This window comes from Anopheles bellator, chromosome 2, assembly GCF_943735745.2.
Source record: "Anopheles bellator chromosome 2, idAnoBellAS_SP24_06.2, whole genome shotgun sequence".
Taxonomy (NCBI): domain Eukaryota; kingdom Metazoa; phylum Arthropoda; class Insecta; order Diptera; family Culicidae; genus Anopheles; species Anopheles bellator.
In genome coordinates this window covers 20,364,694-20,434,873 of record NC_071286.1, presented here as the reverse complement: position 1 = coordinate 20,434,873, position 70,180 = coordinate 20,364,694, and the positions used below count along the sequence as shown (strand labels likewise).

At 50.5% G+C, this 70,180-nt stretch overlaps 4 protein-coding genes and 2 non-coding genes across 6 annotated transcripts; 4 read left to right on the top strand and 2 right to left on the bottom strand.

The window, feature by feature from the left end:
• Positions 1 to 24,649: 24,649 nt before the first annotated feature.
• On the top strand, positions 24,650 to 31,440 carry LOC131207162 (interference hedgehog-like). Its single transcript, XM_058199773.1, has 7 exons — positions 24,650 to 25,318; positions 25,391 to 25,728; positions 25,792 to 26,618; positions 27,594 to 28,406; positions 28,466 to 28,623; positions 30,547 to 30,689; positions 30,762 to 31,440. Exons 1-7 carry the CDS (start codon positions 24,650 to 24,652, stop codon positions 31,438 to 31,440), a joined length of 3,627 nt encoding a protein of 1,208 aa, XP_058055756.1.
• Positions 31,441 to 34,109: 2,669 nt separating this feature from the next.
• On the top strand, positions 34,110 to 35,950 carry LOC131212218 (microfibrillar-associated protein 1). Its single transcript, XM_058205999.1, has 4 exons — positions 34,110 to 34,239; positions 34,316 to 34,469; positions 34,541 to 35,299; positions 35,376 to 35,950. The coding sequence occupies exons 1-4, from the start codon at positions 34,170 to 34,172 to the stop codon at positions 35,812 to 35,814; spliced, it is 1,422 nt and encodes a 473-aa protein (XP_058061982.1). The 5' UTR covers positions 34,110 to 34,169; the 3' UTR covers positions 35,815 to 35,950.
• A 623-nt stretch (positions 35,951 to 36,573) lies between these two features.
• LOC131212219 (protein disulfide-isomerase A6 homolog) lies at positions 36,574 to 38,489 on the top strand. The gene is made up of 2 exons (XM_058206000.1): positions 36,574 to 36,619; positions 36,710 to 38,489. Exon 2 carries the CDS (start codon positions 36,875 to 36,877, stop codon positions 38,195 to 38,197), a length of 1,323 nt encoding a protein of 440 aa, XP_058061983.1. The 5' UTR covers positions 36,574 to 36,619; positions 36,710 to 36,874; the 3' UTR covers positions 38,198 to 38,489.
• A 1,067-nt stretch (positions 38,490 to 39,556) lies between these two features.
• Positions 39,557 to 39,628, bottom strand: Trnad-guc (transfer RNA aspartic acid (anticodon GUC)). The gene has a single exon. It is a non-coding gene; the product is annotated as a tRNA-Asp (tRNA).
• A 385-nt stretch (positions 39,629 to 40,013) lies between these two features.
• On the bottom strand, positions 40,014 to 40,085 carry Trnad-guc (transfer RNA aspartic acid (anticodon GUC)). Its single transcript has one exon. It is a non-coding gene; the product is annotated as a tRNA-Asp (tRNA).
• Positions 40,086 to 43,007: 2,922 nt separating this feature from the next.
• On the top strand, positions 43,008 to 45,897 carry LOC131209009 (putative sodium-coupled neutral amino acid transporter 10). Its single transcript, XM_058201974.1, has 4 exons — positions 43,008 to 43,206; positions 43,270 to 43,387; positions 43,460 to 43,862; positions 43,928 to 45,897. Exons 1-4 carry the CDS (start codon positions 43,120 to 43,122, stop codon positions 45,756 to 45,758), a joined length of 2,439 nt encoding a protein of 812 aa, XP_058057957.1. The 5' UTR covers positions 43,008 to 43,119; the 3' UTR covers positions 45,759 to 45,897.
• Positions 45,898 to 70,180: the final 24,283 nt, after the last annotated feature.

Here is a 70,180-nt window from a genome sequence, read left to right as displayed (position 1 = left end):
GACTCCATGGCCAGCGGCCATTCCTTACCAGATTTCCGCGTCACTGTAGGTAACAGGCGCGCTGACCAACCAACCACTGGAACCTGATGGTCCACGTCCATGCATTATTTATTGATAAATCTTCCCGAACCCCAATTTAACGGGATCCTATCGGTGGGTTCGTTTTATCCTCCGTACACACATCCTTTCTCCTCTGCCGTGGACGGATGGCCGCAACGGCCGCTGCCTTGGTCAGCTTGGAACGGCTTGTTGGAGAGTTGCTCTTCACAGCCGCGCCGATATTGATTGCTGCGCCTGAACCGTCCGAATATTTGATGCCGGTTGGTCATTATCTCTCCCTCTCGCTCTCTTTCATTCTCTCCTCGGGGCCCTTTTTTGCCGCCCCAACACTGCAGCCCGGTGGAACTTTCCACCGATCTCCGATGGCTGATCTTCGACCTCAGTGGCTCAGAGGAGTCCAGAGATGGTGGCCACACGTACCGCGGCGATCGGCGATTATGTTCTCGATAATGATCTTTCGTTCCCGCCCGCCGATCCGATCGGCGCCCTCTGCTTCTAATCTGTGGTTCCCTCTTTGCACGTCACGTCCGACGTGTGTGTTATTACCCCATTTGGATTTCCAATACCACCGCCACCGCTCCGTGTGATGACCCACTTGTAGCCCGGGCCCTTGGAATGAGCTTTGGCGTGGTGATATTTGGCCGCCGGTCACGAAACGCTCCCTGGAGCTCTGGAGGTCCGTGCGTGTCCGTGCCGCCGCCTGGACGCCTGGCTGTCACGGCGTCACTCTCGAGGTGATACTGGAGCAGGTTCCAACGGGACTTCCGCATATCGAAATGATCGACGGCCCATAAAAGGGATCGTCGCTGACCGACCGGTCCGTTCGCTCCGAGAGGGATCCTTTCCAGAGGGTGATGATGACCGCGATGTGGTGCAGGTTTTCCGAGCAGGTTCCACCGACTGGCCACTAAATGTTTGCCGTACAAGGAAATTCGGGAGCAAAAAGCGGTTACTGGATCGCAGACGCAAACACAACACCCATGTTCGGTGGCCACCTCCGGCCAAGACTCCGGCGAGAGGTATCTGGGCCGAGAGCGCATTCCAAGCAGCGGGGCTATTTATATAGACGAACGGTACTTTCCGGTCTTGGGCAGGCGTTTGCCCCAACAGCGCAGGAGCATTTCGTTAATGTGAATTCAGATAAAATGCGCGACTCCCAATTTTGGTCCTTCGGACGCTGAGTCCCGAAGTCCAATTTCTGTGGCGGCAGCTTTTTTTTGGACGATTGCCCTTTCAGTGCCTTGATAATACAATGTTGCATTCAGTGTGTTGAGGTTGGTGTCACTTGGCACACCGGCTCAGAGAGCGGCCACCTGCTGGTATCGGAGCACATATTTCGATCGAGCGCGTTGGTGTCTCGCCGCGGCTTCGAGAAGGCGGATCGTTGCGTTGCGGCCCGCGAAAAGTGGCAAACCGTGGCGAGTGGCAACCTGTGGTGAGCAACTTATCGATCAACCAGAGCCGGAGTCGCCAGGCCGGAAGTCTGTGGGTGTCGCCGGCCGTGTCGACACACTTCACCACGCGGCTTCGTTCGGCGTGCGGAGGATGTCTCCCCTTGCCGGTTACGGTTGGTTTACGGTTGGGGCCATTTGGGTCTGTTTCGACCGTGCAGGTTGATGGTCGGACGCTATCGGAAGATGTATGATGGTTGGGTGCGCCGCGGGTGGGTAGCAGGAATGTACGACCACTACCTCCGGCCCACAGGATGCTGGGGTTCAGCACTGAACAGTCAGCATAATGCAGATAATGCAGATTGGAACCGAATTAGTGTTCACTGCTCAGTGTTTCAGATGCCTTTTGTAGGTTGTCTTCTTCATGAATTTGTGTGAATTTAATATGAAGGCACCATTTTGGAATGTGCTTGACAGAAAGTCCTTTACGTTGAACTTCCGCTTGCTTTATACTGTGTTAGGTGTGCTTTGTAAACTGAGTTTGGATTTGTGTAAAGAATTTTGTAGGCTTCGGTGCCAAATCTTTACTTTCGTACACTGTTTAGTTAATTTATTTTAGAAATAGTTTTTGTATTCATTTTATGATAGTTTAACTTAATTTTTCCATTTAATTATGGTCATTAGTTATGGTTTCTCATATTGCTTTCAACCAAATTACTGCATGTACTATTGATATTGGGGAAAAAATAATCCATTATTTTTGGGTGAAATTCAAAACTTTACCTAACATGTTTTCGATGGTCCGATTTACATGCCTTTTCATAAAAAATAGCTTCATAATGACTCTCTTACAGAAGTTTTGGTCATTATAAGCGAAAAAGTCGAGCAATCTATTTTACCTTTCTACATACCTTTCTTGATCTCAACTTCTTATCAGTAGATAGCTTCGAACGCAGTTTTTGGCAGTAGAGATTTCAATTTAGTGTTTGACCACCACGGAAGCAACTTAAACAAAATAACGAATAAACAAAAAATAGTGAAAGCATTTTTTTAAGTGTAAAATAATGGATTCTTTTTAGCCAACCTAATATAATGTTATGTCCAAGTTCCAACGCCTAGTTAGTGACGTTGGTCTAGACTTCAGTCTTTTCGTTTGACCGATTCAGCATACCACCCCTAATCAATTAATGGCATGTACGTTAGTGCCAATTCATCAAAACCTACCCCGGGCCACGGATGCCGGATCGGGGAACATCTTTCATTCCTCGCGTCCCGAGGAATTCCTCCCGAGTCCGAGGGCTTGTTTATTTCCGGATTTATTTTATCACGTCAAAGCGCGAAAACAATGTCGTAGAAAGAACCACGCGAACCACGAGAAGCAGCTACCAACCTTAAGACCCTGTTACGCAACGGTCCGGTAAAATTATGGGCCGAATGTGACCGTGTGTGAAAGAAGGGGACACCGAGAAGGGGCTCAAAAATAACCATATGGTTATGTCTCCGCTTCTCGGGCCGGAAAGATTTATGCGTCGCGTCTTGTTGCGCATCAAACGCGCTTCGAATCGATCAACCACTTCGGCTGTCGCCGAGTGCCGCTCTCGGTAGCTCGGTGCCGTTAAGAAGGAAGCGCTCATAAATTTCTGACCAGCTCAACCGACGGCGGCGGTTACTACACACGCCACCGCGGCTCTAGGAAATGGATGCGCACTCTTGACAGATACGGACGGATTTAAAATCAATAATAATCTGCTTAACTAGCGGCTCGAGGATCGCGGGCGGGGTCCACCTTCCGGCTTGGACTCTTGGGACTCTCTGTCCACTGAAACGTCGCGGCGCGATACCTGTCCCACGGGATTCGTAAAAGGCTCATAACTGTCAATCTCCAACTCGGATGCCATCGTCCGGTTGGTTCATCAGCGAAGCTAGTGCTTCTCTGTCGCTTGCTCTCTCTCTCTCTCTGCCTGTCTCTCCAAAACTCCTGCAGCTCAAGGAGGAAGATTTATGACGGTAAACGGATGGAATTGGTTGCCACCGGTATAGGCCCCCGGCTAGGCTATCGATTGCGGAACCTAATTTAAAGCGTCTCCAACTGGTCAGATGGAGTTTTCTTTGAAATATTTCTCAAATCCACTCCCGACGCGCAGCGCTGATAGAGGACACCGGGGCATTGTTTTCTCACCGGCTCACCGCTCCGGTCTCAATCCGCTTTCTCAATCGCCATTTTGCACCGTCGCAAATCCACAACTCCCCGGAGGCGGTGGCTCCCCGATTGTCTCTGCTTAACGCGAGCCTGTGGCTTCAATTTTCTTCCCGACTGTCACCGGTCCGTGTCGGTGTGTTTCCGCCGGCGGCGGCGACGGCGCCAAAGGGCCCCATAGGGCAGGAGAAAAACGGGTCCAGCCGGGCCAGCCCGGACCGGAGTGTACGACAATGATCATCGTAGTCATCATAAATGCATTTGCAATTGTTGAAACCTTTGCGGGGCCCGTCGTCGGGCGGCCGTCGTTGGCCTAGGCAGCCAGGCAGGTAGACAGGCAGGCAGGCAGGGCCAGGCGACCGACAGAAGAATTGTTTCCGTCGAACAACAACTTAAATACATCCCAGCCCCGGGTGGGTTGGGACCTAGGGGTCGCCGAGCAGAAGGAACGGTCGCAATCGTTTCGCAATTGCCGCAGAAGACGATTGCACTGCGGCCGCTCTCGGCGGCCACGGACAGTTTTGCATAAATTGCGATTCCGGTGCAATGACCTATGCACCGGCCCGCTGGCTGGCTGGCTGGCTGGCTGGCTGGCTGGCGAAGGCCCGGAGCACTGGTACGGGGTGGTACGGAAAAATAATAGTGAACCAGTGGCGCTGCACTCCCTATCTCCGGGTTGGGTCGTCCGTTCATTCGGCCGTTCTTCTTGGGCACGCGTGCCAACCAAAGAGGGAGCCACTTGTTTCGTTTCGTTGCTTCTGGTAGAGTTTAGCTATTAGCATCTTTAATTTGAACATCTTTTTTCGGAACATGGTTTCGTGTTACAGCTGGGACGGAAGGGACTCTTTTGGTTAACTAGCCGTTTTATGGTAATTTGTGTTTTGCTTGACCAAAGAATGTACGTCTTTGGTCATGCTTCTATTCATTTGTTTCTTTCTTTCCCGTTGTGTTGTTTTCTTACATCTTCAATTTTCTTTTTTTATTTTAGTTTTTTAAAGTTGTCAATGTTTTCTGTTTTTTGCTCGTTTTGTTTGCAATGTTTATTTTTATAACATTTATTAGTATGTTCTATTGTTAGGTGCTTTTTGATTTAGTTTTATCACTCAGTCTTTCTTTGTTAACCCTTTGCAACGGTAACGTCTATGTTTCTATGTTTATTGTTTTGCTTCTACATTTTTGCCCTTTTTTTTCTTATTTTTGCATTCTTTTCTTGCCCAGTGACTCGAGATGCTCTAGCGCCGCGTGTTTTCTCGAGTTCCTGCTTGCTCAGGTGGTGATCGTGTAGCATAATGGATCGGAATGATTGCTGGGGCCGTTCACCTGTGTGTGAGGGGGCCATCGTTTTGCATAAATTGGACGCGGACATAGTTGAAGCCTTCCGCGTCCTCAGCGAGTGGCAGTCGCAATTTTTGCGTGCAATTGCCCATCGGGGTCACAGGAATGTGTCGGTGCCGCCACTCTAGCCGCCGGGCCACCGCGGACCTGGGCCTGAACGCATAATGAAGGGCAATAAAAAGCAGGGGGCTCGCATGCCGCCACGGTCACGCGAATCCGTCCGCGGGGCTCGTAACCCGAAACGACACAAAACATCAATCCCCCATTCCGTCGATAATAATTCACATGCGGCTCGAACGCGCCGTGCCACGGTCCGTGGTCCGGCCCGGGGCCCGGTGTTTTACGATCAAGAACCTCGCCGATGATCGAGACCCGGCGTGCCTTTTTATGGCTTCCAACTTATCTCTGCTTCGGACGGACTTCAAACTTGCCAGCGGACAAGCAAGGATTGGAGATTTGATACGGATCCACCGGTCGCGGCCACCGGTTGATGGTGACGCACCGTACACAATCAGCATAATTCCAAATCTACCCCTGGGGGGGTTGGGCCACGGGCCTGGGTGGAGTCACAGGGCCCGCACGGACTCCGGGTAAGGAAAGTCTTTGAAGTTGCGCTGAAAATTGGAATCGCCGAAACGATCGTCGGTTTTATTGATGCATCGAGCAGCGTTCGGTCCATAATTGCACCCGGGGAAACTGCTGATCGGCTGAGTGCTCGCCAGTAATCTGGAGGACCGCCGGTTAATGCCGAATAAGAGGTCCCCATAAATTGGAACTCTTGGCTGGGTGTATTGATTGACATTAAGGCGTGCCTCGTGGCCACAATTTCATCGGCCCAACAGATTTGAGTTGAGGATTGCGTTGATTAACTTCCTGTCCGGTCGCAGAGCGGCGCGTTGGGCCAAGGAGTTTCAATTGTTGTGGATGTGCAAAATTAATTAACATTGGTCATCGTGCGGTAGCGTCGGGTGGTAGTCGGTGTCTTGAATTATGATGGCCGGCGTTTTACGACCGTGGACCGTGGCGAACTGGACGCGTTCCAGTTACCAGTAATGACATGTTCATCTGTCTGCTCGAGATCGCTTTGTACGTACCGCTCTCTGGACAGTTCGTTAACCGTATGCAGATTGCTTTGGCCCATTGGCCAGTGCCAGAGATGAGTGGACACACGTATCCGCAAAGGGGAGCGTCTTACTTTTATGATCCTCACACCCGATTCAACCAGTAAAAGCTAAAAGCTGCCGACCATTAAGACCAGAGACCCATGCACTCACTGGCCCCGCAAGCCTGGAGACGCTGAAAGTAGTTCAATCGTCGGGTCGCCTACGTCGGCCGAAAATATCAAACACACACTTCGCCCGGTCCCAGTCACAAAATAAACGTTTTAATTCAAACGGACACATCCCGCCCGACGGCAGATCCCGTCACCAGGCGTGACAAGCATAGAGTGAGAGGGAGGTAGCGACTAGAACTAGGCCATCGTCGGTGTCACGGGAGAACCCCCGTCGGGTTGCAGTGCAGAGCCGTTATGAACTAATTATAGTTACCGGCGTGCGATGGGAAGGTCTGTGCTGGGTGCGATTTTAGTCCGCCCTCGGGACCGGGGAGTGTCACCGCCGTAAGTAGCTTGGTGGAGCGGTCACTCGGATCGTGGGATCCTGGACCGGGCGGTCTGCGGGAAGTGGTTTCCACTTGAAGAATTTGCGGAACCAATCCGAACGCTATTAGGATTCGCCAAGTGGTCGCCCCGACATCGGATTCCGGGGTTCCATAATCGTTGCGGCGGACACTTTCTGGTAGCTAGGATTTTAACTACTGGAAACTATCGCTTTCACGAGGTACTTCAAGGTGGCCAGCGCCTATCGCTGTTGAGTCCGCGCCCTTGAGCTGACTAATTTCTACTGGGCAGAGGGCCAGCAACTGTCACCGTCGGAGTGACGAGGTTTCGAGTCAGTTATTAATACATCAGAAATTAAGAAGTACGTAGCGATGCGTTGTCGATACACTTCGCCTGTACTTCCCACTGTTGCGCGGTTGCATCAGAGTGACCACGTCGGGACCGTGTAACGAAATTTCACGGAACAATTCTCGCACACGACCCGGTCGGTCGGTCGGTCAGTGTGTAAGGTGTCTGCTTTAAAAATAGTTCTTCCGCTCGGGCTTCGTCGCGTGAATGAAGAGCGCAAGTCGCCGGCGTCTCGTCGAAGAGGACAGTGGCCAGAACTGAACTTTCCTTCATAGCCCTTGCGACGGGCAGGACCTTGAACGAAACCTACTTCAGGCGCTACCTACCCATCACGCGTCGACGTCACCTCGACGCGAATGGACTCATCAAAAATGTAAAAAGTCTATAGGATTTTGAAAATGCCCAAACTTCCATCCGGACGGCATCCAGTAAAGGCGTGTTTACAAAACAAACTGACCAAAGGGTCCAACCAACTAGTTTGTGGTTGACATTTTGTGGTGCCCTTTGCTTGGCCTTCCTTTAATTTAAAATTTAAAAAAAGCAAAACAAAAACAGGATCCACCGTTTACTTGCAGAGAAATGGGATCCATTTTTAAACGGAAACCAACCAACACGCGACCCAGCTAATAAGGAAGAAGGTCCGTCCGTGGACACAGAGTCGCACATCATTTCGGCGACTGACTCACATGAAGCGAGCTCGTTTTTTTGTCTGTGCTCTTAACGGCCCTGTAAACACATTTCGCTCGCGGAAAACACCCTTGAAACGAGCTAACGAGACAATAATTTGGCAACGGGATTCGGTCGGTGCCAGGTTTTGTTGTGACTGGCCAAATGTGACACGGCGGCCATTTATGCGTCGCGCTTAAATGTATTTTTTTCAAAACATTTCTCACGCCGTTACATGTTAACACGCTGTAAACGGAAAATTCGGAAGAATGTGACGAATTACGGTCTCGCCAATCTGGAAGGAACGGTAGCGTGTCTGTCCGGTGGTGGCGGTTGTTCGTTTTGGGCCGCGGGGAATCCAAAGGCGATGGTGAAAAATGTTCAAAAAACGAAGTCCCACCATAACACAAACCGCCTGAGTAACCTGAGTAGAGGATTGGCAATAACAGCTCGCCGGTCGCCAAAAGAGTTTCAAAACGTTTTTCGGCTCGTTGGAAAAAAGACCGATCAGAAGACGATAAAAATACACATTTTGCGAAACGCGCTCCCGAAACGCGCCCGGCCGGTCGGAGGGACAACAGAGCGAACAGAGCAAAAACGGGGGAAATATGTTGAAAGTGATGGTGATCTTTTTGGGTTTTTGGTGGAACCCGCAAATTCGTTACCGGATATGCGATTGCATTACTGTCCGGCCAGTGGCGATTCCATTTCCTAATTGGAACCACGGGATTGATGCAACGTTTCGATCACTTTTCGTCACAGGGAAGTTATTGAGTTTACCAGACACTAGCTGATTATGCTGATTATCTCTAATGGGGACTTACAAATTTGTAAGTAATAGAAGGAGATTGATAATTTATTAAACAAGCAACTTTTAACTTGGTTCTGAAAACGAAGCTATCATACTATACGTTTTCTTGATTCGGGTGATCCTTGATTTCCTTGATTTTATTACGAAGTACCCTAAATAGTCAGTATTTTATGTATCTATTATTGTTAGAACGGAACGGAAAAGAAGTTAGTTCGAGTCCCGGGTAGTGAATCAATTTGAGTGCAAAATTTTAAGTTGGTGCTTAGTACGGCTCATTACATAAAATGAGTAACTAAAATAAATAAAATACGGTAAAGAGACGCGACATTGTAATAAATAGATTTCTTAGAAAAGTTAACTAAACGCTGTCGATATGACTAATAGCAAATTTGGCCATTTCCTTATGAATCATTTCTTTGTTATTTTCGTATCCCACACGCGCTTTTAAGTCTGACTTATAAATATTGTACTTCCGATTCTTCCGATCGGATCCTTGATAATAAAAGACAATAAATACATTAAAGGGAGGGTGTTTCTGAATTTAAACGCTGTCGTACAAGTCTTGAAGACGTTCCATGTCAAAAACGTCAAAAACATACACAACATCTGAAATCGTAGAAAAAATACAGGATATTGTGTTGGAAAATCGTCAAACGATTAGTACAAGACTAATTATATGTTAAAATGTATTTCAAACCATAAAATTGTGTTTTTCTTATCGAAGCTCCGAACTTATTGAACAGCCTAGTAGAAGCTGGTAAAGTCAACGGGTTGAATGTCAATGCATAGGACCGATCCAGCCGCGAAAACTGTCCCAGAAACTCCCAAAAGCATCGCAATGCAAAATAATTGAATGCTAGGACTCTCAAACTTTCGGTCCCTTGTTCTGTCCGAATGAATGCTGAGTAATGCACCCCAAAATCGAACTTCCTCCCAACAGGTGGCCGCCACCGTGGTCAGAGTTCGGAAACTCTCGGAACGGATCGCCAACGCCAAAGCGGAGACTGGTTCGCTGAATCGGCTAAACGAACCCCGCGGCCGCGGCCCCCCCACCGCTTACTTCCCGTTTCCGGCCGTCCCACTGTACACACGTTCACAGCTCTTGCCCAACCGACCGGGGCGGGCCAAGAAAATCGCGGAGCGCGGCGACGCGTCTTGAAATGCAGCAAAAGTCATTTTATGCTTATTTTCACGACCACTCAACAAATCCATCGTTTGCATCGGGACCGGCGCGAGTGGGATGTGGACCGCCCATTCCGCCCCGAACGCGGTGCGGATTTATGAGCATCGCGTGGGTTGGATGGTGACTCGGTGGGCCACTGGACACGCAGGTTGACTTTCGTGTTTTTTTATGGACGTTACGACACATGTGCTTCATGCATGCCGTTATAGACCAAAATTGGGCTACGCGTCCTGGGGCTCGGGTTGACTGGTGAAGTCCGAGGGTTGATGCAAACGCGGCCTGACATCGCGCGGAATGGCTTTTCAACGGACAGCAGAGCGCACTACCGAGACATTCATTCCCGTCAAGCGCGATGGAAGGTGTCCATTGCAGACACCCGGACTCCTGAAAAAACCGGAAGAGGAAACTAACAGCACAGGTGATGGGTGGCTGAGATTGGATGGGATTTTAATCGATTCCTTGCACCAGAAGCCGGCCCCGGGGGAGTTTCGCAAATCGCCGGAAAATGCAAAAGTGGATCGGATTCGTTAACGAGCTGAAGTTCGGGTTTGGAATCCAGACACCGTGGCCGACTTGAAGCAGACTTGAAGTGTAGTATTTCATTTTCCGCAGCCATTCTCAATTAACAATGCACCAGCAGCAGAAATTGCAGCAGCAGCAGCATAGCCAGCATGTCGTCCGTTCGTTTTTTGCTTCTCTCTCTCATCCGATCCGATTCCGGGCGCGTGTGTTTGCTTTGCAAGGATTGCCGGCACACCAAAGATCAACATTTGCATGATCGGCGGCAGCGTTGCGCTGTAAGAGGCAGAGTAAGAGCCCTCGACGAGGCGCGCATCCTCCGACCTCGAGTGCGCTTTAATTGCTTTTGCGAAGAATCGGGAAAAGGCTATACATTTTTAATCACCACCGGCGCCCGGGCGCCGGCTGCCGGCTGTCGGGACCGGGACGTTCGGTTTTCCTGGAGTGGAGTTTCTCATTGTGCAATATTAAAATCATCATCCATTCATACGCCTTCGGCGTTGGGACCTTCGGTTTTTTGCGTCCCCCTTTCTTCACTTCGAGCTTTCGATTGAATTGAATTTCAAATGTACTTCTATCATCGTCATCATCGGCATCATGATCGGCAAGGGGGAGCTTAGGGCTTAGACGCACGCGTTTGGCCACTCATTTCCCGTACGAATACTTTAACGCCCGGCCCATAAACGAAAGCAATAATCGACTCAAGCCGTCCGTCGTTTTGGTCCCATTCCAGGATGTGCAGGCTGTGCAACTGAACAGCGCGGAGGAAGGAACCAGAGTCGTCCAGTCGAGAGAGAGAGAGAGAGGGGGGGCCAATATTATTACGCCAGGGTCTGCTGCAACTACCAGCTCTCGATCGTCGTAAAAAAGAAGGTAAGTGAGCATGCAGCCACAACGACGGCCGACATGTGGGGCTGGTATTTATGGTCGCACTTGCCCATCGGACCAGACCGGTAAATCCTATAAAACCCCGTGCATCGTGAACCCTCCTCTGGCTGGCTCCTCCTGTGTGGGAGCCTCCGTGGCCCCGCGAGAGGAATTTGCGTCAACTTAAAGGATTATACGGCAGGCCACGCTGCACAAGAAAGAGACCCGGGCGGAGAAGAAGAAAAGTAAACATAAAATAATAATAAAAATTATCCTCATTTTGTTCCGCCTCTCCGGGTCCGTCGTTGCGCGGCGGAATGTCGACCACCGGCCACGAGATCGATGCGCAATCGATGCGCAGTGCCGATGCCAACAGAAAGGGGGAGAAAAACGGGTTCCTGCTGAACATACACCCCAAAGGTTTTCACGTGGCGTTCACCGAGCTGTCAAATTACGGCCACCCGGTTAAAGTTGAATAATCAAACGGTGACTTTTGATACAAAAAGGGCGGTGGCTTACGGAGAGCTTTACTTTTTACGATCTAATCCCGGAACTGGTAGTCTCTTGACGAGACTTCTCATGCGGGTCCCGGACGGTGTTCCGGGGGCGATCGTTCCACTTCCCAGTTCCAGTTATCTTTCAAGTGGGACGCGAACAGGGCGAAGGTGCACCGCGCCGTAATGGCGTTTTTTAAGTGCGAGTCCCGCGAGCAGAGCGGCAACGATCGATCGATCGTCCGTACCTTTCGCGAACCGTCCCGGCACCGAGATTACTGCTGCGGCCTGCACACAGGATCGCTCGGTGTCTGCGTGCGATCTTGCGCGGCGATAAGCACGATCGCGGAGACCTTCGAACATGGGCTCGTTCTGGGCGATCGAGTGCAGTGCGTAAATTGATTACGCGGTGCTATTTATTTAGGCCCGATACACGGACTGCCGGTGGTGGATCTCCGGGCTTCGAAGGAGTTGGTTTTAATCGAAGCGTCGTGGCATTCTCTGGAGGGATCTTGCCTAGCGTCCGGAGGTGGTCTCGGCACACGACACAATAGAGGCAGCAATTTGAGCTATTTATCAACGAGATCCGCCCGGCAGCGCATCACGCGCCGATATCGATCAAAAGCGGTGCATGGGGTTTTATCGTCCGCGCCCGCCAAGGAACATAGCTGAAGGCTATGGACTTGACTTTAAATCGCGCGCGCGGCACGACTTCGCTCACCACATCCGGCCACAGCCGGTCAAACGTTTTCAGTAGACGCCCTTTTTTAAAAACCCCACTCAACAAGCTACGCTTCGGCAAAGGTCCATTGGTCGGGTGACACTTGTGTCACTTAGGGGATCGCTTATGGCATGCGCGTGCGTCTTCGATTGGCAAAAAGTTGACTCACCGAGACAGCCGGGGAGAGTCGCGAGTGGCATTTTGCATCATGCACACGTGCCAGCATGGTCGCCCGCTGGTCGGAGACGTGCATTAGGCAAGCCCCAAGACCCTACGGCCCACCACCGCCCACTGCCGGGCGGAGCTGTCAATCAACTGCAACCGTCTGTGGATTCGAGCGGAAAAGTCGAGCGCTTCCTTCCGACCGTTCTGCTTTTGGGTGGCGAAATGGTGAGGGACCCCCAGGGGGTTTGGGTGCGGTTTCGTCCAGCTGTGCACATTTCATAATTCAATTTTTGATATCAAAATTGACGGTAATCGATTGGGTCGATTTCCGATTGCCAATCGGTCGCTGACACGTGGGGCTGAGGTGGCGATTATTTGGTGTAACACGGGCATGACGGGCTTCGATTTGCAATCAATTGGCAGTCGAAAAGGGGTGGGCGATAATAGAGTTGTCAATCCTTTTTCGTTTTTGAATGAGTCGGCGATGGGAGAGGCAGATATGGATTGTGAGCTTTGCCGGCCAGCTCTTGTGTAATCTTAAAGGGCTTTGGCCGATATTTGACAGCTCCCGTTACTTCATACTTTATCGGCGATAAGGGTCCTTGAAATTGGCAGCATGGCCAGTTAAATATCCTTTTTAGAATTAAGGTCTCTGATTAAGAAAAATCTTTGCCATTTCACTCAAAGCTTCTAAATTTACCTTCACATTGCAATTTTGCTCACTATTTACATTCATTGAATGTCTTCATATTATTATTATGATAATAAAGGCACTTTCATGATCACTTTCATGATAATACGTTCTGTAGCTCTTAAAAATGTCAAAAATGTTTAATATGTATAACAATATCCGATGTGCAAAATGGATTCCCGATTCCGGCTGTCCGACATCCAAACTCCGAAATGTAACAAAATGCGAAACAGAAAAAAGCGTTGCGTCTACAAAAATGTCGCTCCCACGGCTAAAACGCGCCGCGGTTTGGTTTGTTGTGTGTCCTTTGTCCGTGGCACGACCGCCTATCAGCTTGCCAACATCTGAAAGCTATTCGTCTTGGCGAAGGACGAATCCGTGTGGCTCTCGTCGGGGTTTTGGCCCCGGTGCAGGGTAAGGTCAGCGCGCTGGTCTGCGAACGGATAAATCACGCCGATAAAGCGAAATGCAGTCGCGCACACACGCTGCATTTGCGTTGTTGCGTTGTTGCGCTGTTTGCCGTGTGGTTTTGCGTTTGTGTGCGTTCGCGGGTTGCAAACAGGTTGCAGTGGGCACCGTGAAAGCGATCGAAATGATAAACGGCCTTATGGTTGGTGGACCCGGTTCTTTTTTTTTGGCAGAAACGTTGTTGGGCCTTTTTTTCGCTTCGCCAGGATTTGATGGTTTTTTTTTCGCCAGAGCGCCCGTCTCTGATTTCATCGTCGACATCCACCACGACATCCAGTTCTGGACCCGACCCGACAGTGGACCGTCGGCGCCCCAGCAAACCGGTTGCAGTAATCACTACGAATTGTTTGCGCCGGCTCTTAGTACCTCGAGATTCCTTTCTCTCTCTCTCTCTGTCGTGGGATTGGTATCGGATTGATCTGACCGCAGCGATAGCCCCCGCCCGAGAATGTCCCCCGCGGTCGGTGCAACGCCTCGCCCGGATCGAACCCCGTTCGGTTGACATTCTTTCAAGGTGACTCCGGTCGGTCCTTCGGGTCTCTGTCTTTCCTTTTTCCCAGTGGTGTAGCAAGTTACCATTTGCATTCACCACCAACCACTTCACTACTTCAGAGTCAAGGAATCGCCGGGAGGGGCCGAGAATTAATCCAAACACTCCAACTGACTATCGCACCCGGCAAAGAAATCCGATCTTGTCACTGAGACACTCGGCCCCGCTCGAATCGGTGACCCTGTTGTTGGGGGCAGCAGCCATTGGACATCTTTCACTGAGAACCCTATTAGCCACATCGGAGCCAAATTTGTATTTAATTTCGTTAATAACTCTGGTGGTCCTTCAACTCCTTCAAGCCCGTCGGAGACGTCACCCGTCAAAAGGCGGGCGGCGGCGCGTCAGCCTTCTCTCCCGCCGTCGGCGAGTGGCTGTCAATTTATTTTGATTTATCACGAAATTAAGAAGCGTCCCCAGAGCGCTCCCAACCGGGGCCAGAACGGGTGGCCAGAATTGCGAGATAAATCTTTCGTCGTTAACTTTCGCCAACGTTGGCCGCATGGTCCGCGAGCGGGTCCTGTGAGATTTGGCGAGTAGATCCTTCCGGAGGTCGCTGGCCAGAGGGCTATCGAAATTAAAATAAACTCTGGTCCGTGGGAATGTGTACCACGGGACCCGGAATTCCCGGGCGGTGGAGGATTTGAAAGGGCCAAGATTTATTTGAAAGTACCGAGCGCAACGGCCAAGCCACGCCGCGCCATATTATCCCCCCCCGGCCGCGTGACTGAACGATAATTCATTTTGTGCTACACATCCTGTGGACACACACAGCATTTTTCTGCTCCGCTCCTTGATGGCCAACGGGACGGTATCCCTGCGGTGACACTTGAGCCAATGAAATTTGATAAGAAGCAACTCTCGGACGTCCCCGGAGGGGCGACGTACTTCTTTCGCTGGTTCTCGCCAGTGTCTTTGCGCACTTCGAGGCCATCTTGGTAATGAAGATGAATGGGAAAATTGGTCCGACTTTTGGGGGCACACCAGGGCCACCGGACGGGGCTATCATCCACGGCCTTCATACACCTAATCCCCGTGGGGCGGGCAGCACTTTGGTATGCATATGCCGGATGTGGTCTCTAACGATGGAGACACCGGGCTCAGAGATGCGGTAATTCAATCTGCTGCACCCCGCCCAGCCCCAGGAAGTGGCACTTGGGGCCACTCGAGGCGGACCTCCGAGCCCTTCACCTCGTTTCGGATGCCCGCAACTGACCCCGATGCACACACGCAGCTCGCGCGAAGTCATGCGAAGGCATAAATCTGGCGCAGACGAGCCACCGAGTCAGCAGTTTTCACCTGAACATAAAAGTCGCGAACATTTTTGCACCGGAGGTGTCCGAGTTATGCTGCCGGAGTCGGGGCGTGTGGGGGGCAGCATCGTCACCGCCCCACGCATCGACCAGCATGATCCCAGGATTCGGTGTGGTGAAATCCATTATCTAGCCTCCCACGGTCACACGAGAGAGAGAGAGGGAGGCTTACAACTATCTGCGGTAGCGTTGGATATTTGCATTACACTGCCAGGAGGTCCGCTGTCGTCGTCGGTTGCGCGGCTCCATGTTTGCCCAACTCTCGCCAGTTAGCCGTCCACGCGAAACCAACGCTCCCAACCATCATCGACGAGTGAACCTGATTTATCTGCAGCGATTCGTGCGGTGGAGACGGTGCAAAGAACCCAACAAAGCGCGCTGAAGGCAAACACAGGAGTGCAAAATGGGCCGCAGCATAAAACGTGGTGGCGACATCGCCATGACTCACCTTACGCCGGCCGCCGCCCGGTACGCTGCCGTTGTTTGATTTGTGAGTTCAACGGGCGAGCGAAGGGAAAAAAAGGGAACGTATCTCACCCAGTTTGTCCCCGCCGCCCTTCGGCCGGTCCGGTCCTCTTATGTGGAACCCGGCGAGGGGGGCGTGTAGAAATTAAAACGTTAACCTCTCTCTCGGTGAGTCGATTCGTCGGAGCCACGAAACAGCGTGGCCGCGGTGTCGCATTGCGCGCCGTTGGGCGCGCTTCGGCATTGCAGATCTGCGGCTGATGAGCTGAGCGTGTTTTTGACTGAGGCTTTGTGAGTTGGCTCTCTACCTCGCCGAGCCTCAACCGTCACCTGGTTTTGCCTCTCGATGTCTTGACGAATCGGTCTCTTAAGCGATGCCAATTAAGGCCAATTAGAGGGCGTATCATTGAAGGATTTAAATCGTAGAATTTTACGTACCAGACCTTAATTGCTGGTAAAGCTACGCTCATTTTAGGTGCATTTAATTTTGTGTCTACAATGTCTACAAAGTTTCTTTTTTATAAACTTGTAACATAGTTCTATAACTTTTCTCATCGGTCATCCAAATCCAAACTTCACTACAATAAACTTTTTCAATCACGCCAACACGTTGTTGGCCGTTCTATGGACAGTTGCATAACTTTACTGTTGTTTCTTGAATGTCATGGATTCTTCCGGACAACTGCTTTTGTTAACTTTTTTTCCTCGCATACAAGCCTCTACTAAATACTAAACCCAAGCGCCCAGTCTAATCTGCTTTGGTTCATTTTGAAACCAATTTAGTTCTTGGACTAGTTTCCGGTAGTTTTTGCTTAATCGTTCGCTGTAGAGCCCCGAATGGAGCATTAGACCGGATGGGGAACATCTCATGATGGACCAATGCCGTCCAATCCAACCCATATCCAAATCGTCAACTTCATCTTATCAGCCTTTTTTTTTTTTTTTAGAAGAACGGACTGGGCCGTATTTATTAACTCTATGCTTATAACATACGACATATAACAATATACATAACATATTCTAAAGTTTAAGCATCATGGAAGATGCTTAGACTTAGAAGAAGGACGTGGCATTTCCTCCGAAGTCCAAACACCTTATCCCGGGCTTACACGGCTATCTTATCAGCCGTTAATCCTATCAATGCTTAAGACCCATTCCCAACACGGGTGCCGTATAGTAAGCATTCGATCAATTGCAATTTTGTTCTATTCTGAGCTCAAGTAAAATACCCTACAACATTGGCAAGGGCATTAACTTTATGGAATTAACTTGAAACCTTTCTCGTACGCGGTTCACAAATATCTTTCGATAGCAGCACACTGTTGCCCAAACATCCCTTTTCCCGTTTGGGCAGTTTCAAAGTAAAACCATCCCGATCGGAATGCAAGTTATCGAAGTTGAGTGGACAAAAATAATCAATAATGTGTTGGCCAAATGACGACTCGCGGGACTCACACCAAAGGGAAGACGGAGCATTAAATGCACTTTATTCTCGAAAGGTAAATAGCCGTGGCCGCCAGGGCCCGGTCCAGTGCGACCTCTCATGTGCTCCGATCCGATAAATGCACCGATGGCGATCCATAATTCCGCCCCAGCCGTGTTTAACCGTGCCACCATTCGTTGATCGTAAAACGATTCCCATTCCCCGGAGCTGCTGGCCGCCGGACTGGGGAGAGACGAGAGAAATATGTGTCCCGACAATAAAATGCGGGCCGCGTGGAATGTTGGAAATTCGCGCAGTTTTCTCGCGATTTGTCTTTGCCAAGCGCGCACGGCGAGCGCTGGCCACCCTGGCGCCGGCGAACGCCTGCCTGCCTGCTTCCCCCGCGCCAATTCTGGGTTTCGGGGGGGCCAATTATTTTCGCGTCCTTTTTTGCTTCTCGAAACACACATACTTGGTGGAGTGCGCTCCATAACTTTCGCCGGATCTCTCGGCTCCGATCCTGTGGCTCCGACAAATGGTCGGTCGTCGGCGAAAAACTTTACTCGTCTTTGGCCTTACATCTCTCTTGCTCTCTCCCTGCTCCCTGTTTGAGTGCTTTTTTCTTTCCCGGATCCTTCTCCGTATCGGTCGGTTCCGATTCGCGAAGTTCCTTAGCCTGGTCCCATCCATCGTCACCTGCGACCGGGGCAGCAGCAGCAGCAGCAGCAGAGAGAGGTTCTCAATCATTTCCGACGGGCGTTCGGCGCCGGGCCCCGAAGTTGGTCGCGTTGTTAATTTGATTTCTTCGCTCCTTTATTATTCGCCCGTCATTTAGCGGCGGCTGGCGGCTCTTGTCCGTGTCCCCATCCTGTGCGGGGCCAGGCGGATGATCGTAAAATACTGGCGACCTCTGGCGACGGCGGAGACTCAAGTGGGGCCGGACCATCACTTCCCCGAGCAACATTCCGGGGGCCAGCAACAGGTTGTTGTGCGTTCTCCGAAAGTGGACGCACCCCCAAAAGTCCGCCCCGCGCGGCGGAACCCCCCCCCGAACAGGATCGGACAGGTTGAAGGGTGAAAAAATGGCGGTCCAATCGATTTGCATAAATAAATATTGTAATTTAAATTTCATCAATTTATTATTCCCCGGCCACGGTGCTCTACCACCCCCGTGGACCCGTGGTGTTTTGGTGGTTTTAGTGTCCAACCGTTTGCCGGCCTTCTTCTTCTTTGCCGGCCGATCGATCCGCTTGTTTTGGTGTGACTCCTTGCTTCTTTTTTTTGTGTGTTGTTGCCGTGCTGTGTATTTTTTGTGGTTTTCGGCCACCTTGCGCTGTCTAATCGTGGCGCGCGAAGTGAAAAAAGGCCACCTGAAACACCCGATTAGTCACACACGCGAGGAAGCCGCGAGCCAATGGCGGCCATTGATGGCGTTGATGCGAATTCCTGGCCGCGATCGGCTAACGATCTCGTCGGTGTGCACCCGGGGCGGTCCGGGGCGACATCTTGCCACTTGCCGAAGGATGCCCGGGTCGGAGTTTCGGGTGGCGAATTTTGGCCGCTGCGTTTGTGGGGCTCTTCGGAATCGCCACCGAGGCTCGGGTTTCGTTTTCCATCGTTTTGCGGTCGACATTGATTGGAGCCCGCACTGGGCCTTATGTGCGCTTCTTGCCAGCGCCTTTAAACGATCGATGATCGCTCGCTCGTTCGCTCTCGTTCCATCTTGTGCTCGTTTGATGATCAGGTCGTTTCAGTTTTTTTGTGTTTATCATTCGATCACCCAATCGATATTTATTCGTTTCGTTGGTCCCCTTTTTTTGAGGTGGCTCATTTTTCCTCCCGTGGCCCCGGTGTTCGATTCTCGTTCTTGCGTTCCAAAGCGAGTCTGATCATCGATGCATGATCGAGGCTCTCGTTTTACGGCTTCACCCTCTAACGGTGAGATCAATGAGCGTATCCTTGTTCCGTGATTTTTTGTGCCCTTTCGAGACTCCCGGGCCGGAGTGGGAAGAATATGTTAACGCAGAAAGCCCACTGCGCCAAACGGTCGGACGGGAACCCCCGGCCACCACCTGGCGGGGGCCGAAGAAGGGGTCCCTGGGAGTCCCGAGGCAACAGGCGAACAGAGACTCGGCCAAGAGCAACAGCCAAAATCAATTAACATTCCGTGAGAATGCCAATGAATTGCTGCTAATGATGGCGGGATGGCCTGCGCGGTGGAGGTTTATGTTTTTATTATTGTTCGGCCCGGGTGGAAGCATAAGAGGGATGAAAGAGGGGTCCAATCTAACTTTCGGGTTAATGTCGATTTTTTTTTCCCCCGTCGAATTCCGTCCATCAACTCCAATCTGTGTGTCCCACAGGGAGGACGCTGATCTAGCGCCGTCGGGCGATCTGGTTGCTTTTTGTTTCGTTCCTTTTTTTTCTTTCTTGGGAAGCTGTAACCCGGGGCGCCTGACATCACCTGCCTGCCGGTTTCCCGGTGGCTCCAGTTGATTAAACTACTGACACTCGCACGAGCAGGACAGAGAAAACGAGAGACCGGGTATTAACCGGCCGCAACACCACGGTGAACACGTTCTTCGCGAGCCTCGTGGCCGCGGCGAAGGCGTCAGAAGAGCTGCAAAATCACATTGAAAAACGGCCAGTGGATTAGATGGGGCTTTGGCGCGGGATGATTAATTTGGGCGAGTTCCGCGACGAGAAGCGCCCCGAAGATCTTGGAGAGACGATAGTCGGGTTGAAGCCCACCGCTATCGTCGCTACTTGTTGTCTGCCAAACATTCATAGGAACCGATTTGAAAGACCTCCAATCTGGATGAAATCTTAACGATGCGATTAATAGTCCCGCTGCTGTCTTACTGCTGGAGATAGGTAAAAGGATCCGGATGGTCTAAACGGAATTGCAACGGCTTTAAATGGAGTTTGTTGCACTATCCTCAACTTTTTTAAGAATACGGGACGACAACGCTGCAATTTCAGGCCCAAGGTTTTAACGAAAAGGATTCGCTTAAAGAATGTTCCAATACTGATGTGTTAGAGCAATTACCGGCCAAGATAGAAATTTGATAACCTTCGGAACATAACACACTCTGTATCTTTAAGCAGTAAACTTTAAAGCGTGGTTCAAGAGATGGTTCCCAAATTCCAAAATGTTGTAACATCACCCTAGCTGTGACGGCATTGAGAAGGGTACGTCCTGCGATTAGTCGAACATCATTAACGTTACTTCAGGGCCAAACGAGACACCATGAGCCGGAGTAGATTTGTCATCATTTCCGCAATTTACAACCCCCCGAGACTGGACAAAAAAAACGAACAGAACAAAACCGAATGAGTTGCCAGTGTCTGGTAGCGGAACTCCTGAATGCCTCTCGGAATCTTTGCGCTCAACAGGATCTTGACCCTCGATCCGTACCACAATGATTGCGCCGCACAAACCGAGGCACAACCAGCCGGGCAAAAAAGGAAGCCGCCACCGCCACAGAACGAGAGACGTGAGGAGGTTATGTGCGGCGCATAAAAAGGTGGAACCGTTAGTAACAATTTCTCATCGCACACCCCTTTTTTGCACTAATTCTGGCCCCCGGTAGAAAGCGAAGCCGAGCGGGGTCAGACCGAAAGGCATGGCGGCATCGTCCGAAAGGCGGCCGACTCCAGCTGATGGCGGCAGAAAGATGAATCATTCGCCTTTGCCCGAGGTCCGGTTTGGGCGGCCCTCTCTAATGATTCGTATCGAATGTGATCTCTTTCGACTGGGCCCGACTGGCCACGCTGGACTGTCCCGGAATGGCCACACCACGCCAGCCCGCGGAACGAACTCGAATTGTCGCACTTCGGAGCGTGGCCAAAAGGCGATGAAGCGGTCTCAGAAGACCGCGGCTCCCGGGAACCCGGCGGGGGATGATAAATTTAAAGGAGGTTCAAATGTGCAGTAATTAAGCGTTCGATACGGTTCGGTTCGCTTCGCGCGCGCACCCTTTTTCATCATCAAGATTGATTAGGCTCTCGGGCGACCTCGACCTCGACCAGCGCGAGCTCTGTCGGGCGGATCGGTTCCCGTTCCGTTCCGTTCCGTTTTGGGAAATTGGCAATCGCTCGTCGATGCTCATCATCATCGGCGTTGGCGCACAAGCTTTGGCTGGCTTTGGAGAAGGGCCAGTGGTTTGATTGATTTATGTCATTAGCTTTAGCCCCGTATTAACCTCTCGCGCACCTCGGTCGTGATGCTCGATTTGGGCGAAGAGAGGAAATACGTACATGAGTACATCGGGTTGAGAAATGGGGTCTGGGAGCCACTTGTTGCATGTAGACTCGGTCTCGAACCTCGAACCGGGTCAATAAGTGGTTGAGCTGAATTTTTTCTGGAAGAATTCTCACGCCACTTTTATTATCGAGTTAATGAGTCTTTCTTTGTCTTTGTCTTAAATGTCTTAAATTTCTTTGTCTTAAACTTGGCTTTCTTTGTCTTAAATGTCTTGGACGATAACAGCGAGCATTTAACAGATTATTTACATAAAATTTGACAATTAATAAAATTATTTAAAATAATTTTACTAAACAAAGATGACTTAAGAGCAGTTTCTAATCTATGTTATTTAGACAATGTTTTAGCTCATGTTTATTATGTACCTGGCATTTTCCGGGGTGGTTCAATAATTTTTGGCAAGTCCAATAATTTTTTTAAAAGTATTTCCCGTCAAAGCACATGATTCATTCAAGTCATGGAATTTGGAGAACAGTGCTAAACTGCTAACTCTCGTTCTAAGATTAAATTATAATTTTATTGAGAAATCGCCTTAAGAACTCCCTAAACACAGACCCTAGACAAGACGCTATCCGTTGAAGGAGAGCAAAATAATTAAACGTTCCCTAACTAATTCGATGAACTTCCTTTCCCCCCTTGTCGTAGCTCGGAAAATCGAAAGCTGGTCTCTGGTTCACTGTTTGAACTATCGATAAAATATTAACACACTAGACACAGACCCTGCCTTCGCTTCGCCACATGCCCGCCAGAGTTCACCTGTTGAACCAATGTCGCCCGAGCATCGACAATCGTCTTACGGACATTTTAACGGCGACCGACCGGCCGCATAATTTATGTATCGCTCTCCGATTGTCCGCGTTGCCACCTGCTCGCCGGCCAGCGATCCGACGTCGATCGACCTTCCGGAACCACCCCTATCTCGGCTTCATCGGCTTTGCGCGTAAATGTGGACTAATTTTATGACTTCCTACGTGACGCGTCGGCCATGGCGGCGGACACTTCTCTGACAGCGGACTGTCATCGCGGGCGCGTGTGCACGCTTTTGCGAAGGGTTTCGTCCAGAAAAGGGTCCATCGACGCTCTAGAGTGTCTGGCGTATCGTCGACGAAGCCGGTCGTTAATCTAAAATTAAAATAATCTCCACTCCAATATCGGAAGGTAGTCGGCTGGCCGGACCGGGCGTCCGTGAATTCCCGATCGCATCAGTGCTTTATGGCTATCAAAACAGGGTCGTAAAGTTATGTTTCTCCGCGATGCGGTGTTCGCTTTCTCATTTCGACCGACGGCCTACGAGTCACAGGAAGTAGGTCCTTAGTTTTATATTCCGATTGGCTCGAGTTTCCATCGGCCATCGGCTAATTTGATAGACGAATTATGTGTGTGGAAGGTTTGATTTGAATTTTGATTGCAACCTGCCATCAGCAGGTTGATTGCCAGGGGGGGGGTGTCCATTATCAACCAGTGCCTTATCTTTTCAATCTACCCCAAGCTTTAGCTGGTGGGTCGATAGCCCCCTTATAACTTCGATCACCTGTTCTGTAGCCTAACAGAGGGCTCATTAATTCATCAATCAACCACCGCAAGGTGCTCGATACTCCTCGATCGATCTTCGCGCAATCGCGAACGGTAATTATCGTCGCGCGACGGCCGCTAGGTGGCTGCTTCCTTACGCCGCCCTGACACTCGAGTCGATCGATCACTCATCGATCACCATCGATTACGCCGACTGCATCATCGTCCCAGGGAGATTCGGTATAATCAAATCAATGCTCCATCGTCGTCGGGTGATAAACATTCGGCCCGCGCCGGGGCTGTGTTTACTTTCAGGGCTGACTAATCACGGGGCAGCCGGTAATTCAAAACAAACAGACTGCAGGCGATGAGTGCTGGCTCACTTGCCTAGCGGTACGGTGATTTGCTTACATTCTCACGATCCCGGACCGGAAGGAAGCCCCCGCGCTGCTCCACTGCTGTTTACGATATGCTTCTACGGTGATCTTCTCCCGTCTGCGACTGCACCGGGAAGATAAATTGCATCAACTCGAGAGTTTGGAACCCGCCTAAAGCGACGATAGGGCAATACTTTTCGGGGAATAGTCTCTAACCGGGAACCCGGACCACCGCTTATCGGAGGCCTATTTGTTTAGGGTTCACTCGCGAGAGGCCTCCACGCTTACTCCCCGAGTTTCTATTCCACGAATCTGTCCGCAGGGTCCGCCGCTAACCACGCGCATCCCATCATCCTTTCTGAGGTCCGATCGAAAACAAATAAAGAAGGTTTTCCGATTTGGGGGAAAGATTAATTGCCCAAAACCCTGGTCCATCGAGGTCCATCGACACGCGCGCCGGGCGCGGTGCCTGGTATAAAGTGTAACAGGGTCCACTCTCTACGGATCCCAAGAATCCCGTGACGATGTGATTAATCCATCATCAATCACTCGTGGAGCTCACGTCAAGATGGAGTCCCTCCTCACACAGCACAGACCTAGACGAGAAGGATGATATAAACCCTAAATGGTTTGGGAAACTTGTTTGGGTCCGGGACCTCGATCCGGCGTGTGGCTCTAAAGCGCATCGTAATGGTTGGCGCGATTGCGCTCGACTCGAAACATGGGCCCCTTGGGCCCCGAAATGGTTTAGTCGTAACTACGGAGGATTTACGGAGCCCTAGAGTGTCTTAATGTTGTTTTACTGTTTAGGAGATTGCTTTTGGCCGCGGTGATCCTCAGACCAAGACTCTCAGGAACTCGTTCGAGTTGCGTTCCGGCCTGTCAAACGGTGACTGCGTTGCAGACTTTCGTCGATCAATCGAAGAAATATGATGCCGAACTTACAACTTCGAAGTATCCGATTGCCAGGCCGCCGGCGCCACACGGAAGCATGGTTTGAAGTTACATTCAACCACTCCCCGGGTTGTGCCGGGCGCGCTCTGACCGCTCCGATTCCGATCTCTTCCGGTTGTGGCTCGATTGAACCCGATTTTCCCCTTAACCTCACAAAACCACAGGGCACCACTAATGAAACCTTTCAACATTGCCGCCCCGTTTTTCCGTTCCAGGTGACATGTGTTAGGCTGCCGGTGCGGGAGGAAAACTTCGAAATGTGTTCCGCTGCCAACGACGATCGTTTCGGTGACGGTGTCACCGTCACCAGCCATCGCTGCCCATCGCTCATGCCGACCACACCAACCAACCACTCGTCGTCTCGAATAGCTCCGATGGAGGCGGCGCCACCGGTAGAGGAAGCCACAACAATCCGGACTCCGGTGGTCGGCCGACGACACCGCTCCAGCGCACCACACTTCCGACGGATAGCACACGGGTGGTCGGGTGGTCTGTCGGTGGTGTTCCTACTCTGCCTAGCGTTAAGCGATCGACTCTGGGTGACGCTCGGGTCTCCGGCCCAATCCTACCCACCGTCATCGTCCGCCACGACCCATCACACACATCATCACGCTCAGCAACAGCAGCAGCATCACCATCAAGCCCGGAACCAGGGAGCTGCGGGTGACGAGCATCCTCACCACCATCACCACGCTGGAGGAGGATCCTCTGCGCAGTCCAGGTCCAACAACGTTGGAGGGCCCGGTGGCAGCAGCAGTGGCATCGGGGTGTATATGGTCCGCTCGCCCGAGTCGACGATCGCCCCGGCCGACGATGAGGTGCTGTTCGAGTGCGAACTGAACCTGGTGCCCGAGCGGCTCGAGTGGCGGTTTCGGGCCCAGGGGACGCCCGGCAACCGGAAGGACTACGTGTACATCGGCAAAAACGTGAGCCGTCTTGGCCCGTCATAGTACGCCCCGTAGTAACGAAACTTCCTTCTTCCGCTTTTTGTTTTTTAGCAATCCGGCTACAACGTCAGCACCGTCGACGGGCGCTTCAAGCTGCGGGTCTCGGTCAGCGACGGGACGATCGGCGAGTACCAGTGTGTGGCGTGGTTCGGAGCGTCGGCGATCGCTTCGATACCGGCCCGGTTAACGCTCGCCACGATCGGACCGGTGGCGGACCAGGCGGACCTGATGTCGGTCGGCACCCGGTACGATCCGCGCTCGCCGACGATGATGCGGCGCGTGCTGCCGACGATCCCGCAGCAGTACTTCAAGGTGCACCCCGGCAACAGTATTATCATCGATTGTGGCGAAATTGTCTCGAACCCGCCGCCGATCTGGAGCTACTACAAGTACGTTACTGTGATGGTGTGATGAACTTTAGCTCCGGTCACTAATCCGATTCACGCTTTTAGGGACGGCATCACGATCTACCCGAACGTGACGCAGCTGCAGCCGGGCAGGCGGCTCATACTGGCCTCGCTGGTGCAACGGGACTCCGGCACGTACTGGTGCTCGGCCCTCAACTCCATCACCGGCAACGAGGTGATCCTGCCACAGAAAACCACCGTCCAGGTGGACTACGTGGCCCGCTCGGAACCGCGCGCCATCAGTCGCCCGCTGAACGTGTCCGTCCTGCCCGGCGACACGGCCCTGCTCGAGTGCCCCGGCATCAGTAACCCCGTCCCGGTGCCGAGCTGGACCCGAGCGAACGGAATCCCGTTGAACGCGCGGGCCCGCATCCAGGACTACGGGCTGCAGCTGACGAACGTCCATCCGGAGGACGACGGGGTGTACCTGTGCCGGCTGCAGAATGGCATCGAACCGGCGCTCACGCACGCGGTCCGGTTGACGGTACTGGAACCACCGAAGATCGTCTCGCCACCCCGCTCGACACTGACGAACGAGAGCGACAGCCTGGAGCTGGAGTGTGTGGCGCGCGGAACACCCCGGCCCGAAATCTACTGGATGATCAACGGGGACTACACCAAGTGGGACGCGCTGATCCGCTCGAACGGGTCCCGGATGGTTATCCAGTCGGTCGAGAAGCGGCACGCCGGCATCGTGCAGTGTTTCGCCCGTAACGCGGTCGGCGAGGCGAGCGAAGGCAATCTGCTGCAGGTGAACCCGAAGCAAATTCCGGGCGGCCTCGGAACCGGCCCGCTCGGGTCCGTCCCGTCCGGGGCGAAGGTGGGCGGAGAGCATTCGCAAAAGCGGAAGGGAGGCAAAAAACACAAACACCGTAAGTGTGCCACCGGACTTAGAGCCACGCGGCTCCGCAAGGTTTACTAGGCAGCATTTCGGTGCGTACCGTGGCCGTTAGCTGCGGGTCGAGTGGGGGGAACTTTTCACGCCGTGGTGGACCACGGTCGAGTCCACTCCAGATTGGGCGGGCCGGGGCCCGGCAGTGGCGTGCGATCGATATCTCGAAGCTTCCGGTGCGCGGTTCCAACTGATCGAACTCGTTGCGGATCAGCTTGAATTTGGTGTCGGGAATGGTCTGGCAGATGTACTCGAACACCCTTTCGGCCATCGTCTGGTAGATGGGACAGTGCAGACAGTGCTCGATGCGTACGATGGCGAGCGTTTCGTCGAAGTGCTCGTCATCGCAGTACACGGCGTTCGGGTCGATCCGGGCTTTCTTTTTCGTCTTTGCTCCTTTTGGCTTCTTCGATTTGGACATGTTGAATCGGCTCTAAAAATGGGGCAGGGAATCAATTTTGTAATATAATACGGCACGTTACTCCAGGCACCGTATTGTTGGTTACTTACATGCAAAAACTCTGCACTGAACAGAGGGTGCTACCCTCATTTGAGGTTTGGCTTTGCCCAGCCCACTGCGATGGTTTAGCGTTTGTAGTACTAAAAGTTCTGAAAGGAGCAAAACCTCAAAGTACGAGTGCTAAAAATGAGTTTAGTGTACCAGGTCCAAACCTGTGAAAGGAGATTTTTTCTTGTAGTTCAGCGTCCTCGAACTTTTTTCGAGTCTTCCGATGCTCTTTGTTTGTGAAGTCACCATCTTTAATTTTTTTGAACCGCTCAAAGCACTGCGATTTTCCCAAATCATGATCAACGTACGCTTCGACAAGCATTAGATGCGATTTTGTAACAATTTTCTTCAGTTTTCATTTTAGACCTGAGAGTTGTGAAGAACAGCTTATTCAAGTGTGCATCACTAACGGTTCTAAATCCTTTTGGTACTCCCAAACCCAAACAGTGGTGATGATACCGCCGTCCCGGCCGAACATCACGCGCCTCTCGGACGAGTCGGTGATGGTGCGCTGGTCCGTACCGTCCAGCGATGGGCTGCCGATCCAGTTCTTCAAGGTGCAGTACCGGATGCTGGGTGATCCGTCGAAGAACGTGGCCCGCACCCAGTGGATGACGGAGAACGAGGACATTCCGCCGTACACGCGCTCGTACGAGGTGAACAACCTGAAGTCGGACCACCTGTACCGGTTCCGCATCGTCGCAGTGTACTCCAACAACGACAACAAGGAGGGGGCCGCATCGGGCAAGTTCCACCTGCAGCGGGGCTCGCAGCTCGGCCTGACCAAGAACCACCTACTGGCCCCCACGCTGACCCGCATCGAGCCCGTCTCGCAGCAAGCGGTCATCCTGCACTGGCAGTTCCCGCTACACCTGCCCCACCCAATCGACGGCTTCTACGCGTACTATCGGGCCGCTACGACGGCCGGCGAGTACTCGAAGGCCACGGTTGACAGTAGCACCGCGCGCCACTTCAAGATCGACCACCTCGAGCCGGGCACGGCGTACGAGTTCAAGCTGCAATCGTTCACCGCCGCAGCGGCCTCCGATTTCAGTGCTATCCTGACGGGCCGCACCCTGAAGCCCCCTACACCGCCACCGACCGTGCCGACGGTCATCGCCGCATCCGAGGGTGCCGACGGTCGGCAGGAAGTGCCCAACTACGTGCTCGTCGTCGCCTCTCTACTGTTCGTCACCGGCCTGATCGTGCTGCTGCTGTGCTGTTGCATTGGCCGACGGAAGAAACGTGGCCACGGATCAGGTATGTGGTTCGCTTTCGGATCAACCCGCACCTCGCTAACGCTCCCGTTCCATTTTTAGATGAAACCGACGCCAAGGTGCACATCCCGGTCGATCAGAACGGGTTCGCGGGCCCGGTCAGCAACGGGGGCGCTCGGGTCCATCACAAAACGCGCGCCAACGGCATGAACGGTCGCATGAACATCACGCCCAATCCGCTGGCCCAGGACGGCGACAAGGTAACGGCCGCCGTTTGCCATTAGCCGCAACAGTAGCGCTGGCCCCCGTCTAACCCGCTAGTGCGCCCTCGTCCCCCACGCCCCGTTAGTGTTATGCCTTTTAACTAACCCGGACCTTCCGCGCCTAGTAGTGGACCCTCTAGTAACGCACCCCAGCTAACAACCAGCTCACCCGTAGCTCACCCGTAGTGCATGCTCCATGCGACCCCGACACACCGCCATGAGCCGGTGTCCTTGTCCCTCTGTACGCTGCCGCCTCACACACTGTGACTCACTGCTCCGACTGGTGCCGACTCCTTCACGGACAAGCGATCGGTGATCGGTTGCCGGGGGCCGCTGGAGGGCCGCACACACTCACACACACAGACACACCCGTTTTGGCTTCACATGCTCTGTTTTACACCTCCTGTTTTGGCACAGAAAAATGGAAAAAGTTATTTTGTTTGTTTTGTCAGATTGTTTGTTACTCGTTCTTTTTCTTGGTCGTTTCTTGTTAGCTTCCGATCAAACGATGTCGCTTAACTGGTTTGCTGCTTTGTGTTACTTTCGGTTAATAATTTCTATTCATTACATCCACTTTTGGCGACATGTTTTAGTTCACTGAGCTGTTGTTAGGCTGTTTACATTTGTTTCACTGCTGGAAAGCTTTTAACTTTGTTCTGCCCTCTTTTTACTCGAGAGTTTCGTTGTTCTAGTTGTTCTTTCTCTTACTTTGTTCGATTTTGGTGTAATAATTTTCGCAATATAGTTTCAACGCAAACCGCATGCATGCGCTCTAGTCGATCGCTGTTCGGTCGATCGATCCCACCTTCCGTGTACCGTATCTAGTGTTTTGACACCGAAGCGAGTTGTGTGTCCATTCGAGCACACAGCTCACTCACTAGCGTAGCTATCTTCTTTCCGCTTTATCCGATAGTGACCGATTTAGAATGCCCAAACAAACTACAATCCACAAACAAACAATTAAACAAAACGAAACGAAAAACGAGAGTCAAAATTTCAGAACCCACCAAAAAACCGTGTCACCGTAGAGGCCGCCACCGCCGCCGCCGTCGTTGTTGTCACCACCCGTCGCCCGTCGCTACGATCGCCGTGAGGGTTTAGGCCTCAGACTATGCTTACTTCTTCCTTTCTGTGTCCCTGTTTCCCGATCCTCCCCCTAACCATCCCGGAAATTCCGCCAGGAACCACATCATCATCCAGCATTAAAAATCACCTCCACCTAAACACCCGCGCTACAGCTTTCCACAACATGATCTCTCTTCCGCCCCGTTCTTCGGCGATCGGTGGCCATCGAAGTTGTTAACCACCCTCCCGCCTACCCTCGATCTCTGCTGACCCGCCCCGCTGCCGGTTGTGTCCGCCACCGATTCCGAAACCCGATCACACGTACCGAAACTATTTTTTTCTCTCTCTCTCTCTCTCTCTCTTCTCTCTCTCTCTCTCTCTCTCTCTCTCTCTCTCTTTCTCTATTTTTCTACTCATTGTTGCCACTGGTTTCTACTTTTTCTCTCTTCTTCACCATCGTTGCTTTTCTGTTTCATTCTTTTGCGCTCCGATCCGGCTTCCGTTTCGGTAGCAATATGGCCGAAGACAGTGATCGGTGATCACCGTAAGGACACACGTTTCTGATCGCGATCGCGAGTCCCTGTCTATACCTTTTCTAAATCTTTTTCACGTTCTATCACTCGCCTTCCTTCGTGCGCGCGCACGCGCGCCATGTCCTGTCCACTCGGTTAGGGTTCCGAGACCGGACGATCACCCGGGTCGTACCGTCTCCATCACCGATCCCCGATCCCCCTCTGGCCACCCAACCACCACCACCACCACCATACCCGTAGCCACCATCTCCCCGTTCTTGCTGCGTAGATCGGTTTGCGAAGACGTTTTATTCTAGCTTAGAAATCAGCGTGACTGTTCTAGAATCGCACCGTGATGGAGCTGCGCTTTCTGCCCAACACACTGGTCGAGGCCGACCACGACCGCGGCGCCTCCCTTCCCGGTGGGGCCGGTGGGTGGCGGCGCAAGAAGGCTGCCGCCGCCGCCGTCGCCAGCTCGCCGCAGCCATCACCGCCTGCGCCAGCCGAACCGGAAGCAGAACCGGAGCACGCCGATGGCGGCCCAATCGTCGAAGCAACCGTCGACGGGCACGACGACGCTGACAACAACGACGACGACGGCGCCGCCGCCGCCGACGGCAATCTGGTGGTCCAAGCGGCCGTCACTAATAACAACAACCACCAACCACCGATTTCCCTCAACCAACAGCACCACCACCATCACCACCATCATCACATTCCGGCCTCGTCGTTACCGTTACCGTTGCCACTGCATCCGCCACCACCGACGACGGCTGCGGTCCCGACGACGGCCGCAGCGACGGCGGCGATGAACAGTTGCGGCGTTCCGATGGTGCTCGCTCAGCCACATCCGCCGGAACACTTGATGCTGATGTCGCTGCCGCACCGCCGCACACTCGAGCGGGGCGTCCGGACGGTGGCGAACGGGACGGTGGCCACGATGTACGACCAGAAGATGATGCTCGGGGAGCCGGAGGGCCCCACCAGCGGGGCCCCGGCACGCAACTCCTCCATCCGCCGGGCACGGCGCGGTTCCGGATCCGTCCCGGGGAGCCCCCGGATCGGGCGTGGCCCCAGTTCGGAGCTACTGCAACAGCAACAGGGCCCGGGGGGAGGAGTGGCCCGGTCCCCGATGCCGATGAGGGCCGCCGCCGGCGTGAAGCGGGGTGCGGCCGCCGCCCGGTTGGGCCGGGCCGAGAACATGTCCTCGGGCAGCCTGAACAGTATTGAGGTATGAGAATGACCTCCCGTCACCGGCCGGCCGCCCTGGCGGTGGCCGGACGAGGACGAACCCTGCCCTACCTGTGCTTCGCCCTGCTCCGCCTTCCCCGCTCCTGCCTCGCCGCCGGCGGAGGAAGAATGCCGATCGAATGGGATACCGTCGACTTCGTCGTCGAGCCGGAAACGGAAGCGCCGCTTCTTCCGGATGTATCTCGTGCGTCGGAACCGCCATCGGAAGGCTTACCACCACCAGCAGCAGCAGCAGCAGCAATCGATGTTACCTGCCCTCGGTGGGGAGCACCGGACGCGGCACGAACGGGAGCACCACTCCCGGAAGCAGGCCCTTTACGAGCGGGCCAACGGCTACCGGCTCATCTCCTGAGTGCCGGCGTCGCCCCTCGAGCTGCTGCTCGCGATCGTGCACGATGTGGTCGCGTGGCGGCTGGCGTGACTTTCTGATCGTCCGAGGGGAAGGTCGGATGGCGGCGGGGTGATCTTGGTGGGTGCCTAGCAGGACACGCTCTCCGGTTGTACTTAATTTCTAGGTTTCGTGCGTTAGAGTGATATAGTTGAGTTGTGTTATAATTCCATCCGATCCGTCGATTGGCACAGCGACAAAGAGAGAAATAGAGAGAGAGAAAGAGAGAGAGAGAGAAAGGGTGTAAATAGTGGAATAGAATTTTAAAAGACAGCGAGAACACGGGGACGAGCCCCCGGCTCCGGGTGAACCGGGGAAACACCCGCTTCACTTACGACTGCGCTAGGGACGGAACTTGAGGGTCTGCGAAAAAGCAGACGCCCTGGGACGGCTTCCCGCGCAAGGCTAACTTTGATTTTTCCTTCTTTCTTCTACTTACTGACTGATGATCCAATCGCACTGATTAACGATAGTTTATAGGACTAGTAGAGAGAGAGAGCGACGGGGAAGGCGAGAGCGTATATGGAAACAAGAGAATGTAAGAGAGAGAGAGAGCGACGCAGGAGAAGGTTGCTATGATTAACATGCGCGAACACGAATGTTTGTAAATTATTTATTTAAAAACCAGAGGAATTCAAACTATTTTCCTCCCTAATTCTGTGTTACAATGTTGTGTAGCCACTGCAGAGTAGAAGGTATTCGGTTAGCAGGAGACAGCAACACTGTGCTCGAATATCCGTCGTAAGACTCGATTGATTGGAACCGTTGGAAACAGCGGTGCGCTTCGGACGATCGAATTTTTCCCCGGTACAAATTGACCCCGGGAAAAGGGAAGTGGAAACGTTCGAACCTTGTACATATAGTATTATTAACCCGGCACAAAACAATAGGCAGCAGATCGGCAAATCGAGACAAGAGAAATAATATTAAAAAAGAATTCTTATATCGTTCAAAAGATGGTAGATATTTGAAACAAGGAAAGTGCGTAAGCGGTTCATCCGTAGTTCAGAGATATTTTCACTAACACGCGAGCCGAAGCCGCGCATTTGCCGACCGAGAACTCGCGGGCCAGGTCGCGGTTGTTGTACAAAATTAGAAAGAAAGAAAAACAGGCGCAAACAGATTAGGGATTAGATCGAACGAAATATGCACATATTCATAATGGTCCACGAACATAATCCTAGAGCGCGCGAATTCTGCTGTGTAGGCCGTTGTTACAATCAATCCGCATCACATATCGACGAGAGGCAGCAGCACACGCGTTGCATAGTGCGTCTGCTTGGGCTTCTTGCATGCTTGTGTATGTGCGCCCGTGTTCGTGCGTAAGCCCCTGGCCACTGGGGGCAAACAATCGTTATTGTATTGGAGACAAAATAAAGACGAAATAGCGAAACCGAGTTAAATCACAGCATTGTAGTTCTCATTGTGTTGAATTGGCCCCGTGCTCCGTTTCTAGCTGCAAAACAACGTGCATGTGATTTAATATTTAAAGCAATGGTACTGAAATGTATTATACTGTCACTAAGATTTAGTACCGTGCAACAGATCCGCTCGCTGAAGTTCGTCATTTTAGTAATTCAAGTCCACCACGAACCACGCACGCTCAACATGTTTTGTGTTCCTCCGAAAACCGCATATATTACTAGGGGAGCATGAGCCATCTCGCTATTTGCGGGTAGCACAAACTGGTCCGCTAGTTCGGGAACCGACCGCTCTGGTGCGCCGACATTTTCAAAATTAGAAAGAAATATTTCACGGAGTGCCAAATTTCATCGTAAATGATTTGACTCCTGATGGATCATGCGATCCTGGTAGTTTTCGTCGCTTACGCCCGAAATCTTCCAAAATCGAATTTTCACCTAAAATTTTAACGATTTGAACGCGTCACAAAATCTCCAAATTGGAACAGGGTCGCATGTTGCAGGTAAACAAACCGTTGTGTTGATGACGTTACAGGGTGGATCAGAAGCTGGTTCGAATGCGTAACAAATATCGCAAATAAAACGAAATGTACGACAAATTAAATTGTATCGTTTACTTTATTTTGTTTCCTTATTTTGTATGGGTGCGTTAACAAAGTTTCCTGGCAGTCAGGAGTTTCCAAAGTGTTATAATATTCGATGTACGATATGCAGCATACCTTGCACACACCCTGTAGATTGGCTGCCTTCGCTTCTAGCAACCTCGCATTCGCAGCAGCTGTCAAATGTTTTGTGTCTGGTCTATTCGCTGTTTGTTTATGTTCTTCGGCCTAATCGACTCTCGCGCACTTTTTTCTCATCGTACGGTGAACTTTATCGTGCGTTACTTAGCAGAAAAGCGACAAAATGAGTCCTCCAACAACGCAGTACGGTATTCAGAGTACCGCCGGTGCTATTCCGGTCAAAAACACAAAAGGTAAGACAGGCGGGTCCATTGTGTGGCCCTGAACGGGTGCCCGTGCTAATCCGCCTAACGCGCTTCCCCACGCTAGGAGAAATATCGATGCAAAAGGTGAAAGTGCATCGCTACGTATCCGGCAAGCGACCCGAGTACGCCCAGTACGCGAGCAGCGACGAGGAATCGGATGATGATGACTTTATGGAAGCGCGCCGGACGAACGAAGAGCACCAGCAGCGGGAAGATTCGTAAGTGGTGGGATGTTGCCGGCGGATCATGTTTGCGTTTGAAGCCTGATGTTCCTTCCTTCTGTTTGTAGTGATAACAATGACCTGCCGGATGATGTTGACGATCCGCGTATTCGACGGTTGCAAGCTATACGGGCCGAGAACCAAGAGGAACTTGATCAGGAGCGCCGTGAGCGTCACCGGGTCATTCACGAGCCGGAGCTGGTGCAGTCCGAAGGCGAGGGTAACGACCGTGACGACGACGACGACGACGATGATCGAATGGTCGAGAGTGGTAACGAGCAGGACAATGAGCGGATTGCCCGCGGCAGACGCATCTCGTTGGGTTCCGAGTCAGAGTCGGAGGCCGAACTGAGCGATTCGGAGATCGAGCGGCGGCGCAACATGCTGAAGGCGAAAATGCTCCAACAGAAGCAGCGCGAAGAGGAGGAGCTGCTGCAAAAGCAGGAAGAGGAGGGTCTGACCGACTCGGAAGAGTCGGAAAGTTCCGAATACGAGGAGGAAACGGAAAGTGACGAAGAGAACGAACCCCGGCTGAAGCCACTGTTCGTGCGAAAGAAGGACCGCACCACCGTCATAGAGAAGGAACGGGAAGCCAATCGCCAGAAGCAGCTGGAGTACGAGTCGAAGAAGGCGGCCAAGGAACGCCGGAAGCAGACGTTACGGCTGGTGGAGGACACGATCAAGAAGGAACTGGAAAAGGCCAAGGTAGAGAACGAACCGTCGCTCAACGACGTGAACACGGACGACGAGAACGACGAGGTCGAGTACGAAGCGTGGAAACTGCGGGAACTGAAGCGCATCAAGCGGGACCGGGAAGAGAAGGAACAGTAAGTGGGCCAGCCCGCTCGAAGCTCTTGACGCGGCCGCTAACCGTTTACCATTTCATTTTTCTTCCACGCACAGAGCCGACAAGGAGAAGCAGGAAGTCGATCGGTTGCGCAACCTGACGGAGGAGGAACGGCGCCAGGAGCAGCGCAACAACCCGAAACAGATCACCAACAAGAACGCGAAGGGCAAGTACAAGTTCCTGCAGAAGTACTACCACCGCGGCGCGTTCTACCTCGACCAGGAGGACGACGTGTACAAGCAGGACTTCTCGGCGCCCACGCTGGAGGACCACTTCGACAAGACGATCCTGCCGAAGGTGATGCAGGTGAAGAACTTTGGCCGCTGCGGGCGCACCAAGTACACGCATCTGGTCGACCAGGACACGACCAAGTTCGACTCGCCCTGGGTCGCCGCCGACACGACCAACAACACCATGTTCCTGTCGGATCGGGCCGGCGGCATGAAGCAAGTGTTCGACAAACCCTCACTGTACCGCAAAAAGCGGGACGCGTAGGCGTGTATATTTCAGTTCGCCGGGAAGTTCGATATTTTGCTAACAGGTGATAGGTTGTAGCATCGTTTAACTGTAAGACTACCTCTAATGCTAAAAAATATTCCAAAAATCAAGTGAATGAATAAAAAATCGTGAAAAAGAAGCAATGATTGGCCACTGCGGAACGTCTAACAGCCATCGCTGATGCCCCGAACACGGATGAACTGCATCAGGGGGAAGTGGGTCTCCAGTACCGGCAGCATACGAGCGATTCCTCCGAACAGGTTCTACGGGAAAAGAAGGTTTGAGTGTACGGTTACAAGCGCGCTCAACAATTGGGGCCAACTGAATTCACCTTAAACGTATCGTCCATGATGAGCAGTCGGCAGCCGTCGACGTAGAGAAAGCTAACGTACGTCAGAAAGTACGCCAGCTGCAATTGTCCGTCGGCCACCGCCTCGACTGGTTGCCTTTGCTCGTCCACGATCTGAATGTTGACGCCGGTAATGTTGCGTTTGGTGAAGGAATTCTGTGGGGAAAGAGTTTTAAGATAAGTCTTTCAGCAAACGTTACGCAAGGGGGCAGTTAAAACGTTCTCTTTTGTGCCCAAAGGCTCCCTCTAACGGGTTTTGTAAGAAAGGGGTTGAAAACGTCATCGCGAACGCTTTTGTGAGCGTGTTGCTGCGATGCGATTGGAACTTTCAATCGGGGAGATGTCATTTGCTGTTAAAAATGAACATGTTCATCGGGACGGACGCAAAGAGCCAATAGCGTGCGACCAAATCAGCCTCCTATTCCGAACGACATCATCCACGGCGGCTTGCCGGTACGTAGAAATACACGTCTCGCCATCGGTTTGTTGTTTACGATAAGATTCGTCCCTTCCTAAATTGCTTCCGTGGTGTAATATTCGCAGACGTAAAGATCCCGTGCGACTGTTTGCTGCGATTTAGTCTCCATTGAGAAGCGCCGTCGGTCGCTACACGAAACGCAGCCAACTTTGGTGCTCGAGCAGTGCAAAGCGCATACGTGGTCCGCTCGCGGATTTATCATCAGCGGAAGTGCATCGGACGCAGTGGAAATGATTGTTCGGGCCCTTGTGCTGGCGGTGCTGTGTGCCACTAGCGGCGCATTGGCACTGTACTCATCGACGGACGATGTCGTTGAACTGACGGCGGCCAACTTCGAAAAGAACGTCCTCAAGAGCGACCACGTTTGGGTGGTGGAGTTTTACGCCCCGTTCTGTGGCCACTGCCGCAATCTGGTGCCGGAGTACCGTAAGGCGGCCACCGCACTGAAGGGTGTCATCCAGGTGGGCGGCGTGAACTGCGAGACGGAGCAGTCGCTGTGCAGTCAGCACGGTGTGCGGGGCTACCCGTCCATCAAGATTTTCGGCCAGAACAAACGCTCGCCGGTCGACTACAACGGCCAGCGGACGGCGAAAGACATCGCGGAGTCGGCCCTGGCCGAGGCCAAGAAGAAGATTAAGAACGTGCTGGGCGGAGGAAGCGGCAGCGATGGTGGTGGCAGCAGCAGCAGCAACAATGGCGCTGGTGGTTCCAGTGACGACGTGATCGAGCTGACCGATGCCAACTTCGATAAGCTGGTGCTGCAGAGCGAGGATACGTGGTTGGTGGAGTTCTTTGCGCCGTGGTGTGGACACTGCAAGAACCTTGCCCCGCACTGGGCGAAGGCCGCAAGCGACCTAAAGGGCAAGGTGAAACTCGGTGCGCTCGATGCCACCGTACACCAGGTGAAGGCGTCCCAGTTCGGAGTGCAGGGCTACCCGACGATCAAGTACTTCCCGGGCGGTGTCAAGGATCGCAATTCGGCCGAAGACTACGACGGGGGTCGCACGTCGTCCGACATCGTCAACTGGGCGCTCGAAAAGTACAGCGACAATATCCCGGCGCCGGAACTGGTGCAGCTCACATCGGAAAAGGTGGCCCGCGATGCGTGCGAGGGTAAGCCGCTGTGCGTCGTGTCCGTGTTGCCGCACATTCTCGACTGTGACGCGGCGTGCCGCAACCGGTACCTCGGCATACTGCGGGCGATGGGCGAGAAGTACAAGAAGAAGCTGTGGGGCTGGCTGTGGACGGAGGGCGGTGCCCAGCTGGAACTGGAGGGCACACTCGACATCGGAGGCTTCGGCTACCCGGCGATGGCCGTCGTTAATCTGAAGAAGATGAAGTACTCCCTGCTGCGCGGTTCGTTCTCCGAGGACGGCATCAACGAGTTTTTGCGCGACCTGTCGTATGGCCGTGGCCACACCGCTCCGGTCAAGGGCGCCGAGCTACCGAAGATCCACACTGTCGACCCGTGGGACGGCAAGGATGGTCAGCTGCCGGTGGAGGAGGAGATCGATCTGTCCGACGTCGATCTGGACGAGAAGGATGAGCTGTAAGAAGACGGGAGCGGCGAGCACTGCCAAACCCGCGCCAGTCCGCGGTCACACAACGGAAGCAATGGGGAGAGCAAATTCAGCCCAAAGTTTGGCACAACGAAAGCGATTCATTCCGAGCGGCCGATCCGATTTTGGGGGTTTGGTTGCATAAGAAGTAATAATAATGGGGTCGGCGGAGTCACGGTCGATGCATTTAACATCCGTTTACCCTCCGGGAGGTGTCAGTCGACGGCGGATCGACACCGGCGATTCAGTCCAGTAGAAGTAGCATTAAGTTTAAAATGCCAATAAAAGCAGAACTGATACCTTAAACTCGAGCGTTGTACTAGATACTCACCCTGCCTAGCGATCTTCTGTTCAGGTCGCGCTCTTGACCAGCACTGTCTCGGTAGTAGAAGGACAGTTCGACTGTACCCCCTAGGAGATCGGACTGATCCTTGGACACAGCGGTCACGAGCTGGGTCATTTTGCGTAACAGTTGCACGTGCAGGGTGTCGATGGTGGGCAAGATCAGATTGTTTAGGTACAGTTCCCGGAATGAGTCCCGCTCCAGCTGCTGTAGTGACTGGATTTCGTGCTGCAGGCGTGTCGTTTCGGCGCGTTTCAGCGCAAGGTGATGCTCTGGTAACTCGCGTTGAAGGGCAGTGATAGATTGCAGCAGCAGTGCCGTCTCACTTGCCATTGCTTCTTGGGATCTACCGCTAACGGCACCGCGCGCAACGGACGGGTGCTCACGCTCGTACTCTTCCAGGTTGCGCTGCAGGTTCGTGATTCGGGTCGAGATGGACATCTCCTGCAATTCGAGAGCGAACAGCCGGTCGGTGTACACGTCCAGCTCGTCCGTGGACAGCGAAGTAATGTTGCTGGTGACCATTTCAAGACCGGACACTGCTCGGTTGATGGTTGCGGTACATGCTGTCCAGTGATCGATCAGCATGCGGTACGTGTTTGGTGGTAGGAACATTTGCGACGGAAGATGCTGGTGGAAAGGGTTCAGTGTGAATTCGAGGCCCCTGCAAGATTCGGTCAACTGGGCCAGATCGTCACAGTACTGTTGCCACTTTGCAGCGGACCTTGTGCGAACGCTGGCCATCGTTAGGTGCAACTGCTCGCCTTCCGCCTGGAGTTGCACCGTTGGCAGCAGCGACCCACGCCCGATGTGTTCAATCAGTGCGGTCATTGAGTCGATACGCGCCTGCAACTGAGACCGTCGTTCGGTTGCGATGTTGACTTGTTCCAAGGCGAACGGAAGGGCGCGAAAGTTATACTGCTCGGGTGCGAAGCTACAAGTGCAAAAATTGAAACGGAATAAATAAAGAAACAGTAAAAGAAAAATATAAAAAGAAAAAAAAAGTCTTCCTCCCCGACGGGGAATCGAACCCCGGTCTCCCGCGTGACAGGCGGGGATACTGACCACTATACTATCGAGGACTTGTTTGAACGGCGTCTGGTGCATTATAACAATGCAGCTGGCTTTAGAATAAGCTGTACTCCAAAGAATACAAAATATTGGATACGTTTAACTCTTGTTCTAATAATGCTTCTGCTTAATATCGTTTGCAATGGATTACAGAAATTGATTTATGTTTCCGATCAGAGAGGAATACAAATAAAGAAATTCGATTGTTAGGCCTACCGGCGAGACAGATGTGACGTAGTAGGTCCGGTTTGAGATGGCCGGATTGCATCGACGGCGAATGACAACGGCTCTCGTTGGCGAGCGGAATCTTGGTCAAGGCCAAGACCGCTGCATTACTATTATACTGCACAAAACAATGAACAATTGATTTGTGTAACAAAAAAGAGCTTTTGAGCTCTCCCCGACGGGGAATCGAACCCCGGTCTCCCGCGTGACAGGCGGGGATACTGACCACTATACTATCGAGGACTTAACTTCACCTCGAGTTCACGCACGTTTTGAGTTCTACGTGTTACTTTGAAGCTCTTACTGCGGGGCTACATCAAGCGTAACGTAATGATTTTGACATTAATGATTAATGCCAAACTGCTGCGGCGCTGTCAAAACGTATATGTTTTGGCCGAGGCGTAAACAGTTTGGCATCAATCGTTAATGTCAAAATCATTACGGAACACCTCATGTAGCCCCCCAGTTACACAATAAACATCCACTCCACACATTAAGCAAGACAAGATTAGCTTTTAAATGGTAAACCTTTTTTGCCAATCGTGCGACGAGTCACACTAAAAATGATAGAAAACCATGAAAATTGAGTTTTGTAACCTTCCTCTCAATAACTCTTCCTGAGGTGCGCAGCACTGAACAATGAAATCCTCTTGTTCTACATAAAACTATCCACAGTAAAGTGAAAAACTTACCTCATTAAATGCTTCTCATGATTCCTGCACCAGTTGTTCAGTTCCTCTAACGAGCTTTCGAAGTTCGTCATTAAACGATGCAGTGATGCCCGTAGGGTTTTGATTTTGCCTTTGGCTTGAAACATCACGACCAGACATTCGACCACTTCATTTACCTCCTCCAACATGTTTCCGTGCTGTCTATGGAGATCGGAACGCCTAATCGGCGCCTCGACCAAACGCTGTATAGTCGATGTCATTTCGTTGATGTTTTGAACAATAATGTACTGGAAGTTTCGCACGTTTCGCTCTTTCACTACTTTTTCAACTACAGCTGCTATAGCTGATGTTTGAAAAATTGCTACGAAAGACACGTTTTCCGTCCATTCCAGCTGGGAACCATGGTTTACGGCCCACTCGTAAAGAAATCCCTGGAAGTCTTCCTGTACATTCGTACCAGACTCTGCCACTGCGGCTCGAACCGCGGCAATGCACCGAAGCTCTTCGTACGGAAGTGAAGAAATATCCAGATGCTTCAACCAGGCGTTCCTTTCGCAATTGAGAACAACGCCTTCAAGTTTGCCTGTCTCGACGGATGCTTCGCAGTGGCTGGCCAGGTTTTCATGCATACGGTTAAGAATGGCTTCCAATACGGAGAATCTGCTCGCTGAAGAGTTGCTGTTTAACAGTAGTTGCTTGAATTGATCCAATTGTCTCAGCGCTGTAGCAACTTCGGTCTTTTTTGCCTTCCAAGTCAACGTTGCGGAACGCATGTTCTGTATTAAATTCTTTTTGTTGTCTAAAAGCTCTCTGCAAGAAACGAGGTACACCCTAGGTTTACTACAAATTTGAGTTCCCTGTATAATAACGTTTATTTACTTACGCGACGAAATCGTTTACGCAGGAGCTCCCGTTGGTCGCTTGCAACAACTTCAGTGATAGGTTGTTTTCAATGGCACAGGATGTCTTTTCCATTTCATACGAAGTCGCCTCCATATTTGTCATATTTTTGACTGCTTTGTGGATGTCGGACATCATCCCTAGCACATTCTGCTGGACGGTCTCGTTGGTGGACAACATGTCCATTCCTTCCTGGGCACATTGTAGGTTCTCAGCGCAAACATTCAGCACACACAGGAGATCATTTTTTATCAATTCGATCAACTCGGTTCCTATGTCGTTAATCGACGCAAAATCCACTTGCTGTTCACACCGTTGTCTGGACTGGCACAGTTGCGCTTTGCTGTGCGAGATTTCCTCCAGCATTGCTTTTGAGCGATCAATTTCGCACGCGATTTGGGCGGCTTCCAGTGCATGAACTTTATTTTTAATTTTGTGAAGATGCTTATCCAATTCCTTCCGCATGGCCGAGCCGGTCAAACGGTCCTGTAGCTCTTCCATCAATATCAAATAGTTGTGAGCGCGCACTGTTAAAACCTTATTTCGCGCGATTCGCTTAAACACGGCGTCGCTATCGCGCAACTCGCTGAAAGCATTGCAACCCATGCAATCGAACATAACCTGCCACAGTTGATCGGGGTTGCCAACGAGCTGGAAGAAGCGTTGTGGCCGCAGCAGTACATTCAGGTGGCCATCATTCGCGGCGGCGTAGTAGAGACCCGGACAGATCGTAATAAATTGATCCACCGGAACATTGAAGGCGTAATCCACATGAATGTTAGATGGTGCTCCAAATTGACGCTCAAGCGTCAGCCCTTTTCCGTCGAATCGAGGCACTTTTTGAACGCGTTCAACACGGAAAGGATCGCAGTCTGTTTCGATGCGGATCGAAAAACGAGGAACAACAGGGGCATCCTGAAGCTCCGCAGCCCCATGATGGAAAAACCATGCCAAAGCATTTCGAACAGTTGGACCGAACACACTCGCCGGATTGCGCAGTAAAATCGTGCAGTCGTTCCCGTCTCCGGAAAAAAACGATATCTGTGGTGAATCATGGAACCGCATGAGTGAGCATCCAACTTTTGAGAACAGTTTCGATTAAAGCTTACCCCAACGATGCGCATTGTAGCAAAAACAGATAATAAAACAATAGTAAAATATGGAACACACTTGGAATCCACTTCACGCGATCGACAGAGACGCCCCAAATGGCGCAGCATATTTGGTAGTTGTCAAATTAGACAATATCCGTTGGCGCGCTTTTCTTCCAATGGCGATTTAAATTTGCAGTATACTGTGGCACTTGACAGGGTGTGCGAAAACTTTTGGACAAAGATGCTGCTTCCACATGTTCCGCAATTCTTCGTATCCACCTGCCGGTGTACGGCTAAAATATGATTTTCTAGAGAAAGAAAGTGCTTTTTTGTTTTGTTTGAAAGAGTTTTTGTTCATTTTCCCGTTGTCATCACCTTGGCTCCGTTAGCTTCCAATACGAGCGCACACCTCGTCATGTGGTAACCTTGGATCGAGGCGTGTGACGTTTCTGATTCCCATTCAAAACAAACACGTACGTGTGTCAATGCCGTAGCGAAAAATCGACGCGTATGCACGGTGGGCCGAAAGGCGTTTTTCCGGTGAAATTGTGTTCCACAGCATAGAAACCATTTTTTCACGATGCTCCCGGCCGGCGGCTGTCGTCGTGCGTGATGGAAACGAACACCGTGCAAACGGTAACTCTAACGAACAGCATCATCGGTGTGGGAATTTTGTCTATGCCGTTTTGCTTTCAAAAGGTAAAACTTGACCAACAATAGTTGAACGGGCGATCTACAGTACGCTTTTGTTTACCTTTCCAGTGCGGTATTGTGCTTTCCATTGTCCTGCTACTGCTCAGCAGCTATGTAACCCGGTTGGTCTGCAGTTACATGGTCAAATCGGCTATAATTTCCAGAAGAAAAAATTTTGAACAGATTGGTAAGTTAGGGTACGACGTTAGGGTTAGTACGACGGACTGTTTTGAATTAAAACTCTCTGTTTTTTTTGTAGCATTCTATGCCTTCGGATCCGGAGGAAAGCTGCTGGTGGAGCTTTGCGTCGTTGGATACCTGTTGGGTACATGCGTTGCCTACTTCGTCGTGGTCGGTGACCTTGGGCCACAAATTACGGCTAAAATCCTATCGCTGGACGAGAGCTACTCGCTACGATCATGGGTAATGATTGTGGTTACGATCGTGTGTATCATTCCGCTCGGAATGTTGCGGAACGTGGACAGCCTGGCGTCAGTGTGTTCCGCTTCGTTGGGCTTCTACCTTTGCATGGTGCTGAAGGTGGTGTCGGAGGCGAGTGTAAAGTTTCAGCAAACCGATTGGTTCGATCGGCTCGACCTATGGAAGTGGAGCGGCATTCTGCAGTGCATGCCAATCTTCACGATGGCTCTCTCTTGTCAGATGTAAGGGTAACGCTATAAAGAAAATATCAATCAAACGATTAATGTCACAATTTTCTTTTCGCTAGGCAAATATTCGAAGTATACGCAACTATGCCCACCACCTCCCTGGACAAAATGAGTCGCGTCATCCGCCAGTCCACAAACATCTGCACCATGATCTACGTCGCGATCGGCTTCTTCGGTTACGTCGCCTTCAATGGTCACCGATTTTCGGGCAATATTTTGGTGGACTTTTCTCCGTCCTTCGCCAGCGATATTATCAAGATGGGATTCGTACTGTCGGTGGCGTTCAGCTTTCCGCTGGCCATCTTTCCCTGCCGAGTTAGTCTCTACTCACTGCTGTACAAGCGCACCTCGGATGCACACTTTTACATTCCCGAGTCTAAGTTTCGCCCCTTGACGGTGGCCATTGTGCTGGTGGCTCTGATCGTTGGCCTACTGATACCATCGATCGAGGTTGTGATAGGTTTGGTGGGATCGACGATCGGGGTGGCTATTTGTTTGATCATTCCGGCTGCCTGCTACATGACGATATGCAAAACTAACATCAGTGAGAAACAGTTGGCACAGGTAATGATAGTGTTTGGATTCCTCACCATGGTGCTCGGTACGTACGCCAATCTGCAGGCGATTGACAGCACACCGGAGAAGAAGTACGAATCTACCACCACTACGTTGGCGGTTATATTGGATAAACTAGCCATAAACCCACCCGATGATACACTGCGAGCGGTCGAGAGTTTTAAACTACCTCCAGCGCCGGATAAGCTGCCGGTGGAAAAGTCACCCGTGAGTGATACCAAGGTCATACCAAAGATGAATCCTGTTGTGGACGTTCCAGAGCAGACGACAGCAACGGCGAAGGAATCGAAGCCTTTGTCCGGAAAGGATCCCTCTCCGGAAGTGCAACTCGTACCGTTGCCAACGGAAGCACCACGGGTGGCGATCAATAACGAAGCAATACTGAAGGAGGACCGCGAAATAGCGGCCGAGGAGAAGGAAAAGATCGTCAAGGAGATCACCGAGCTGCAGAACGCCAAGAAGGTGCTCGAGGCAGAGGTGGAAAACATTAAGGAGGAGCTGGTCAAGAAGAACAAGGAAACGGAGCAACTGGTGCTGAAGAAGCTTGATGAGATTGTAGAGAAAATTGCTGAGCAGAGCGCCGGGAAGGCGTCGCGCGAAGAAAACCCGGAACCGGCTGGAGAGCAGGCCAAACCACCACGACCATCAAAGCGTGATCCTGCGAAAGGTCCGAGCGATCCAATCGTCAAACTTCTCACTGCCAGCGGTAGCAATAAAACAGTTCCTGCGGCTGTCGAGGCGAATTTGACCATGAAAAATGGGTCAAATTTCTTGGAGCAACCATCTGATCAGCACCGTCTTGACCACGGTCCCTGGATCGATGTATATCGACTGCCCGCAGAAGGAGCCGGTGGAGGAGAACTACCGACAGAGCAAGGGGTAAAACAGACGGACAATGAATCCAATGCGCTAAGGAAAGAGGAACAGCACAAAGATGGAGCTCAATCACGGAACGTTGAGGCTCCCAAAAAGTCTGCTCCATCACAGGCTATGGAGGGTGTTCAACAGGTACCGGTGGCCCAGACCAAAACGCAACACGCGGAGAAGAAACAGTCAAAGGAAAGTGTTCCTTTGCCACCGTTACCGGTAGAGGAGATGCCGGTCGAGCGTAAGGTAGGAGCAACGGAAGAGCGCAAATCAAAAGACGGCGAAGATGTGGCCGCAGGCAAGCGTGATTTATTGGCGATGCGCTTCAAGCGCGAAGCGGAGAATAAGAATGCAACGGAGTCGGACAATTGTCCGAAACTTAGCGTTCAGGAGGGTGCGGTCGCCCAGGATGGTGATCTTTCAGTTGAAAAAGATGGCTTTCGATAGAGTTTACAGACTGAATAAAGGAGACTATTTGGTTGATGGGTTTGAAATCTCCATTTTCATAAACTGATTGATAAATATCTAAATGAACATTGGAAAGAATATTCATAATACACCATTCGCCGTGGGTTCGATCAATGGGAACGAGAATCGATTCCACCAGTTCCACCAAAAATTGGTGATTGGCAGCATTTTCATGTTTTTCCCGACTTCGGAATTATCACATCATCAACGAATTAGTGTTTTTCCGTGGCGCGCATGAGACGGCCGCCGGGTGCAATCAAAATTGATTTCATTGTACTCTTGCGGTGCGTGGTTTTTGCTTTGCTTCGAAACAGGATTGATTACCATCCCCCCATCCTATAGCCAAACCCGTCCGGCGGAACGCCGTGTTCGTGTTCGTTTTCATTTCGTGTTTGCGCAACATAGTGCCACTAAGGGACAGAAATTGCACATACAACAGCTCTTACTCGGTTTCCGGTCTCTTTCGAGGCAATTTTTACTGATTTACAACCAATCCTGAAGCTCATAGTGCAAAAAGAGTAAAAGAGTTGAAGTTTCCAGCAGAGCCAGTCTTATAAATAAATAATTTCGGAAACATGCAATCGTTCTTCCTCTTAACAAATAATTCAGAATTGCACAAAAGAGAACATTTTTGAAAGAAGAAAACAACATTTAAAACTCGGTGGCACAGTGTGTTGCATCCTTAAAAGTGTTTTCAGCCAACTATTAGGTCCCGTTGGGGCGGAATGGCAGGATTCAAAGTCGAGTTGCGCATTTCGAAATGCGTAAAGCTAGCGAAACGTTTGAATTATGTAAATCGTTTCGTCGCGAACAGTAAATTGTTCCAAATTTCATGTAGCTTGTTGGCAATGGAACTATCTCTTCGCATTGCTGTGAAGGCATGATGCAAATGAAATGTTGTCGCTTGTCGTGAAATAGAAACAATTAAGCATAATGCTCATTATGGAGTTAGCGCTTACGAAGCGAATGGCTCTTTGTTGAACTTTTCTGCAAAAGCTAGGCGAAACTAATTGGGGTTCCAAAATCTTCCATTCTGACTGGTGCCTGTGTTTGACAGAATTTTTTATCTTTTAGCTTCATACTCGTTCGTAGTTATGAACTAAATAACTTTACATTACTTCTGATGCATTATTATAATAATGCCCTTATTTGGTATTTTCCGATTTAATGTTTTATCATCTGTTCAATATTGGCCACTGTACAGTATGCCCCGACCGCGAAACTGCTGATGAGAAGCATGTTCGGGCCGGTGACGCCAATTTTCAGCCTAACGATACTGACCGGCCGCTAAAGCAGCACATTTTGCATAAAACGGAAGGAATAACTTTGCCATCACAATTTCATAGCGATCTGATTATCAGTTGGATTCCCTTTCCCACTACCCCCTGAGCCAGCAAACGACAGGCTGGCCTTGTGTGCTGCCTAAGGGGGTATGTTTGGGATTTTTCGGTTAAAAAAGCTGAACTATGCATATTTTATAAAACGATGGTGTAGGGTCAAATAATGCAAATGAAATTTGGGCGCTGGCTGTAGGCTATTGCCAGCCGTTCGTTTGTCTTAAATCGCACCCGAGAAAGGGGAGCATCCGGTGTGCCACATTTATGAATCGATCGGTCGGCATTGGATTTGATTTTCGGCAGCTGGACACATTTTTGCCTCCGTCTGGTTTCGTGGATCTATCTCGTCATTGTTTTTGCAGTCCCTTGCAGGGTGTTAGTGAGAGCGTTGAATATCTTATCGATCTCATCACACCGAAAGGCTGGACAGAAAATGGCCATCGTAAATATGAAGGGGTTTGCTGGATTATTCATTTAAATTCATAAAAAAAGCTTGTGCTTTCGGCCAATATTGTGGCCTAAAATAGGGCTGCGCCGTGACGCTATGCTAATGGAGGCGCCTGGTGTTTTGATACAACTTTGCTTACTCGATGTCCACGATTTGCTGCGCTCATAATCTGAAGTCACACAGGTCATGTTTGGTACACAAGGGTTAATTTAAGAGAACGCCGGGCGTTTACGCACAAAACTCGGCCTGTAATTTATTTTAATTCCATTCATCCCAACTGCGGCGGCATCCACAATTCTTGCCCGACTTTGCAAAAGCCGCAACCCAAACGTGGAACGTGTTGCGAAGAAGTTTTTGGCTACCGAAGCACAGAATCATGCCACACATCCGGCCACTTCCGGAAGTGTCTTTGGGAAGTGGCGGAAAATAGAAAAAGTGGCCAAAAACAGGGCCAGGGTTCTCAAGGGGGAAGAAACACCACTGCCACACGCCACGGCGAGGCGCCTTGATGAGACCGAAAGTCCCGAACGGGGGCCCAAACGATGATGGCACGCTTCGAAAGGGGAAAGTTTTTTGGCAAACCTCGAGAAAGCGAGCGAAACTTTTGCCTCTTATCACCGTAGTTCGATCGGAAAATTGAATTTCCGAGCCAGGCCGGTGCCACCCCCGAGAGAGGGGTTTGGGGCATTGGATCGCAGCCGGCACTCTCCGGAGCACATCAGCCTATTTGTCGCACGATACTGTGTTTCCCCTCCGGCGACCCTAGCGAATGGTCCTTCCTCGTCCCCGAGGATCCCCAGAGGATGCTGTTCGGATTATCTGGGATGATACGACCTTAGCTGACAATTAAAACACTTCACGCTCCGCTACAAGCCCCTTTAGGTTTCCATTCCCGCGAACCTTGTCCGGAAATCTTCTGGCAATTGGAACCTATCGCACGGGCGCCATCTTGGGACCGATTAGCAAATTTTTACCAAACAGCATAAAGACGGTAGCATGAAATCTTTTTCTACAGCTCTTTGGTGAATCGAATTTGATTAACCGTATCAAAGCGGATTAAGTACACCGAAAATAGGCCCAAATCTAGGCGGTTTTGGTGACGTGAACAAAGGGAGCAAGAAAGATTGTGGCAGCTTGGGAGTTCTTTGGAATGATGAAATCACAGCGAAGATAGTGGGAGTACAACTTCTGCAATCGTCACGAGTGAATCTCTCGACGCTTGGTCACACGCCATGCCGGCGCGTTCGGGTGATGAATACAAATTGCAATTAATTTCTTTTTTGTTACATTCATTTTCTACGTCAGGCCACGGGTAATGAGCTGCCGCTACGCTGCTTTCGTCTTGTGGAAGACGCTGGTAGAGCTTCCGTCAGGCCATTTCCTCTCGTGGCTCGAGAGAAAGCGGGAACCGTCATTACTGCCATTGGTGCTGACTGACCGCCGGGTACCGGTCGGCTTCGAATTCATTCTTAGCGGCTGTAGCGGAAGTACCCGCGAGCTTTGTCGGATTGCGTGAGATAAATCTTAGTAATGAATGTAAATGAGCAAAAAATGGAATCGACAAAACTCGGCCGACCATTGCCGAAGATAAAGCGGTGCGCTGCGAAGTGAATCGAAGTATAATTCCAATGGTGCAAATAATAATATGAATTTAATAAAGTTGCCGACTGCTTTTGGTAAGGGGGGCAAAATTATAATGGTTCTTTACAATCAGGTTGAAGTTTCGGACGGCACCTTGGAATCGACCACACAACTTGCGGCAAAAAAAAACACTGAAGTTAGTAAGTGCACTGCCAGCAGTGAATTAGTCCCTTCCATCTTCACGCTAATGGCTCACCGGGATGCTACGGGCCGTGCATCTATATTTCCTCATTTAAAGCCTCTTGGGCCTGCGTGTGTGTTTGCGGTGAGTCAACAGGCCGTCGAAGGCAGAAACGACCTTTATTAGGGCGGAGATTGATAGGTGCGCACCTTTCGTCGAAAGGTGCTCATTTGGGCGTCTTCTGAACCGTGGAACCGAGACCGAACCGTTAAACATTATGCAACCGTGGCCGACCGAGAACGGCTGTTAACTACAGTCTCCACGACGCCCGCTGGCTTCCAGTGGGGGCCCTAATGTGAGATCATTTTCGCGGTCACGCACCAGGTTTCCGGCGTACGACCACGAATGGCTCGGACCTTCCGGCTCCGGTGGCTGGTTCAGTGAAATTTATTGCGTGCCCCAACCGGCCCACCAACCGACAAGCGCTCCGTGGGTTAGTGTTTGTGGTTTGGTTTCTTTTTCGATTTTTTCCGCCCAGTCTTGGCCCAGTCTTAAGCCTTGAACTTACGTCTCAAGGACCCCCGGGGAGCGTCCAGGGGCTCGGTGAAGGGGTCATTGAGAGGAAGTGTTCGTTTCTTTGAACACTCCTTCTTGGGCCACTTTAACGCTGGCCAGCAAGTGAGCAAACAATAGAGAAAGTGAAAAAAAAAATCCCGAAGGTCCTTCGGAACATTCGAAAGGATTCATGGGGCGACGCTAGTTAGTGTGAGTGGATTGTTCCTACTCCGGTCGGTGGTGTTATCCGCGGTTTGCTGGCACATAAATCATTAACTCGCACTGCTTCTCATTTTCGTACCCGTACCCGGGATAGGTTGACTCAGCCAGAATAGCAAAGAAGCATTGCCGAGAAAGTATTAAAATGCCGGGTCGGATAGAAAAAAAGTAGGACGAGCTACCTGCTAGTGTAGCATGTTAGCCGCACGTTTACAGGTTCACAGCCCATTTGCAGAATATGGAAATCACGCCCGGGCCGGGCAGGGATCGGCCGGGAATCAACTTTAATGTTCCACAGAGAAAACAGCAAGCCCAAGTCCTGACGTTTTAATGGCTACACTTAAAGGCTCGCAGAGCTGGACAGTGCCACGATACCACGGTGAAAGGTGTGGAGAAGGAATGCTTCGGAAACAATTTTATTGCAGGGCGGAAGACAATTTTCACCCTCTATTGAACTCCAGTGCGGTGACTCTTTGTGGTTAAAAAACTCATTTAAATAGAGCTCCTACGTGGCACTCCGTTAGGTGGTCATTAAACAGTCTTACGGCACCAGGCGAATGTTATCTTGGGGTGGGTTTAGTCCATACAATCTCCAAGGCAAATGAGTTTTTGTCTCATAAAGATTTAAAAACCTTCAAACCGATTCAATTCAAGTTCCCACACGACTTTAAGGTCACGGGTTTTCACAGTACAGTAAAAGAAATGAAAATTATGGCAATTGGAAAAATATGAAAATCCAACTAGACCATCAATTCTATAATACAGGCATCCATACTTTAACATTATTCTGAGATTTACAACACTCAACACAGAAGGACATGTTTTCCTGCCGAACTAACAGATCCCCTTTTAATTCTACTGTATTGTGTTCCACCATTTTGTGTTGTTCGTGCTGCGACAAAACGTTGGTCCGAGGCCATCCTCTTTAAGACGCTGTCATTCGTCGCATCGGGCAGTTCCGCTTATGGTATTTGGCTTACGCAAATAACATGCGAGTGCTAATAAAACTCAATCATCCGTAGCCAGAAATGCACCACACATGTTTACGTGCGTCCTGACTTCCTTCCTGGTGTGTAACTAGATTCCTACTGCCACACTAATCCTACCGCCGGTACTACCATTACAGCTCCACTGTTTCGAGGCCAGCCGGCCGGTGTGTTTGTGTACGCTTGTAATAAATAAGCTTCATTACACCGAACCCGACCGCCTGGTCGTTACGTATCGATCGCTGAAGCGGACGGACCGGGAAGTGCACCGTGTGGCTGACCCCGGTAGGCAAGTGACAGTAATATCAGTTATGACGATAATTATAATGATCCCCGCTTAATGTACTTCCGGTGCTAGTGCTGTGGAGCTTGCTGAAACTCGGAACACGTGGCCGAGCGAGAGCGAGAGACAGGATACGCTGAAATGCCGCCGAGACCGCTGTTAATCATAATGGCAAAATATATTTTTGGGAAAAAAGAGAATAATGGCTCGGCGCGCGAGCTGACCATCGAGCAGAGATCGCGGATCGTGTGCCACAGCACAGCCGGTTAGACCCCGAGTTGGAGCAGGTCCCCGGAAGGATTTGGAGATATTTCATCCTTCGTCTGTTGGCCCAGAAATTTGCCGGGACGGGCCAAAATCGTCTGGTTCGGACCTGGGCGCGCGTTGCACAATGTCCGCGGACATCTGGCGCCATAAATCATGGGCCGTGCTTTTCTGGCTGGTCTGGCTGGCCCGCGGCCCGAAAGTGCGCTGAGCAGCCTGGCCGGCTGAAGAGAAACCCAATCGTGCAGGATGCACTTCGGATGAGATGGATCCGACGGGACACCGGAGCAACACTGTTTGCAGGTCGAGTTTTGAAAAAAAAGGATGGGAACTTTAATATGTTTGCAGTTTTACACCGCACGTCGAGAGTGTGTGAGTTCCTTCTTTAAGTCCATCTTCCTTTTTTTTTCGCCACAAAAATATTAACTCAATTATATGAGATGAAAAAAGTGTTGGACTTTCTTTTTTGGACCTACGAGTTGGTCTCGCCCCCGGGCTTCGCTGGCTAACTTTGGGTGAGCGCTGGAACAAGAAGCTGCCGGAAGATTGATTACTATTTCGACAACGACGGCAATTTACGGAACGGATCCGGGTCACTCATGCTCAATTTACTCCCCGGACCATCTAGACGCTCGGACAAAGTTTAATGCATTAGTAGCAAAAGGCATTAAAAGTAAAGACCGGAATGCTTCCGGAGTTCTCGCTGAGCACGCACGGCATAATCACGCCAGCACTCACGACAAGGACCGGTGCCGATTAGAACAGTGAAACTTTAGTTAATTGATTGTTAAGCTCCATCGTGTCATTTGGTGCTTATTGCATCACCTTTTGCGAACCGTGTGGCCAGATTTGGGTTGCCCAGATTATAGCACCCGCAACAGGGTGGCACATTCTCCACCTCCAAAGGGGCGCTTCAGGACACATCACTATCTACGGCTGCAGGCGATTTTGTTACAATAAAATAACGAACCCAGGTCCCGAGTGGCCCGGCGCCCGCTCTTACGTGGTGGCTTAATGAAGGGAATGGAAAAAAGGCGAAGCCAAACGGAGGAACGTTCCATCAACGTCCGTGCGTGTCACGTGCCTATTTCCCACAGCCGGGGCATTCTTTCTTCTCTCCGAAGTGGGCTGCCAAGTGGAAAAGCTCATCTTTCGCGAACGCCGGCCGGTGGTGGAGCTTTTCGAACTCGCCCACGTGCCAATTACGGCGCCAAAGACGAGCACCATTCAAGTGGAACCGGCGTGAGAAGATAAACTATGTACGCTGGGGCAACTGTTCACAATAACTGTTATCGTCTTAAAGTAGCTGCTTCGTAGCTGGTGTACGAGAGCCCAGTGGTCGATACCGCAGGGTGTTTGGACAACAGCGAGCAACAGAGCAGGCTCTGTTATGCTTGGCTGGCTATCTCCGTTCGTGGCCGGCAAGACCCGGCGTTCGTGGTCGCTGCCGGCGGTGTCTCTGTTGCCCGGGATCAAAGGAGGACATTCACAAATTCTGCACACCTTTTCGGCTGGGTTGCACCGGGAACTCAGGTGAGAATGGCGTTGCCGAGCGGTGGAGATTGCGTGGGTTCGTGGTCAACGAACCGTGTTGCAACGTGAAGCAGATACATCTTGTGCCGCGCCGAATAAGTGATGCCAACAACTTTGTGGTGCACAACATTAGTCGGTGAACCCTAGCAAGGTCCTGGAGATGTCGGTTCAAAGTTTACCCTTTGTAACTTACCGTTTTGCTGCTCCGATGCTCGAATCTTCCGTGAAATGACTTGTTGCTTGCACCGCTGCAGTTTGGTATCTGAAAACGCAACAAAACTTTAGTCATAATTCACAATATCTTAAACTACCGTTTCACCGACAGTCGGTAACAGTTACGGACACCAAACGGCGACGGCGACTCTGTCTCTCCCCGTTGGCAACGCGTTGGCAAAACGGATACCGTAAAGTAGAGCCATTTTAAGGCAATAAAACCGCCGTTTACCGCCTTTCGGCAGGGCGTCCACATGAAGGCGTGAGTCTCCTCGGGGCCTTGATTAATCCCACCGGAACGGCTGGCTACGACGCGCCCGGAGCGTTGTAAAATAATACCTTGGTCAATAAAAATCGATCACCGATACGTGACGCGAATCGCCGAATGTGGATTGCCAAGGCGCACAGCCTACTTTGCGCACGGGCACAGTGTTTCCGGGGGCGCCTCGATGTTACGAGGCACTTGTTAGGTCGGACAAGTCGTACACGTCGATGTTTTTGAACTGTGGCAGTAACCATCTTTTATATTCCCACCGGCGCCAGTGCGGACCACAGACGGTTTGCAAATCAATAGACTTGCCAACCGACAGCCTCCATTACATTGTTGTAACGGCTGCTTTTATGAAACCACTACAGACACTACTGACAGAGTTGACCCCGACGACCGACAATGGAAGTGTATCGAGAGATCGTGCACTTATCGCATTTGGAAGCAGCGATTCCATGGCAACGACGTCTGCTCCGTTATGTGATTTTCTCCGAACAAACCTCGTTCGCCTCTCGTTTCCATGCCGATCCTTGAAATGCAGTTTTGTAAAGGCTCCGGATCCAGAAGCCATGCCATCGGGAGGAACAGAAGGTTTGTGCTTTCGTTACAATAAGTGTTCCTATAATGGTTACCTACCGAAATCTGCATGCCGCCCGATAAGGGGGGTTCAGCTTCAGAGATGGGCCGCTTCGAGAACGGCATCATAATCAGGTTATCATCGAAACCTCACGGGAGCATAGTGTTGTAAAATTTTACGACAATCGAATTGCACGTCCCCCGTAGAGACACCGCCCCGTGTCCCGTGGGGCTTGGCCGAACTGGTGGTGCAGATCTTTGTGCTGTCTGCGTAAGGGGACCGCTGAAGTGCTTTTACGAGTCACTCTGTGCCGGGGAACGTGCAGCTTGGCACACGTGCCCAGGCTTGGAGTCACTCGCTCGGTCCCGGAACACTCGGCGCAGGAGATAATGTTTAATGGGTTGGTAATGGGAAGTGGAGTTAGGCTAACTGGGCCGGGATTTGACGCCATCAGTAGTCCCCTGATCTTTTGATATTTGTTTGGGACATTTGTCACACGGCAGTGTGTGCTGAAGCTATCACAAATTTTCTTAAAGCGAAGAAGGCATTCTACGTTGCATAAAACTTCAAGTGGCAGGGAAACATTATGATGAAGGAGCAGCAATTTGCGCGATAAATGATGCGAATTATGTTGCAATGAAAAGTTATATTCCATCCCCCAGCCGGCTGCAAGAAATTGAATGCTGCCTCCCCGCCGCCCGGTGGTATCGGAACGGAAACGGCTGTTCCCCGAAAAGCGTAACCAGGGAGGGATCCCTCGCCTGAGCCGTATCTCCCACGACGGTTTCGCATGGTTCCTCGGAAAAGCGATCCAAAATGAAGGGAAGAATAAATGGGGGAAAAATAGAAACCAACCCACGGTGCCGGTTGCCCCAGAAGAAGGTGTTTGTGAAGCCGAGCGCATAACTAACAATCTGTAAAAATGGTTTTACAGTTGATTTTGGGAATTTAAATTTATCACTGCCGCGCCTAACAACGTGTCGCAGTGTGACTCCCATCGCACGGAGCGCAGTAAAGTCGGGTTTGCAGTCCCCTCTTAGTGAGATGATTAAAAAAGATTGCTTTCGCATTTGTCGTAATGTATTGGCGCCTCGGCGGAATATTTGGCGCCCCCGTTTTAATGAAGCCCCGTTTTGGTTCTGCGGCTCGTTAAATTGGAATTTCGATCGCGATAATCAATGAAATGCTAGTCTGCCTATTGGCGGGAACAGTGTGGTAATATAGCTCAATTGACCCTGATGGTGGTTCCTGCAGTACGCCTCATGTATATTTTTGTTTTAGCGAAGCGAGTACATTTCAATGTCCTGTTCTAAAATTCAGTTAAAATACCACAACCGAAAAAGAACTGCACGAAATCGATAAACATTTGTTCATTCACAACATGATTTCAAGATTTTTGATATGGGCTGACAAATGTGCAATGACCACGACTTCCCAGCAAAATAGACCTCTCGTAATTATCGGTCACAAATTGAGGAACCACTCCGAAGTACACGAGCAACATGCTGCGTGATAAAATTCAATAACATCTTGCTTAAAAATTCGGCAAAATGTCCACCACGAAAAACTAATTAACCACCCCCTGGCCGAGGGTGGCCGGTCCTCACTTTTTGCGGCCCCTTGCGCCCGAGTTCATTAGCAGCGGGTGAGGTGATAAGTTAATAATAGGCTCACGGTGGTCCGGAACAGCCCCATCGCCATATTCGATGCATTCGACGGCCTCAACACCAAGAACATGGGCTCAACTTTTTCCGGGGCACTTTAGCGAAAATTACACCGCGTCGGAGAGCCCCTGGGCAGGTCGTGGAGCACCTTAAGATACATCTTAGGGACCCATTAGGCGCGCGGGCCCGCGCTCGCGCACTGCCAGCGCCTTTTGGCGGGAAAAAGTTTCCGGCTCCGGCCAAAGTCTTGGCATTCCCGGAAGGGCTTTAGCGATGGGACCCTCCCCAAAGGGTTACCGGGGTTTTGTTTTGTGCTGTTTTTCATTCCCAGCAAAAGTTGGAGCACCAGAAGAAAGTGAAGGAAAGGAAACTTTTATGCGCTACCAATTTACTGCTCATGTTGTCGTACTCTCTATAATTAGTTGAGGGATTTCGTTGTTTGCTGCCATGGGACGCGCAAGGTTTTGATGTTTGGTCTGAGTTTTTCCGACCACGTTTTTTGCCAGCTCTCCCGTTTGAAACGCAACGAGATGTGAAGAGACCTCCAGTCGGAGAGATGGAGAGAGTGGTTTCTAATCAATGCTGACGCCCGTGGGCCCTGGGAAAAGAAGTGATCAGTTGCTAATTAACGATTCGTTCGAATTTTTTCGGCCGTCATTTTCGTCCTGTTTCGAAAATCATCAATGCGTTGGCAGGTGTTTTTCCGGGTTTTCCATTCCCAGTGGCACCGTTCGTGTGCTCATCCGTCGGCGCGCGTAAATCAATCCCTTCCGCGTAATGGGTGTTAACTACGTCATAAAACCAAACAGAATAACCACAACAAGAGCACTGATTTGGGGTTTTATTTATGGTCCGCGGTTTTATGGGTGGTGGGCGCCACGCTGCACGGTGTGGATATTTCACTGTGCTTAACAACACTAATTGAGGCCAATTTAACGATTGACACGGCAATGGACCACATCCTCTTGCTGTGCCATCAGCGCCCGCTAATCGATTGGCGTAAACGTAAAAAGTTGTATTTATTGCCACCCCGAGGTCCTCCTTTTTGTGTTTCCATTTTTTTGGCTTGGAGTTCTTTCGTCTCTTCCGAACTCAGCCCAGCTCATGGTTACTTCTAAATAGAAAACAGCCACGTTACCTCGCATGTGTGGGGGGCATGTGTAATACTCAATGAATTGTGAGGTGAACAAGGTAATTCATTTCGTTGATTTGCCACTTCCGCAGCCGTCGGGAGCCGCAAGCCGCGGGGCCACGGATTGCCGCCTCAAGTGGCAATCGGATTGTGGCTGAAGGAAAAAAAAGACATCATAATAATAAATCGTAAACCAAAGAGGTGCCGGGCTGATCGTTTGCCACCGCACATCCGGTTCCGTGTTGAAATAAATAATATTTTTACGACCACACGCGGTCGGCTTAGCGGCAGCGGTTGCATTATTGCCTCGAATTGATGGGGTTTTGGCTCGTATACACCTTTTTTGCCTCCTTAACGGGCAGGGTCTCCGTCATATTGAAGACTTTTCGTCCCTTTGGGATTTGTTGTAATACATATTTTACAAAGGCACACGTACGAGGTCCTCGGAGGTTCGCTGTGACGCCTTTTTAGGCCTTACACATCCGCTGAAGCGCGACCAAAGGAAGTAACGAACGTAAATGTATGGTGCTGCTAATTGCTCCGAAGGATGAGCTTTTCGTGCCTGTCCTGTGTTAGTAAAAGACTTTCAATTACATTCCGGTGTAATCTATTATGAAAAAAGTCGAACTAGTAGTAAATCGATAAAAATCTGCAGAACAGAAAGAAAACATAAGCATTAAGCAGAAATTTTTTAATCCCTATCCTATGTCTCTAAAACGCCCGAATGTATGCAACCGCAGTTGCAAGCATTTCCTTGCCAAGGCAGCTCGTTACCCAAAACTGAACGCAAAAACCTTCCCGGTGAACCCCAAAACACCATTGTCGGGACCGTCTAGTCGAGAGTGTTACAAATTTATCGTTATCGCCTTCGGAGCGGAGGCACGTCGAACGGCGATTGTTAAGCCGTGGCGCATTACTGTAAACTAATTTTATCACTTATGATCACGCACGCGAGCGTACCAAACTCGCGAACGCTCGTCCGCTCTGCAGGCGTCTGAATTAAGGACGAAATTAGCTCCCGAAATTGTCGCCATTTTGCCCCCCCCCAAGTTCCCGGTGCACCAGCCGCAGACACACACGTACGCACGCACCCCACAGCACTGGGTGGCGCCGGGGGTTTGGCTAGGAAGAAAAATGTCGCCACGTTATGGGCTTCCACATCAAAAGTAGTTGTACCGTACGCGCCCGTCGCCGGTCGGTCTTACGCTGGTCGGATGCTGTTCTTTTATGGCGCTTTGTTCACGTGCCACAGCTTAGCCGTTTATGTGCCACTTCACTGCTCCACTCGGGTTCCTCCCCGGGGCTAGCCAGCCAGCCAGCAAATGAGATGATTCGGGCAGAATGGGGCATTTAATGCAAAATACGCTCTTCCGAATCACGCGCTGGGCCAGTCAGTCGCGTATGCTTCCGGCGAAAAACGTACGACACCATTGGCTGCCGTCGCTTAAAGCATATCGCTGTCTGCCGTGGCGGATGGATGTTGGGTCGGTAATTTGGTGAGAATCGGATCGGCAGACGATCTCTACCAGCAACACAGGGAAGGAAAATTAAATTAAATACAATATTTCAACGGCCAGTAACGGTGGCGGTTGTCACGCCGGGCTCTGCTTCTTCGGGCAGCTTCGTAATCGAGTAATGAGCCGATGATTAAATTCAATCTTGCCGCTCCGTTTGCGGGTGCGAATGGGAAGACGTTTCGCTTCACGCCTAATTACACTGCCGTGGTTGGCAATTGCCGGGGAAAATCAGATTCCAAGGCCACGCGCCGACGATCCTGAATGGAGGACTCTCCATTTATTCAGTCCCGGTCCCGGTTGGTTGCAATGCTGCGTGAGGCTTCGGAAAGGAATGTACATAAATTTAAACTAATGGCTGTTTGCATATCGAACCGTTTTGATTGGTGTGCCAAATTGGAGATCCGTCCAAATTATATGCATTTCAGAAAAGGCATTCCAAACTCCACACTAAATGCTTGTTACGTTACGCCCGGCACGCTGCTCGGGCTACGGAAACCCTAATCACGGGCCATCGATATGGTGCTATCAATCCTTGTCGAAGTAACATCTTGCCGGTGACGCTAGTGTCAGCCAGCGGCGGCCCAATCATGGACTGTGCTGAGTGACGTTAACAATCGGGCGGCAGGACCAAACTTCACTTCATTTACTGACAGACTGCCGGCACATCAATCAATTAGTTTAAAAAGCGCACCGTGTTCAAGGGTGCAATGGAGCTGGCGCTCTAGCGGTGGCGACCGAATAGAAGCATCGGTGAGAGAGCGCCGCACTGGGTCTATAATTTTCCGAACGCCCCGAAACCGATACTGACCACATTTTCGTCGCTTTGCTGTGGTGATTTTTTGCTTTGGTCCGGGCTGACGGACAACCTGACGCCGAGGGGTGCAAGTTAAACATTAAATCCAATCCACCGGTAGCCATCTCGCCTGCTGGCTCAACGGTGAATCGGTTTGTTAGGCGAGTGTTTGGGGAATCGTCCTCGATCGGCCTCTGATTGCAAGTGAGGTTGATGCGGCGATGTTTTCCGGGGCCATTGATGTGAGTTCCGGAATGAGCACGGAACGTATCGAAAAGGAGCTGCGGTCGCCCTACATCCGTGCGGGTCAGTTAGTGTAAATTTCGGAGATACTGTTGCTTGCACGACGATTCGTTCGGTTCCCTCCGGTGCTTAGGCGCGGGTTCGATTTTTGGAAGAGCGATAACGTTCCCGGTTCAAGTGGACGATCGCATTGCAACTCGAGCAAAGTTCAATCAATCACCGGTTCCTGGCGGGTTTGGCTGTCGTTTGCAGGGCTCCCGGCAATACAGCAAACGGCAATACAGCAATGTAATGGGCACTAGAATGTGTGCGGATCCTTTTCGGTCGCCCAACCGACGAGCATGGCCCGGGGCATAAGTGACATATCACACTCCAAATGCACCTCCATTGAGCACGCTGCGAACAAAATGCTTTGGACATTCTATTGCATGTTGATCATCACAACAAACCCGTCACCATGAATGATTGATGATTTTTGAAACTAAAGTTTCGAGTTTAGTTTAATGAGGGATTACGAAACAAGCTTAATCAATGAGTACCTTCGGGATAAATTGAAATGCTTTTTAATGAAAACTGTTTCGAAAGCATAATGTACCAAACTTTCCATGCTACCCGTAGTCTGTCCCGGCACGAGACACGCCTGCAAGTCGCTTGAAGTATACGAGGATATATATAGGATACCCGACCCGTACGGATGGAAAATGAATCTCGCGAATCTCACGATTTTCAAATTAGTTACAACGTACTACTGCAGCAGCGTCTGTTGCATCGCGCTTATGCCAGGGGCCCGTGGAACGAGTATCCAGTCGATTAGATGCCGATGTAGTTATGTGGCGCCTCCGGGAGATTGGAGCTTGGAACCCGGTACGCGGTTACTATTTACCGGAGATGACCAGATAATCTCGTTGACGTGCCCAGCCGGACGCTCGGCTGTTGGCGTGTCGCTGGAATGAACTAGGAACAATCACTACATTTTCGGACATCCTTGAGGCACTAAAACCGGAGGAAAACTATTGAAGCCTGCGTAGCTAATGAACAGAGGTTTGCGAACTGATCAGATGGTCAGAAGGTTTCATGAGCGATTATCAACAGCGAAAAGCTTAATGGAGTTCGGTATACTATGAATGGTGCAGGAGCTTGTTTAAGAGTTCGTTTCACAAGATCTATATCGTGTGTATACTTTAGTTAGTAACACGCTTCCAACACTCATAGTCTCAGGTCAGTTACTGTTGATCAACTTCGACACGTTGTTAACAATTTCAACATCATCAACATGAATAGACAAGGTTTTTTTGTTAAAAAAATGTTTGTTATAAATTTGAATGGTTTTCCATAAAAAATGTCTTCAATGAGCTTTCAAAATAAATGTCCAACGATCGATAAATATTCTGCCGTTTTTTAATATATAAAAGAAAAAACAAATGGTACATGAATCACCCTTTAGTTTCCAAAATCAGTAAAATAATACCGATAAAACAAATGTGGTATTTGAATTATTAATTTGAATAGTATTGCATCTTGCTAAAACAGTTGTAGGAATGTGTTAAGATTTATTTTATCAATAAGTTATATATAAACCAATACTCATCGCAGCTTCTCAACCCGAAAAGAATTAGATTATGCTTTGTGGTGACTAATAATAAGTCCGCCTCTTGGTACATTTCTTACACGTAGTTTAAGATTTGGTTTATGATGAAATATTGCACAACTGCACAACTGCAGATTCACCAGAGCGACATCAAAGTGCATAGTCAAGGACCACTCAAAACCCGGGTGGCCAACAATATGCAGTGTTGCAGTTGGGAGAGCACAAGAAAGTCAGCACGCCAGGCCGGAACGAGCGTATGTTTTTGTCACAACGGGCGGTTCGGATGGTTTTTCCTTGGCCGGTTTCTTGACTTGAGAAGTCGGACTCGTGAGCTATGCAGGTGGTCACCGCTTTCTCACTTTCGCCCGGAACTGCTAACAGTTTAAAGCGCCTTTGCGCCCCATCCTGCCACGTGGGCGGCACGTTCGGGAAGATTTTGGCCGCATTTGCAAATTTTCACTTTTGGGCCCTCTCTGGAGTATCATCTCTGGAAACGTCGCTCGCTAGACCGTCTCTCGAGCCGGGTCCGGGTCACATTCACATTTTAAGTGAGTGTTATTTTTCTCCATTTGCCATCTGCATATAAAGTGGACCATCCCCAAAGCCGGACCACGTGCCGGGCGTTCTAAGAGGCTGCACTGCGGACACCTCCGAAGACGTTCCCCGGCAGAGCAGAGCGAGCGCCTCTCGTAGGCGAACACCGCTTTTGCCACTGCACCGAAGATGCAAGATCGTTATCGGGCGGAAAGAATGATTACGTGCCGTTGTTAGCATTTATTACCGGGAGGTGCAAAAATCTCACCGCCACGCCGTGCTCCTCTTCCGGTTCCGGGTGGAGCGAAGGAGTGCACCGTTTCATCACCGGAAAGCAGGAACAGCATACATTGGTTCGAAGCGTTCGTTTTTGTGCTGGGCCGGGTTTTTGTGCTGAGTGGTTTCATAATTTCAATCAACTTTGTCCCGTTTTTTCTGCCGACTGTCATCGGATGGCCGCAAATTGAAATGGCCAACATGGCGCGTTCCCCGATCGGCAGGGTGGCACCGGATCGATGCATTTTTATCGCGGCCTTTTTTCGGGGCGTTTGTCAGCACTTTGCTTTTTTGTGAAAACTAAGGAACTCCAGCTTCAGTAAGCACGAAAAAGAGCGCACATAGCGTGAGGAATTGACCATATTCAATTAGTCAATTCAAACGAGTTCAATTTGAGGGATTTGCTTGGAGCCCAACGCGTGCTGAGAGATGTTTGGACATTCTGTGAACTGTGTGTGGAGTCGCATTTTATCATTACGGATAGTGGAAAACGGCAAAAGCTCGCATTTTCATTGCATTTAATCTGCAAACAAGGGTCCATGTCAACTGCCGGCATGATTGTAGATACGTAAAAGGTTTTATTTGCAATTCTTAGAAATTATTATTATAAAAACACACAGAGCCGTTTAAAGTTGCCGCCACTTAAAGTTTATCAATCAAGTCAATTCCGGCATCCGAACTGACATCTTTTGGCGATCGAAACCATTGAATCGGTGTAACGCAGACGGATGATCTACGGACGAGTTACGCCCTTGAAATCTTCTTTTGAAACCAAAATTATAGCCTTTTCGAACCATAAAACAAACGACCGCATATGATGCCAAAAGCCTTCAGTGTTTGTCCTAAGCTTGAATTTCGCAATCGACCATCAAATGCTTGACGATACCACTTACTTCGAGTCCCTTCCTCGACAGCAACAATATTGCGGAAGAACGTTTCGACCACTCCAAGTTTAGCGAGCCAAGTTATTTATCGTTACACGACCGAGAGAGAGAGATGGTGTGCTGGCAAAGTTTTCCAACATCAATTTTCGTCGCATTTTTTTCCACCCCATTAAACTTGCGCTCTCGTGGAAGAAACTTGAGCTCTCCAAACGGTTGTTGCGCGGGTAATTGGTGTAATGTAAATAAATTAGCAAGTGTCACAACCGACCGAACAGCGACCGAAAGAAAGAGCGACAAACCCGATGTGGAAAAGGCACAACAAGTAAATTCGAACATGTTAAGCAATGGTTTGGGTGTAAGTTTTCGGGAGTCACGTCGCAGCAGGGCTTGAAGTGGCCACCCGAAGCCTGGTATAATGAAGAAAACTAGAGCAGGAAGCGCCTAAAGAACTTCCCCATCAGGGTCATCAGGTGTTTGTGAAGAGGAGCATTGCTCTAGAGCAATAATGTTAATTGGTTGCGATAGCACTTCCTTCTGCGAAAGGAGACACCCAATATGGAGCGAGTTTGATTTTAATTTGAATCATTCCCAGTCTGAAATGGAGCCCTTCGCGATGCGAGTCGCGATAAGCTTTGACTTACTCGTGTTCCGTTCGAAAGGTGTGGCTCATTTTTGCCCGTTGCGCCGCACTTCAGCAATCGCGAAAGATGACAGGGCGTACCGAATCGGGACCGTGCGCTGGGCTGGGCAGCATCTTGCCAAAAGCTCCGCGGAGCTGCCACTTGCCATGAAGATGCAACGCGTGTAACGATCGGGGTGCTGCGTTCGCGCAGAACACGCCTCGGGCTTCGAGCACGGCGCGCGGAGTATGTCTGCTCATGTTCTGCGAGGCTGACGATAGGAATCAACGGCAAAAAGAAGAGATAGAGAGTGCAAACCGGCTCGAGAGATATGACAGAGATGTTTTACATAATCCATCATGTCTGAAGATTATCGGGGTTGCACCGACACAGAATCTTGAACCTGACGAGCGGCAACCTGTCATTATGGCTGCCCGTCTATCTCGGGGCCATGCGAAACAGCTCGACCGAGAGGAGGTCCCCGATTTTCGGGGCACCAGCTGGGCAGATGTGGGTTTGGTAGATGTGGAATAAATTCAGATCCGATTGCGCGAGGTCGGCCCCCGAAATCCGCTCTTTCTGGGGGATGGTATTAAGCAAAAGCCCTTATAATTATCACACCTTCGCTGGAGCTGGGACGACTCTGGGAAAATGTTAATCTTTTGCCCAAGCGCTAATAAAATTCGTCACGCGGATACGCATCGCCGAATAGTGGACAACATTTGTGCAAAAATAACACTGAAACCGGTCCCCGTCGCAACTTGCCCGATTTGTAGCGGTTCGCGAAGGCTATCCCGGGCCCCGGGATTGGATGCCGTATCTCCGCAATCCTATCTGTAACAGGGACTAATTGAAACGAAAGCTGCATTATCGCTGCAGGACGTATCGCGCGAATCGCGGCTCACGTTTCCTGTCGAACCTGTTTGGGCATCGAGATGGGCCTCGTCCTGCTGCGTGCAGCATCCCCAGTGATCTCCCAGAGCGGGTCAGGATGGCGTCGTAGAGGATGATTTGGAACTAAGATAATTAAATTAAATTTTATCGTTGCGCGGAAACTGGTTGCTGCCGGCGAATGCCAACCGGGGCAAGGTATCCAGCGAAGGTCCTTGAGCGTTATTAATGTTGAGTGAGCCATCGCTCTCTTTTTCTCCAACGGTCGTACGCCATGCTGCGGAGACCACCACAGAAGGATGGTGGCGGTGGTGAAGTTGGTTTATTAATTGAATTTAATGGTTCTCGAGAAGTGGCTGGTCGCGAGGCGAGACTAGTGGCCCTTCAGAACGCACCGTTGAAGAGCGGCCCCGTTCCTCCCGAGGCGCGGAAATTCCTTCCATCTTCAAGCAGAGGCAACATGGCTCACGAATGATGTGAATGTAATAATGGCCTTTCGATTGGCCGATATTTATTATCACCACCGCCATCTGATGGTCGGTCATTACGATGCCCGGCTCAAGTAGTATTGCATGGTCGTAAACTATTAAGTTTTGGGTCGTAAAAAGCGGCCCGCCGCACGGATTTCATTCGGATCGATTCGAGTGGTAAGATTGAATGTAGCTTAATCTGCTGAACTTGAACTATTTTGAACTACCAAACGGAACATTTTCGATGGTATTTCGTCGAACGGAAATGAAGTGAAAATTTATGCCCACCAATCATGTATGATGAATGAAATTTCAAACGCAAATTTTGTTTAAAATAATACTTGCGGAAATACAATGCAGGTCACAAATATGCGCACAAGTTGTGCAGATAAATATTGATTTGTTATGCTGTTGATTTTTTACTGATGCATGACTTCAACAAAACGGGACATTCATAATTAAGAAGGCATCATCAGTCTCTATTGATCGCATATTTATGGCCTCCCACTGTACGCACGGGCGAATACGAGGCAAAAGGGTCAAACGGACCAGCACGGCCAGAGCCTACTGGAAAACCTAACGAACCGAATCGCAGCATCGTCGACAGGCGATGCCCATGGTGACATGTTCGGTAACTTTGCACTTCAATTATTCCTTTTCTTGGCGAAAGATCGGATGAAATGTGTGACAATATACATGCAGTAGGCCGAGCGGATGGTGCTCGCAGCAGAACCGGAAGAGGTGTCCGGTGTGTGCAATTAGCAAACGCATGTTACGACGCATCGTAGAATCGGCTCACTGTAGCAGCTGGAGATGCCGACGAGATGGATGATGTGTTTTATTTAAATTTCGAGACCCCTGGCCGAGCGCGCATCATGCATGAAATGCAACATATGCAACAAATGCAACATAAAGTAAAGCTTTTAGGTTACTGGGGCTGATTCGGTCTCTCTCCCGGGAGTTCCGCAGCATTGACTGCCTCAAGTCCTTGTATTGTTGCCTGGTACGATCTGGTATGGAATACGCGTGCATTGTCTGGGACCCCTCCTGCAAAACGCTTACCAATGCGCTTGAACAGGTTCAGAGGAGTTTCACCCGCATGGTGTTTTGTCGGCAGCTAGGGTACAGGTACTCTGATCTTCCACCCTACCCGATCCGCTGTCGTCAATTGGGCCTCCTGTCCTTAGTGGATAGGCGCTGTGTGGCGCAAAATCTGTTCATCGGTGGGCTGCTGCTGAGCACTATCGACGATCCTGCCCTCCTCGCCCGCCTTCCTCTTTATATCCCTTCACGCTCCCTACGGCGCCGTGATTGCTTCCTCATTCCCTTTCGCCGCACTCTTTATGGCTCCTCCGACCCCTTCCTCCGTTGTCTCCGTGCGTTTAATCAATCCTACTGCTACTTTGACTTCCACCTTCCTCTAGCGTCCTTCAGACGTGCCCTGTTACAAAACCTTTATCCAGCCTAGTTGCTGTTATCTGCCTCACAAAGGAGTCTCGTTCTACTTTGTTGTCCGTTTTGCTCTCCTCTCCCTCTCCTATTTCCTCTCCTCTCCTTAGTGTCTTAAGCCTCGCCTGTATAGCTTTAAGCAACCGGGTTTATAAATAAATAAAATAAAAAAATAAAAAAATCAGTTATTTGCTCTGGCGGCGTCGGTACCCGAGTGAGAGCTTCTTGTCAACGCCGTTGTTGGGCAAGGATTGAAAAGTTTGTTGCAGTGGAATGAAAACTTTGGTCACAAACTAATTGATTAGTATGCAGTAGAGTTAAAATGACAATGAGCAGTGAAGGGACACATCTCATTGGACCATTTAAATTGTAATACTTTCCCACGGCTTAGCAATGCATAAGCGTTTTTGCATTTCAAAACTGGTAAAACCATCTTCAAAGGAACGGAGCGAAGTAATAGGCGTGCCACGGCCAGCAATCAGCTATTCTGTTTCATACTAACTTCTGTTCCCGACCATCGGACCAGCAAACACGGCGCTCTAATTTCGCTCACTAGCCTTCGCTATCACAAAAGTAGCATAACGTCGCCAAGCCCGAGACCCGTAGTCATCCTGCCAGTAGCATCGTGTGACGAATTTGCATTCCCAGCACTTTCCTAGGAGACAAAGTCCATTAAAATCCGACACGGAGAGACCGAGGCCGAAAGGCCATGATAACGAAGACGCGCGGCCCGTAGACTGGCCGACCGACTGGCATTAATCTTGCATACCGTCGTAGACTTTCTGTGATAAAAAATTCTCTCTCTCTCTGTCTCTCTGTGAGTTAGGCTTATGACCGGCTACCGGAACTATCGCGACCGAGAACATTTCTCGATGTGTAGAATTTAGGGGCAGTGGTGTATCGTGGGGACTTTAGAATGGCAGCTCCAGGAATAGAAACTCAGAATATTGGAACTAACTTCTGCTCGAGCCGTGCTGCCAGAGTGGCGCCACTCTGCCAGCCATCGAACCGGCGTGGCCCTGATAGCTTGCTGGTTCTTCCCATTCAGTGCCTCCGTAACGCCCGGGGATCAACCGGCTAATTGAAAATTAATTAATTTCATAAAAAATCCATAAAATGTTATGTGTTGTTTATTCTTCCCGATCCCGTTGGTGGAGGTTGTTTCGTTCCAATTTTCTTCCGACCAAAGATTGCGAACCATCTTGCGGAAGATACCATGCTTTTGCTCGTGGGGAGATGGAACGTGCTGTGCCATCATTTATCTTGTTGTTGTTTCTTCGGTGCGTCGACCGGAAGCGCGTTGGCAATAGTTGACTTTAAGGAAGTTATTTTCACAGGGCAGTTTCAAGTTGTACGGGAAAAAGTATAGTTCATTAATAAATGAATGGCATTCTTGTATCATTTCCCCGTTTTTATAGTTCGTCCCGATCGTCCAGAGAGCATACCGTAACAGCACGTTTCGACTAAAAGATGTTTAAATTTCAAATTTGTCGTTCAAGTACTGGCTTGAAGTTGAGAGGCACAGCACACACGCTTGCGGCACTCCGGATAGCACCCGAGGCATCGCATCGCAAGGATTGATCATGTTTCCAAATTTGACAGCGTCCTTCAAAGTGAAGCCGTTGTCGGCGAGGGTTTGGATCAAGCGACAAGCCAGCAAACTGTAAACTAGTTTCGTTGAGCAGTGCAAATTTTACTCGGGATGTTCGGTGCAAGTTCAACGCCTTGTTCGCCGTCTGTCGATCTTGTGAAGTGCAGCACGCCGGTCTTAGAAGGTACGTTTCCAGTACGTAAACTTTAGCCAGCCGGTGGACTGTTTCTCAAGGATGCACTTTTTTGTGGCCACCGTGCCGTGTGTGGGGCCTCGGTGGCGCCTCCAGAAAAGCTGCTGGCCTTCTGGAGGCCTTCGAATGGGTAATAGGTAAATCGTGTTTGGTTAACGGCGCAACGACGACGCTGGAGAAAATGTAGTTTCTTGATAAAAGAATTGTTTCCCTCGACGAGTTGTGGAGAAGATTTATAACGAAAAAAGAGGAAAACTTAAATTTTTTAAGTGTTGATGGTACTTCACTTAAATTAATTAGAACTTTGCTGGCTTTGCTTGCTTTCTCTTCGCTGGTGAAATCTCAGTCTTTCGAAGCATTCCAAGCAGCTAGTAACGTCACGCGTTTGCGTAATGAAAAGTCCACATTTGCCCGCGGTTTACTTTACTGCTCCGGATGCTCCGTGCCAACGTTGCACGGCTTTAAAAACGTTTCAAGTAGCAAACATGACAGCGGCGAGCTTCGTGGTGCCTGGACCACGAACGCAGGCGGCAGAAGTTGTAATGTGATTTAAGAAACCCCGGCACGTCTGGTGAGAGAAAGTGCACACCGATTGCGACGAGGATCACTTGCCTTGACATCCTTGAGCGCCGGTCCTCATCGTCCCCGTCGGCGGCCACGGTGAAGGCGGAAATTCACCCAAATTGCATCGGCAAGGCGTTAACGAACAAGCATGTTTGTGTCAAAAGCGGCGCTCGAGTACTCTGCCGGTCTGCCGGAGTAGCTGCGATGTGTCCGGGGCTGGCTGTTGACAAAGTTCTCCTTCTTGAGCAGCACACCGGATTGTTGCTGCCGGGTTGGCGCGCTGTTTCGCAGAAAGTTGGCGAAATCTCATATGTTGGCAACAGCAACTTTATATTACACTCCAGCCCGTGTTGGGACATTTGGAAATTTGATGCTTGTTGTTGATGTTTGGGCTGTTCTCTAAGTCGCTAAATATAGGGCAACCCTTTTTTTGTCGGCAGAAGCGCTGCCGAAGGGCACGAGGCACACGAGAGCATCATGGTAAGTATCGCTTATGTGAGATTACGTCAGGTAACGGGCAAGTTTATAACATTCAATCCCATTGTTGACCTTATGTCTCTCTCTTTCTGCGTCTTTCTCTTTCTTTCCGGTGAAAGAATTTTCGCTCCTTATTTTGACCTTTAAAATTTGCGCTCAATTTCGACTCACTGTTGAATAAATAACTTTCCCACCGGACGAATCAAATTTCTCCCGAAAACAAATAATCTTCGTTCGAAGAAATCCGGTAAAAATGGCATTTTTTTATTGTTTGTCTGTTTTGCGCAGGAGTCTCCCGTGCAGCTTCGCCACTCCAAACCTCGTGTGGATCCGGTTTGTTTTGTTGTGCATCCGGTGAAATGAGACGTGAAATTGTTCCGATCCGTCCGTTGATCAATTGAACGAAAAATGTTATTTATTCAGCGAAACAATAGGAAAATAAATTCGCACACTACCGAGCAGGCACGGCAGTACGGCAACGAGTTTGGCAAAGTACAGTTTGGGCCGCGTTTTGTTTGATTATTTATTAATTTCACTTCAGTTCTATTTGAGACCCAAACGGGCCGGATTATTAAACATTGTGCACCCCGTGGGCTTGTACATTTCCGATTGGTACTTTTTTGAGTTTTCACGAAAATTGTTCATCGAAACATTTGTTTACCCGTTATGCATATTTTATGATTGAACCGATGATTTTAGTTATGCACGAATACTCAAAAAGTACTGACGTAGCGGGGTAAGTAACTGGTAGTTTTCGGGTTGATTTTGACCTTAGAAGCAAATTTATTGAAAAATCTGTTAATTTTTGTATAGCGAATGCTTTCCCAATTTCATGCTTTATGATTCCACCGGAGGAGAGCTTGAGAGCCATCGGAAACCTTAACAGGTCGTTTTGAGAAGCGGTGTCTTTGGCTATTTTTGACCATCAAAGAGGAAAAGAAAATGAGCCTATTGATAGCCGCACGTCCAAGGATCATTTATACCAGCGTAATCAAAATTTTTTAGCACAATGCTGTGGGTATCTTGGCATGCATCAATCATCCAAAAGGCCATCAGCACTTTATTTCCTG

Bases quoted from the DNA above. Each gene is read 5' to 3' on its own strand.
- LOC131207162 (XM_058199773.1), top strand. From the start codon at position 24,650: ATGTGTTCCGCTGCCAACGACGATCGTTTCGGTGACGGTGTCACCGTC. The intron at 28,624-30,546 runs GTAACGGCCGCC...TGACTGTTCTAG, and splicing joins TGGCCCAGGACGGCGACAAG to AATCGCACCGTGATGGAGCT. The intron at 30,690-30,761 runs ATCACCGCCTGC...CGTCGAAGCAAC, and splicing joins GTCGCCAGCTCGCCGCAGCC to CGTCGACGGGCACGACGACG.
- LOC131212218 (XM_058205999.1), top strand. From the start codon at position 34,170: ATGAGTCCTCCAACAACGCAGTACGGTATTCAGAGTACCGCCGGTGCT. The intron at 34,240-34,315 runs GTAAGACAGGCG...TCCCCACGCTAG, and splicing joins TCCGGTCAAAAACACAAAAG to GAGAAATATCGATGCAAAAG. The intron at 35,300-35,375 runs GTAAGTGGGCCA...TTCCACGCACAG, and splicing joins GACCGGGAAGAGAAGGAACA to AGCCGACAAGGAGAAGCAGG.
- LOC131212219 (XM_058206000.1), top strand. From the start codon at position 36,875: ATGATTGTTCGGGCCCTTGTGCTGGCGGTGCTGTGTGCCACTAGCGGC.
- LOC131209009 (XM_058201974.1), top strand. From the start codon at position 43,120: ATGGAAACGAACACCGTGCAAACGGTAACTCTAACGAACAGCATCATC. The intron at 43,207-43,269 runs GTAAAACTTGAC...TTACCTTTCCAG, and splicing joins TGCCGTTTTGCTTTCAAAAG to TGCGGTATTGTGCTTTCCAT. The intron at 43,388-43,459 runs GTAAGTTAGGGT...TTTTTTTTGTAG, and splicing joins AAAAAATTTTGAACAGATTG to CATTCTATGCCTTCGGATCC.